Source organism: Coffea arabica, chromosome 5c, assembly GCF_036785885.1.
Source record: "Coffea arabica cultivar ET-39 chromosome 5c, Coffea Arabica ET-39 HiFi, whole genome shotgun sequence".
NCBI lineage: Eukaryota > Viridiplantae > Streptophyta > Magnoliopsida > Gentianales > Rubiaceae > Coffea > Coffea arabica.
The window spans coordinates 45,834,356-45,901,493 of record NC_092319.1 but is presented as its reverse complement, the minus strand read 5'-3'; the positions used below and the strand labels follow the sequence as shown (position 1 = coordinate 45,901,493).

The 67,138-nt window shown below is 36.0% G+C and overlaps 12 protein-coding genes and 1 long non-coding RNA gene across 15 annotated transcripts; 7 read left to right on the top strand and 6 right to left on the bottom strand.

The window, feature by feature from the left end:
• Positions 1 to 1,128: 1,128 nt before the first annotated feature.
• On the bottom strand, positions 1,129 to 5,965 carry LOC113690466 (uncharacterized). 3 transcript variants are annotated; one of them, XM_027208379.2, is made up of 9 exons: positions 5,417 to 5,965; positions 4,628 to 4,762; positions 3,962 to 4,153; positions 3,624 to 3,685; positions 3,335 to 3,489; positions 2,826 to 2,974; positions 2,608 to 2,751; positions 2,122 to 2,173; positions 1,129 to 1,535 (listed from the first exon to the last, which is right to left on the bottom strand). In XM_027208379.2, the coding sequence occupies exons 1-9, from the start codon at positions 5,768 to 5,770 to the stop codon at positions 1,531 to 1,533; spliced, it is 1,248 nt and encodes a 415-aa protein (XP_027064180.2). In that variant the 5' UTR covers positions 5,771 to 5,965; the 3' UTR covers positions 1,129 to 1,530. The 3 variants fall into 3 exon arrangements, with proteins under 3 accessions (XP_027064180.2, XP_027064179.2, XP_027064178.2); XM_027208378.2 differs by having other exon boundaries at positions 1,129 to 1,522; XM_027208377.2 differs by lacking the exon at positions 1,129 to 1,535 and having other exon boundaries at positions 1,819 to 2,173; positions 5,417 to 5,964.
• Positions 5,966 to 6,895: 930 nt separating this feature from the next.
• On the top strand, positions 6,896 to 8,929 carry LOC113690464 (uncharacterized). The gene has a single exon (XM_027208375.2). It carries the CDS (start codon positions 6,961 to 6,963, stop codon positions 8,767 to 8,769), a length of 1,809 nt encoding a protein of 602 aa, XP_027064176.2. The 5' UTR covers positions 6,896 to 6,960; the 3' UTR covers positions 8,770 to 8,929.
• Positions 8,930 to 9,551: 622 nt separating this feature from the next.
• On the bottom strand, positions 9,552 to 14,669 carry LOC113690465 (polynucleotide 3'-phosphatase ZDP-like). Its single transcript, XM_027208376.2, has 12 exons — positions 14,245 to 14,669; positions 13,886 to 13,945; positions 13,221 to 13,268; positions 13,081 to 13,146; positions 12,658 to 12,729; positions 12,455 to 12,511; positions 12,130 to 12,206; positions 11,261 to 11,342; positions 10,995 to 11,111; positions 10,392 to 10,513; positions 10,179 to 10,248; positions 9,552 to 9,778 (listed from the first exon to the last, which is right to left on the bottom strand). Exons 1-12 carry the CDS (start codon positions 14,563 to 14,565, stop codon positions 9,731 to 9,733), a joined length of 1,140 nt encoding a protein of 379 aa, XP_027064177.2. The 5' UTR covers positions 14,566 to 14,669; the 3' UTR covers positions 9,552 to 9,730.
• Positions 14,670 to 15,482: 813 nt separating this feature from the next.
• Positions 15,483 to 17,417, top strand: LOC113690462 (uncharacterized). Its single transcript, XM_027208373.2, has 4 exons — positions 15,483 to 16,487; positions 16,569 to 16,652; positions 16,760 to 16,912; positions 17,004 to 17,417. Exons 1-4 carry the CDS (start codon positions 15,642 to 15,644, stop codon positions 17,106 to 17,108), a joined length of 1,188 nt encoding a protein of 395 aa, XP_027064174.1. The 5' UTR covers positions 15,483 to 15,641; the 3' UTR covers positions 17,109 to 17,417.
• A 2,313-nt stretch (positions 17,418 to 19,730) lies between these two features.
• Positions 19,731 to 21,776, top strand: LOC113690463 (multiprotein-bridging factor 1b). The gene is made up of 4 exons (XM_027208374.2): positions 19,731 to 20,014; positions 20,730 to 20,813; positions 21,242 to 21,324; positions 21,476 to 21,776. The coding sequence occupies exons 1-4, from the start codon at positions 19,882 to 19,884 to the stop codon at positions 21,593 to 21,595; spliced, it is 420 nt and encodes a 139-aa protein (XP_027064175.1). The 5' UTR covers positions 19,731 to 19,881; the 3' UTR covers positions 21,596 to 21,776.
• A 1,579-nt stretch (positions 21,777 to 23,355) lies between these two features.
• On the bottom strand, positions 23,356 to 27,161 carry LOC113690959 (tubby-like F-box protein 7). The gene is made up of 4 exons (XM_027209108.2): positions 26,520 to 27,161; positions 25,631 to 25,718; positions 24,538 to 24,667; positions 23,356 to 24,203 (listed from the first exon to the last, which is right to left on the bottom strand). The coding sequence occupies exons 1-4, from the start codon at positions 26,946 to 26,948 to the stop codon at positions 23,627 to 23,629; spliced, it is 1,224 nt and encodes a 407-aa protein (XP_027064909.1). The 5' UTR covers positions 26,949 to 27,161; the 3' UTR covers positions 23,356 to 23,626.
• Positions 27,162 to 33,697: 6,536 nt separating this feature from the next.
• Positions 33,698 to 38,137, bottom strand: LOC113689892 (protein DOG1-like 4). The gene is made up of 2 exons (XM_027207695.2): positions 34,779 to 38,137; positions 33,698 to 34,069 (listed from the first exon to the last, which is right to left on the bottom strand). The coding sequence occupies exons 1-2, from the start codon at positions 35,220 to 35,222 to the stop codon at positions 33,848 to 33,850; spliced, it is 666 nt and encodes a 221-aa protein (XP_027063496.1). The 5' UTR covers positions 35,223 to 38,137; the 3' UTR covers positions 33,698 to 33,847.
• Positions 38,138 to 38,331: 194 nt separating this feature from the next.
• Positions 38,332 to 38,845, bottom strand: LOC140007829 (uncharacterized). Its single transcript, XM_072051236.1, has 2 exons — positions 38,770 to 38,845; positions 38,332 to 38,653 (listed from the first exon to the last, which is right to left on the bottom strand). Exons 1-2 carry the CDS (start codon positions 38,843 to 38,845, stop codon positions 38,526 to 38,528), a joined length of 204 nt encoding a protein of 67 aa, XP_071907337.1. The 3' UTR covers positions 38,332 to 38,525.
• Positions 38,846 to 39,226: 381 nt separating this feature from the next.
• On the top strand, positions 39,227 to 43,981 carry LOC113691106 (uncharacterized). Its single transcript, XM_027209310.2, has 9 exons — positions 39,227 to 39,458; positions 40,281 to 40,356; positions 41,064 to 41,180; positions 41,298 to 41,491; positions 41,599 to 41,704; positions 41,854 to 42,001; positions 42,167 to 42,306; positions 43,268 to 43,434; positions 43,514 to 43,981. The coding sequence occupies exons 2-9, from the start codon at positions 40,296 to 40,298 to the stop codon at positions 43,805 to 43,807; spliced, it is 1,227 nt and encodes a 408-aa protein (XP_027065111.1). The 5' UTR covers positions 39,227 to 39,458; positions 40,281 to 40,295; the 3' UTR covers positions 43,808 to 43,981.
• A 5,383-nt stretch (positions 43,982 to 49,364) lies between these two features.
• Positions 49,365 to 51,304, top strand: LOC113688887 (pathogen-related protein). Its single transcript, XM_027206708.2, has 4 exons — positions 49,365 to 49,611; positions 49,731 to 49,863; positions 50,504 to 50,802; positions 50,992 to 51,304. Exons 1-4 carry the CDS (start codon positions 49,474 to 49,476, stop codon positions 51,133 to 51,135), a joined length of 714 nt encoding a protein of 237 aa, XP_027062509.1. The 5' UTR covers positions 49,365 to 49,473; the 3' UTR covers positions 51,136 to 51,304.
• Positions 51,305 to 51,641: 337 nt separating this feature from the next.
• On the bottom strand, positions 51,642 to 58,771 carry LOC113688886 (anaphase-promoting complex subunit 6-like). Its single transcript, XM_027206707.2, has 16 exons — positions 58,380 to 58,771; positions 57,364 to 57,498; positions 57,100 to 57,173; positions 56,787 to 56,826; positions 56,247 to 56,292; positions 55,976 to 56,055; positions 55,623 to 55,804; positions 55,400 to 55,525; positions 54,595 to 54,669; positions 53,996 to 54,121; positions 53,504 to 53,573; positions 53,275 to 53,357; positions 52,542 to 52,655; positions 52,311 to 52,410; positions 52,181 to 52,216; positions 51,642 to 51,972 (listed from the first exon to the last, which is right to left on the bottom strand). Exons 1-16 carry the CDS (start codon positions 58,623 to 58,625, stop codon positions 51,850 to 51,852), a joined length of 1,656 nt encoding a protein of 551 aa, XP_027062508.1. The 5' UTR covers positions 58,626 to 58,771; the 3' UTR covers positions 51,642 to 51,849.
• A 2,265-nt stretch (positions 58,772 to 61,036) lies between these two features.
• On the top strand, positions 61,037 to 62,004 carry LOC113689756 (uncharacterized). The gene is made up of 2 exons (XR_011814855.1): positions 61,037 to 61,550; positions 61,683 to 62,004. It is a non-coding gene; the product is annotated as an uncharacterized lncRNA (long non-coding RNA).
• A 1,884-nt stretch (positions 62,005 to 63,888) lies between these two features.
• LOC113690289 (uncharacterized) lies at positions 63,889 to 66,850 on the top strand. Its single transcript, XM_027208127.2, has 2 exons — positions 63,889 to 65,420; positions 66,031 to 66,850. Exon 1 carries the CDS (start codon positions 63,927 to 63,929, stop codon positions 65,337 to 65,339), a length of 1,413 nt encoding a protein of 470 aa, XP_027063928.2. The 5' UTR covers positions 63,889 to 63,926; the 3' UTR covers positions 65,340 to 65,420; positions 66,031 to 66,850.
• The last annotated feature ends 288 nt before the right edge of the window (positions 66,851 to 67,138 follow it).

Below are 67,138 nucleotides of genomic sequence, written 5' to 3'. Positions count from 1 at the left end.
TGATAATCGATTGATAAGTTTATTCAAAACCAATTCATCCAATAACTCAAAACTTTTTTTTTTTGGATAAATAAAGCAATTCCGATAACTCAAAACTGTTTTTTTTTTCTTTGGATAAATCAAGTGGTGGTTCCCTAATCAAAATTCCTTCAACACTAGTTTACGTGAAAAAGAAGACTGCAAGTCTGCAACATTACATCCATCAATTGATTCTCGAACTATTTATTCTTTAGATTCAATTGCTCACCAAATCCCTACGATATCATTGCCTTTAACTCTGTCTGTCATGTTGGATTATGTCGTTTACACCCGCAATTACTCACAAAAATCGTGAGGGCTCGTTATTTTTGCTGCAAGATTAAAGATATAATGAGTGAATCAAAGTCCTTGTTAGGGTTGAAGAAAAAGATGAATTGGTGTAAAAAATAAAGAAGAGTTTTAGTTGATTTATATGTTTATGATCAACAAGACCTTTTTTTGTTAAAAAGAAAATAAAAAAGTTTAGAATTATCTCTTTTAATTGATTTTGATTAAACTCATCAACCAATTATTATCAGTTTATTTGTGTTTGGATTATAAAAAAGTTAGAAACGACCTGACAACTGTACAAAGAAGTGACAGAGGAGAGGAGTAAAGACTAATTTGAGGATAGAAGATCGGAAGCGGGAATTATGACAGGATAGTAGTGGATTTTCTGTCGCAATGTGATTCCATTGTTCTACAAATAGTGGGGAAAAAAGAAACACGCACTAACACACCAACAACAAGAAGTCAACAACCACAACTGAGCGGTCATCAGCAGGGACTTGCACGGCCAGTTTCGTTTTCCTGTTTCCTTAGAAGGTTCAGTGTACAACAACTCGAGCGTTGGTGTCGGAGGAAAAACAGACTATAAATTACTGAAGGGGCAAGACTGTAATGGCCGTTCAATAGGATATAGTAATAATGGTTTAACGTGTAGACATTGGCTTTGCGTGGCCAGGGGCCCAGTTGGTTGCTCGCCGTCTTAAAGGGGAATAATAAATGGAATAGTTCCATCAGGCTTCTGGATGAACCAAAAGATATTGGGAAGTATGACCAAGTGCTCGAGTAGTAAAAACTAATAACCCTCACACCTATCCAAAACGGTTCTAAGAATGGTCATCAATTTGAATGAATAAAGTTCTACTTTAATATTCATGTCGCCTTGTATGTATGGACGACAGCCACTCTGTCAAGGCATTGTTTCGTTGAAGGATTGAGAGCCCTGAATAAAAGCAGGAAAAGTACATGTACATATAAAGCAGCTTGACATCTCAGACTTCACCTATTCAATGAATAAGACGAGGTATTTTTTTCCTTTTTCATTTTCTTTAGGCCCCTAATCAGATCCAGTATGTTTTCTTTTCTATTGGATGAAGACTACTGTACTGATCCATCGGGTTGGACCATTATGTTCAACTGCCTTTCTTCTTATTATTATCCTTTTTTCCTTCCTGCATTCCTGTTCTTGCTTTGTTGGCGGCTTAGAAGTCCAAATCATCTAGCAATTCACCCTGTTTTCATCATAAGGTCACAATTCCCAAGCAGATAATGATGTATTAAACTATACTACTACTTTAGAAGTGTTGTCCTAGATAAACCAAACAAAAAGAAGCCATAGTGGAAGTCACAAACCGTTTACATCAAAGCCAGTAAAAAAGATTTTTTAAATGCATGATATACTCCCCCCGCCCTCCCCCCCCCCCCCCCCTCTGAAATTGTAGACACCCACAAAAGATTTTGGTTGTGGTTTCTGACGAGAGCAAGGATACCCAAAGAAGCGTCTGCTTAGACCCGGATTGTAATCTACTGATGTAACATTGAATCTTAGAAGTACCCAAAAAAAGGGCCTGTGTTTGTATGCACCAAATTTAAAAACATTTGGTGTTGTCAGACATATTGCAATGAATTCCATACAATGAGCTTATGATATAAATAATCAAGGGGGGGGGGGGGGTCGCATTAAGACTCAGTTAAGGGATCCGTTCAATACAGATAATTGACCAGAGTCTCCGTTCAAAAAGAAAACTTCCAATGGCACGTAAGATGATGATGAAATTGATGAAACAAATCTATAGGTAGGTTGCAAAATCTTGCTACCTTTGGCGCATGGAATGGTTAAAAGACGAGGTCCAGTTCTCATCTGCCAAACCTGCAAGCAAGAGTTCAAATGACTTAATCACAAAATTTACCTATTTCTATGCAAGTCACATTATTTTTGAGAGAAAAAAAGACAACCATCAAACTTAGCTGACTGGGAAAACAACATTTGTTCTGGCCTATTATGACGAGCACTCAAACAAACCTTGGCTAATTTATTAATCTTCAACTATTAAAATAGCAAAAGGTAAGCCCCACATGGTAATTCATGACAATGTCCAGATAGTTAAACCACAATATCAGGAAATTGTTAACAGTGCGTATGATCCTAGAAAGAAAGGTCCGACTAAAATGACAAGCGTGCAGCGCAATGGACCTAGAAAACTCCTGCGTAAAATGAAAGAAAGCCTACTACGTTTAGATTCCAAAGAATGATGAGTACAGAGAATCATTGACATAATCTGAAGAGTATGCACCAGAAATTACCTCGACTATCCCTTTACGTGGTGCATGGATGGCTAAACAAAGGCAATAATCACTCTTCTCATATTGATACCCAGCAGATCCTACGGTTGCGGAATTCTTCTTGGCAAGCATCTCAACAAACAAGCAGCTTGCATCTCGATATCCCTGCAAGATGTCAAAGTAAATCACCGGAAACGGCGTGTTATTAAAGATAAAATAGCTCGTTGCTAGAAGCAAACCTTCCATAGTCGCACAACAACAAGTGCCTGCGTGTCCAAAAGCAATATACGACCAAGGGAATCAGTTATTGCAGCCAGAGTACCACTAGGTGATAATGTGAGTTTTTCTCCCTTCCTTGGGTAATCCTTCAAACAAGTAAGAGGAGAAGCTGCCAAATTGAATGAATTCAAGATACGAGTCATGCAGAGTTCAACTCAGATAGAAAATGGAAGCAGACCAATACCTTACTGAAAACATCGATAACATCAGTCTAGAAAGCCCTCCACTGAGGGTTTTGTAATAAAACATATACTAATATGCAGTAACTGTAAGATTGCATCCCATGATATGAACTAAATGATATAACTTCAGAAACACTTTTGCAGGAAAAGCAAAGGAAGCCCTAAAAAATCAGAAAAACTTTTGTCAGAATGCCAAGTGAAAAGCTGAAAGGTAATGAAAACAATAGCCTAAATCCAATATGAGCATGATATAAGACAACGTTCAACAACTAAAAGCACTATACAACCTCGAGCAAGCGGTTGGGGTTTTTCCTCTTGTTTCTTTGTTGTTGTATCACTTCGCCAAATCATTTTTGAGATAGAAGATATAGTTGAAAATGTTGCAGGCACAACTTTTGACAGAATAGCTCCAACTATTGATCTGCTTCTGTCCTCCGAAAGTCTTGACAAAGTATATTCAACAGTGAGAAGACATGAAGAGGCATAAAACATCACAGCAATCCAAGGATTAAAAAAAAATTGAAGACCAAAAGCAGTATTACAAGAATCTTATAACCAATCTTCAAGCAGTCTAACCTGTATGCTGAAATCACCGCATCATCTCCAACTGTGACTGCACAATAATAACGTTGACTTGACTGTCCAACAATAAAAGCAGCTGAATTCAAAAACCAGATTAACATTCAGAAAGTTGCCAAAAGTCAACCTATACAAAAGAATAGCACTAAGCTACACAGGCACTTCCACTAAAGAAAGCAAACTATGACAAATAGAGCATGCAAAGCTCCAAAGGTGATGATATCCCTCAGTTCACTAAGAAGAGCACTAGATTTGTTGTACAAAAAGTCTTACTCAACCAGAATGGCTAATTGCAAAGAGGAACTAAAGAGGTTTCAGATGACAAGTGTAAGTACCTGAGGTTCCATTAGAGGAGGAGGCATGATGCCAGTGATAGCAGCATCAGCACACAATCCATACTTGCTAACATTCCATAGCTGATAAGGAAGCCTTCCAAATGAAGCTCCAGAATATTCTTGATCTCTCCTCATGTAACTCTGATCCCAGAAATTCAACTGTCTTTCTCGAAACCACCGATGCAGCATACTCTGCAGATATTCATCATCAAGGTGTAAAACAGCGTGTTAGATTCAAAAACATTAAAAGTTTCATTTAAGGACTCAACGATAAGAAAAAGGTTAGCACGGAAATTGTTAAATATTTATACAAGGCAAAAGCACTTGTAGCAACTTTGAAGACCTCAATGATAACTCCACCAGTTCAAACCAAGCATCAGACTGGAAACTGCTATTAAGTTTACTAGTTTACTTATTTTTATCTATTTGACTTGATGACTCTTTCTCATCATGCAAATGCTATTCCTCCTAATTCTTTTGAGATTTTCTTTAATTTCCTCTCAGCTCTCAAGGGAAGAATTAACTACATATTTACTATTTTTAACATTTAAAAAGTATAAAGCATTTTAGCAGATCTATCCTTTCTTCTACAAAACAGGTTTTTTGTACAACAGATGACGTCCAATAAACTAGATATGAGCAAAATGCTGACTTATTTGCATATACCTGAATGTCAGATCCATCAAATCGAGCAACTGTTGCTCGCATAACAACACAAACCTCCTCGGAAGATGTATCTTCCAACAGGTCCTTGTTAGTTCCACGAACTCTTAACTTGATAATCTTGGCATTGTTTACAAGCTGAAGAACAATTATGTGATCGTTAATAAACTTTTAACCGACTTAAATTCCACTGACACAAAAGAAATCAGTACATTCTCCTGATCAGGAAACTTTTAAGTGTCAACAGAAAAAAAATGAAATAACTGAAAAAGGAAGACATCTATCTTGTAACTATAATCTCTCTGCGATGAGCTCTCTAAAATAAAAAGAAAAAAGAACATCCCAGCTAAATGTACCTCGCACTATTGTCTAAACTCAATATCTTCCCATGTTTTCACCCAAGTTTTGTTAATTCGACAATCCATTTTGTTCAACTCACTACAAAGTTCCAAACTTTACTCCATTTCAATAGAATCCCTCAACAATTTTGCGTCAAATAAGCTAATTCAACAATTCCTTGACTCAATTCTACCAAATAAATTTAAAGGGGCCACTCGCATAAAAAAAATGTTGAAAACTTTACTCATTTCCACTTTTCTGCACAAAATAATACTACATAAAGCTCCCAACTTTGCTCATTTTCCTCCATTGTTTCCACAAACTAATACACATAGTTCCAAACCTCACTCAATTTCGATAATCCCACAACGATTCCTCGCCAATCAGCTCCATACCCATAATTGCATTGGTTCATAAATGAATTCATACCAAAAAGTAAAGTAAGAATTTAACCTGTTTGTGAATGAGATCGCCTTGGAGAGAATAGATTAAAAGAAAACCTGAAGAAGTTCCAATAGCAAGCACCCTAACGTCATCAAACACCAGCCACTCAATAGCGGAGATGTACTCGGCCGCGATCGGGGAGAGATCAGGGACAATTTTGAGGCGGTAAGAAGAGGGATCGGCGTCGTCGGACCAGTGGAGAACAAGGACAATTGAGCGGTTGGCAAGGGCTAAAGAATGGGTGTCAAGAGCAGTTAAAAGATTGGGATCGCTCACCAGCCAGCCTTCTTTACCTGCCCCAACATCCGATAAGTCTTCGCAGGCTATGCTGCCCAGCTCCGTCGTGTGGTAGCGTCGCGACATCGGTGGTTTGGAAAGGAGCGGAGCGGATTGGTGAATTCGATCGGAAGATGGTGAAAATTGACAGTTGGGATGTGAGGCAATCGACCGGGGACTGGGAGAAGGAAGAATATTAGAAAGCGTGGCAACGGAAGAAACGTATTACATACCGAAACTCGTACAGTTAGTAGGCAGCTACGGATGTGAACATCAAAATACATACATTTTGTGACGAAGTCATCCTTTCATATCAAGTGAGTCAACATTTATTGATATCAAACACTCTCTAATCTTCATCAAGTAAGTGAAATAGATGAACTAAATTCAAATATTCATCGTCGTTTGATTATTTGAATGAAGTTAAAATTGTGTTTAAATTTAGTTTGTTTATTTATTGAATCAAACTCAGACGAATTTTATCAAGTCGAAAGTGTCAAATCAGAGTAATTTAAATTTTTATATGTAAATTTCAAAATTGATGCAAATTGAACTGAGTTAAAAAGATGTACCGAATATAAAATATTGTTCATGTTCAATTTGATTAGATAGGATCAAGTTTCAATGAGTTCTTAATGCACTTTTATTGTTCTTTTTTTTTTTTTTTTTTTTGGTTGAAGGAGTGCACTTTTATTGTTCAAATATCCAAGTGGTACTATGATAATTGTCATAAAGTTCATAAAAGAAAGTAGAATTTGGACTAAAAATCATAGGATATGGAAGCAATAGAAGCATCCAATTACGATGTTTTGTGGATTTACGAAATTCCCCTTATGGCCAAGACCAACTTAGTGTGCAATTAGATCCTAAAAAACCTCATAATCAAAAAATTTTAGCATATAATTGGATCATAAGTATCTAAGATTGATGAATATATTTGTATCAAATATTCAAGAGGTAAAGCATTCACTCTCAATAAGTCAATATATAAAACATTTTGAATTAATCTTTTTTTCTGACACTATCAATGTATTCAATTTGAATTTTAATATCGAATTTTACATATATATATAATATGCATTTATATCCATCAGTATACACCGTATGAAAATTTTAGTCAAAACATTTTATCTCGGTAAATAGTAAGCAACTTTCTCATACTTGTAACAAGAAAAGTCGAATACATTATTCATCACTTGAGAAGTCAAGTGTTTTGAGTTTTAACCGGTAAAATTGTTAGCCTTATCCAACTTGCCTCACTCCACCAGATCCTGAAAATGCAGACCCAAAACCTCCCATTTGCTAAAGCCCTAAACCCTCCCCCCTTCAACTTTCAACCCTCATCATCATTTTCCAAGTTCTTAAACCCTCTTCACAGAAAGATTGCTCCAATTTATCCCTCTTCTGGAACCGCAAAATCCCTTAAAATCCATTGCCAAAACCCCACCCCACAATTTTCCCGCCAAAATGCCACCCACCAGAGGGACGTCCGGTCCTTTGCCGGACGGAGCAAAGGGAAGCCCGGAGGTACCTCCACTGGGCGCATCGAGGGTAACGCTGAAGTCCGTCGACAGGCTAAGCGAAACGCTCGCCGGAAAAGCAGGAAACTGGCAGAGAGCTTGTTTTACAGACTGAAGAACCCTAACAAGAATTACCCGGACAATTTATCGGAAGAGCAGCTTGAGATGATTGGTCTAGGATATGATAGAATGGTTAGGTTTATGGAAAAAGATGATCCAAATCTTAGGCACCCGTACGATTGGTACAAGTATGGTGAATTTGGACCTTATTCTTGGCGTGGGGTGGTTTTGGGTGAGCCAATTCATGGACGGATTACCGATGAGTGTGTAACTTTGATTGGTGAAGTTCGCAATCAAGAAGAGTGGGAGAAGATCGAGCAGTTTGAAATGGCTCGAGAATTTCAAACTAGATTAGATGCAATGGATAAAAATGTTAAGTTCAGGAATTTTTGGGTGTTTGTCAGGCATCCTAGGTGGAGGGTTTCGGAGTTGCCTTGGCAACAGTGGACTTTGGTAAGCGAGGTGGTTCTTGAAGCCGGGGATCAGAGGTTGGATAAGTGGAATTTGATGGGAAGGCTCGGAAATAAGGCAAGGTCCATGATTACACAGTGTGCAGCGTGGATGAGGCCTGATATAATTTATGTGAAGAGGCCAGTTTATCAGTGTAGATTTGAGCCTCAAGATGACTTTTTTAAGGAATTGACACCGTTGCTTGATCCACAGACTGAGGGGGATTTTTTGTTCCAGTTGGTGAATGATGATGGGAGGGTGGAATTCTGTACTTATTTTGGTGGATTATGTAGAATAGTGAAGGCGAATTCAAAGGCGTTTGTAGATGATGTTGTGAATGCTTATGAGAAGTTGAGTGATGAGAAGAAGTCGAAGTGCTTGGAGTTTTTATTGAACAACCATCCAGTGCCTCTGTTGCATCCATATACTAAGGAGTGGAAGGTGAAATTGGAGGAAATGGAGTTGGGTTGTGACGCCCCAGATGATGAGAATGGCGATCATGGTGATAATGATGAGGAAGGTCAGATAATGGACTGGATTGAGGATGATGGCGACGAAAATGATGGAAGGAGTGAAGTGGAGGATGGTGAAGACGATGATGCAATTTTGGATGTAGAGGATGCTGGAGATGATGAGTTGGGAATCAAGGAGGAAGAAGAGGATTTCGGTCCTGAAGAGGATCCAAACTACTGGGATGCGGAATTTAAGAAGGCATTGAGCAGTAATGAAGCAATGGAAAAGCTTGCAAAACGAGGCTTAGAGATATCTAACAAAATCTATGAAAAGCAGATTAGAGCAATGGAAAGGAGGGGCAAAGGGACAGTTGAAGAAGATGGGGATGAATTGGCAATGAGGCGAACAAGAGCAAAGGTCAGTCCAGCAGAATGGAAGAATCTCGGTTACGGTCCTTTCAGGAAAAGGATCAAAAAGAGTAAAGTACCGCCTGGTTTGTTCTTACGAGCTGCTGTTAGACCATTCACTTACAGAAACCTAGTCAAAGAGATTGTTTTGACAAGACATGCCATCATAGAAGGAGAGATTGGTAGGAAGAAGTGATATGTAGGTATTTTGACGGGTCTGGGAGTATGAATATCGCCAAAACATCAATGGCTATTTTTGCAGCTTCAGTCTGCAGCTAGTACTTCATGCTTGCATGATTTCTTACCTCTGCAGAGCTTGACTCGAAGCCTCAATACTTTGAGCTGTCCTTGCAAAACTTAACACCAAGTATGCCTTTCTTAATCTTTACTTTGAATCACATCTGAAGAAGCCTCTGGATAGGGATGTATCAACTATTGTCTGAGTATATGGTCCATACTGTAATCGAGCAGTGGCAATTCAAACCCTCTGCTCGAGATTTGCTCTATCCTAGGTTAGTGAAGCATATAAAAAAAAATGTATCACTGTTTACCGTTTAGTTTGTCCGTTGATGTTTTTCAATTATTCCATTATGGATGATTGGATATAGTATCGATAAGACACCTTCACGCTGCATTATTATGAAACCAAAATAAGGGATCAGAAACTTTCACCTAACCCCCCCCCCCCCCTTCTCCTCTCTCTCTCTTTTTTAGAGTTTATGGACACTAATGTACGAGTGGATTTCAGTTTAGCAAGCAATCTCCTATCATGTAACTGTTGATTTGCAGGGCTTCAAATGCATTGAGTTGTTAGCACGCAAAACATTACAATAAGCTAAAAATTGCTTGCTAATCCTTCAGAAACTATGCTGTTATTATTCCTGCTTACTGGTGTTCCTAAAGGGATGCTCAGAACCATTGGTAGGATGAATCTTTCAGTGCTACTTATCCAAAGGAAGGCGAAACACGACTCCAAAAGGAAGAAAATTAGATGCAACATAATCACCATAAAGGTCACAATAAACTGTTCACAATGAGGTCAATAACTACAATGTTCTCCCATTGGACCATCTGCTCTTCACTATCTACAGAATGAGTTACTCGAATTATGTCCTTCAGTTGCATAAAGTCACAAGTACACTGTTAGATGCCAGATTTTAACTGTTGAAGTACTGCTCCGGTAGATAGAATTTTAATCCAATGGCCTGCAATATACATAAAACCAGCCCATCAATCCAATTTTCATAAACTTTACCAAATCACAAAAGAGGGTGAAGAGGAAGTGACTTTACCCAAGAGTACCACAGGTGAAGTAATGAAGACACTAGCATTAAAATAAGGATATTATGTTTGTTAAATAGAGACTGATAAAATTATGCATGTCAAACAAGGAATCAGTAATGACTAAAGACAACTGAAAGATCATCCAGCCGCAAAACAATGTGCGATATTTCAACTATACTTTGGATACACAAGGTTGAATGACTGATCAAGCAATCAAGCAAGAAATCATAAGTAGCGCAACAGATCATCTTAATAATAAGTAGCATCCAGTTATGAGCTATCTAGCTGCTTGGAAGTTCAAAAGTCAAATACGCTCACTACCTCTGCAAATTTGATATCAGCATCACTATGATCATTTGGTCTTCCAGCAGCATCACCGACATAAAAGGAGCTATAAAAAAAATAAAATAAAATTCAACAAACCAATTGTGCAAGTTCTCGCAGCAAGTATAATTTAGACTATCAAGTCACTCAATGAAAAGCCATATGGCCAATAAATCCTGAATTGGCAGGAAAGAGTGGAAGGACAATAACTGATCCATGTCAATTAGAAGACCGGAATTGAAGTGCTTCTCCATGACATGCCACATCCCAGTTTTTGGTTTGCGATAGGCATCCTCTGGTTGACAGTTACTTAGTCCACAAGCAATAAAAACCTGCATATGGATTTGTGCAATGAAGAATTGAGTAGGTTTCCACAAGACAAGGAATTACTCTTTAGTAGACACAGCAGACTCAAAAAGTTTATCATGGTGGTAGTCTACAATATCAACTTTTTTGTTTAGTTCTTTTTCCAGAAAACTAAACAAACAATAAACCATTACAAAAAAGAAATACTGGATGACAAACATTAGCATGAAATTTGTTGGTAAATGTCTTCACAAATCTAATTCCAGCCATTTTTCATTAGAATACAGTCATGTTGAACACCTCATGCATCCTTCTATTACAAATGTTTGACATTCCAGGCATACAGTTGATTTTGGAATTTATTTTACTACTTGATTGTAAAAGAAGCTAAGTTTCAAGTAGAAAATAACCACATGCCTCCTCGCAAACAATGATGGTCTACCAAGAAAAAAGTAACAATCCATTTAAGTTACTCCATTGATAGATTTGACACCAAGACAAACCAACCTGAATTGGAACTTTTACAAGCTTTATGAAGCTTTCAATTCGCCCAATTTTTGAGTCCACTGCAACCTGTCTCTTCTTCTTCCAGCGCTCAATATTAGATTCATTAGTGAAAATAACCTAGTAAAAATGAAGATAATTCAGTAAGAGAGGAAAACAAAATAGTCAAAGACAGAAACTATAGTCAACTGGATCAGCAGCACCACGAATTTCATAATTCACAAACTAGTAAAGAAAGATTAAAGATTAAACAAGAAAAAGAGTCACACCAGCTTGTAGCCTTCATCATATAATCTCTGCAGCTTCTCTGGTATTGAAGGATACATAAGAGACCATGCATCTGCACCTATTCTAAAAGAAAAAGTAAATGTCAAGTTCTTCCAATTACGCTTCAAATAAAGATCCCCTGTAAGTTTGACACATATGACAAATCCAATCCAAACAACAATCAAAAGCTGCAAAACATGTTGCTAACTTTACTATAGTATATTCACTACCTCTGATATAAGAGCAATCCAGATTTCTCAGTTGTTGTTTCCATTCCAGTAGCACCACTTACTGCTCAGCCACTTAGCTAGATGTCGTATTCACTTACAGAGCATCTATGTTCCAAACTTTATTTTAATTTGAGCTTGATGTTTTAGAAGTTTAATGAAAGAAAAAGGGCTAGCTTGCAGATTAGAAAACTTAAATATGTCCGTGTAGTCCTGATTGTAAGCACTAAAAATGCTAACAACCAAGTCAATAGATTTTAAACATCTTCACACTATTATTCATGAATATCACAACAATAATACCTTGTTAGAAGGCAATGGTTCCTCACGCAATATACAGCAACAAAGTTTGACTATTATACTAATCTAGACTTTTATTTCATGTGACATCTTTCGTTCAAGAAAATGCAAAAGTCAAAATATGGGAATCTAAATAGATATATTACTTGTGGATTTGATACTTTTAAAAGACAATAAATCAGAAACAAAAAGGAATTTCATTCAGAAAGGTTAGCTTCACCCAACAAAGTTTAACTATGGAATTGTTGCTATTTTAGCAGGCCAAATTCAACTTCCTAACTTTATTGCACAAGAGTTCTAATGAAATTTTTTGATGCATATAAAAGATGGGAAATATGACATACTTGTTCACTGCTGTCTTGGCAAGACAACCATCAAAATCAAATGCAGCAATCTTCGTTGAATCATGAAGACCATCAACCTAAGAATTTAATATGAGATTTATCAAATGATGCACTGCAGTAAGGAACTCCAGAACAAACAAGGACTTCCGATATAACAGAAAGTTTAATTTCACAAAGTGGAGCAACAGAGATGTACTTTAAAGATGAATGTGTAGCACGAATAAAATCTTAATAATTATCTATGTAAAATAAGCCAGCTATAGCATGAATAAGTCTTACAGGGTTCTGTCATCTTCACAAGTGATATTCCATGATTCCTACTCACCCGTTCAAGAAATATGATAGTTTGGAATGCTTTCCACTGGGGCAGCAATGCAGCGTCCTGAATTTCAAAACGATATGAATAGGGAGGATGCATGATTAGAAAAAAGAAGACCAGTTGCTGGAACAGAGGTAATTCTACTTATTATTCCCTAAATCTAGAATAATTCAGCAGCTCTGAACCAGTTGCCTAAAATTTGAGCATACCTTGTACTTTTCCTTGATCTCAGTAGCAGAAAATGTGATCTCCAGCTTGCTGCCCTTGTCAGACTCAGATAGCTAACGGGAATTGGATGCAAGCGGTAGTTAAAAAAAGCAAAAAAATAAATGTGGGCAAATACTACTGAGAAGTACATCTTTGGTGCACAAGGAAGTAAATATATCGAGGACAAGTAGCAGAATGAATCACATGGTGTAACACTGAAGGTCCGTGCGTGATATAAGGAGAACCAGAAAGCAGCATTTATCCATGTTATTTTAAATGTGGTGCTGAATAAGTCATGAATGTGGTGTCCGTGGTTGGAAGGTATCAAATATGCTAGTACAATAAAATGAAACCAACAATACCACTGTCACCATATCTACAACAACCACAAAATTAAAGAGCCTCCAGTTCATCTGAGAAGGTACCTTTTTCTTCTTCACTTTTTGTTTCTCCATCTCATAACTCTCATCTTCATCATCTCGTCTGAGAACCTATTGAAAGTGGAGGGCATTAAGGCCTTTAAGATTATTAACATATGGCAAGCGATTAACATTAGAAATCTTACCTTGAATTCCTTGGTTTCAGTAATAGAATCTTTTTCTCCATCCAAAACCTGAAATGTCAAACAGCTATTATGAGTTATATAGAGAGCTCATACTGAGGACCACATGTTAATTACAATTGAATACCTGCACCGATAAGCTTAAATAGTTTCTAAATACAAGTTTATAACATGCAAGTTGCTTCATTATCACAGTAGCATATTGCCTTACAGTTTTATAGCATATAGTTGCATAAGCCATGAATTGGTAACATTGCTAGAAACTAAATGTTTGAATTTCAGGAGTACTTCACAATGCCACAGGGCAGTTTCACTGTCCAAAGCAAGAACTCAAAAGACCTGTGAAGAATGTAATGAACAATACCAAAAAACCATGAAGGATCCACAAAACAAATGCTTGACTAAGAAGGGTCCTAACAGGCTCATGAAGCATTATCTCAAGTTGCAGAATATTCTAACTAGATGTGAGAGAAGTCATTGTCCACCACAAGTCGTAACGAAGACAGACTCCACTTAAGGCATTAGTAGAGGAGATCACGCATAATCCTCTTCATCTTATGCTGAATTTCGCATTGCATATTGAACAGATAACCATAGCATCAAGGTGCAAAGAGGAGCTTATAAGAGTAAAAGACTATCTGTGGTGCAACATTTCACAAATAATATACCTTGTCTAGAGCCTGAACACTTTCCTTCATCAATTTCTTTAGTTCTTCTTGATCACTGCTCTGCATAGCCACAACCACAAAAATAACCAAATAAAATGAAGTCGACCCCACAGATTCTCTCAACTTCAAATCCAGCAGCCAAAAAAAAAAGCCATCTTTTTTAAAAGAAAATTTCTAATTTCACGGTAACAAGATTCTACTCATACTCGGTTTTCTAATATTCAAAAGTTTAACTGTTAGTTTCAAACAGTAATTTCCACTTCCCAGTATAGCCTACTATTTTGCTACTAAACTAAAATCTTCTTAAATAAAAAAAATAATGGAGAAATCCTTCGGAAGAAATTAAAATGCTGTACTACCTTGAGCGATGAAAATCCTTTGATGGACTCCGGCGATGCACCGGAATGGGAACTCAAAGGCAGACAATGCAAATGATGCCATTTGGTCATGTCGAAGCCTCGAGCGTCTCTGGTAACTAAACCAAGCCTTAAGGCACTTGCGGAGATTGTTTTCGAGCATTTCTTGCACGACGATCGTCCAGACTTGGCGTACTCCGCTATCATCTTCGCCGACGAAGAAGACGCCATTTTTGAGGAAAATAATGGGGATGGGGAAATTGTTGTGGAGCTAGGGCTTTTAGTAACTGTGAGGAAGTGAAAGAAATTGAGGACGACGGGCATCAATGTATTGGCGGACTGGGACGGCACGCCCGAAACTACTTTCCCGGAAAAATGCTTAGGAAACCGGGAAAGACCAATGATGTTTTCGGTAAACCGGCTGGTCCTGTGGCCGAACAGTCCCGGTTCATTTTGGTCTTATAAGCAAGTAATTTTTCTTTAAACCATCCCATTTGGTTTCTTAATTAATTAATTAGTAATTTTAGTCTTATTATTAGTGTTACTTTTTGAGTATGTAAATTTCGAATAATGCATATTGATATGAAATTATGAAGAGTTTATTTGTGAAATGAATCACAGAAGCTCGCCTGTTTTTTTTTTTTTTTTGGGATCTTCATTGTTTAATTTACTTTTAATTGCAATTATCCATTTCTAGTGTGAATATATTATGTACTAGAATGTTTCATGTGACATATTGTCATTTCAAAGCTCAAACACTAAGACAAAATCTCGTAATTTACCAAAATGTTCTCAAAAATTTTTTAGTGCTTGACTCATTGAGTATGTTTAGATAACCATGATTTGGGAAAAAAAAAATTTCTTGCATCATAAATACAATTTTTTTATTTTTTTATCTCATATACATTATATCATAAAAAATATTATAGTAATTATTTCAAATAATCTCCCGTTCGAATAAAAAGTGTTACAGTAATTTTTTATTTTAATTGTATCTCACAAGGTCCAAAAATTGGTGAATTGTGTGTTAGTAGCACTTTAACATTAGTTTTTTTTTTTTCTTTTCAATCCAAGCATCAATCAAGCAAATATTGGTTTTTAAAAAAAAAGAAAAAGAAAGTATCAATCAAGCAAAAAAATTGAACGATAAAGATTAAAACAAAAATGACATGGATAGAAAGAACAAAACAATTGAATAAGGAATAAAACCAGAAAAACGTGAATTGCTAAACTCCGTAAACTCTATGGCGTATGCCATGTCTGTCAGAGAGTGGTGCTTCGGCTTCCTGTAACCGCCGTTCCACCGAACATCGCTTCACTTCCGCCCATTTGGAAATCGATTAAAATCCTAGTTTTTTCATCAACAATTCCAATTTTCAGTCCTTCATGTTCTGCAAGCAATGGATCCAGACTATGAAAGAAGATTGATAGACGAGGTGATTTACCTCCACTCGTTATGGCACCAGGGGCCGCCTACTAGACCAACCCAACAGCCCACACCATCTGGCCTTCTCCATCACCCCTACAATCCCATACAATTCAAGAGGCAAGAAGGAATTAAACCTGCAAGCAGAAAAGGCAGAAAGAACTCCGATAGAAAACAATTGCAAGAATCCCATAACCCAACTCTATTGCCTTCTCCAGCTTCCGGAAAAGAATGGCCTTGCAATCCCACTTCTAATTCACCTCCGGCCACCACCTCCGGCTGGGGAACAAGCTGGCCGCAGTCGAGTCCGCAGACCCTTCTACCCTCCTCTGCAGAAAAAGCCAAACTTGCAGCCAGTCAGGCTCAATTTAAGGCTTTGCAGATAACTGAAGAATTTTTTAAGTCTGGTGATGATGATGATAAGGAGGATAGTGAGGATGATGATGATGATGATTCGCTGGAGGAGGAAGAGTATAGGTTTTTCTTTAAAGTATTTACAGAGGATAGGGAGTTGAGGGAGTATTACGAGAAGAATTATTATAATGGGGAATTTAATTGCTTAGTTTGCGGTGGTTTGGGGAAAAAGTTAGCCGGAAAGAAGTTTAAGGATTGTGTTGCTCTTGTTCAGCATTCGATTTCAATAGCCAAGACGAAGAAGAGGAGAGCTCATAGGGCTTATGGGCAGGTAATTTGCAAGGTTCTTGGATGGGACCTTGCTAGGCTTCCCACCATTGTCTCAGCATTGAGCGAAAAGCGTGAAATATGTTTGCAGAATTCACGCCAGGGTGACGTTGAGGGCCAGGACAAATGCAAAGCGCAGGTACTTTATGTTTCGTTGTCATGCATAATGATGCCCTGTTGGATATTAGTTGAACTCTGTAACCTTGTGAACATGTTTCAGGAAAAAGTTTGTAAAGGAACTGAGGGTAGTTCTGTTGTCCATGAAAATCAGGACAGTCAATTGGATGCTAGTAACTCAGGGCAGGTTGAGTGCGAGACGTGTACTTTATGCTGTGTTGTCATGGAATTTGCATGTGAAAGAGTCCTGGTGGACATCAGCTTATTGATACATTTCTTTGGAATGTTTAACAGGCAAATGTTGGCAAAGGAACTAATGATGTTTCAGTTTCTCTGGAAACTAAGGAAGCCCTTGTGAATGTTAGCAAAGGTGGAGAATATCTGCCAAAGGAGTGTGTTTGCACTGAAATTTTGCCAAATAATGGTGGTGAATCAGCAGATGCTAAGGTTTGTTAAACATTGTTGGTTTCTTAGCAATGTCGATGCTGTCCAGACAACAGATGAACTTTTTATTGAATTAAGGTGTTGTATGCCGCAGATTTCTTCCTCTGGAGCTGAGGCATCTGATAGTCCTGAAGTTTTCTGCCAGACAATTCCAGAGACTCTAGAACATACAGAAGCTGGACTGGTCAATGATGGATGAGTTCTCTACTGCATGCTGGCATCCACTGTTTTGTCCAAGGTCGGTCTGGCTCTTTTAAGTTTGTTAAATATTTGCATTGTGAACTATTTTGCAGATGAAGAATGTACTGGGGAGAATTTTTCAGTAATTGATAATGGATAGGTTAAAGTTAGGCTTCCTTAGATCTCAAACCACATTAACTAATAATCATGTTCTTCAGAATTCTGACCATTGTTGTAGTGGATAGCCTGTAAGTTGGCTACTTTATGTTTCACTCTGAAGCATGTAGCATTTAGTATGGATTATCTGGTTCCAGGTTGACCTTGTGAATGTTGATGCGTCTCCATGTTTGTGTTTCATGTTGCACATGAATGGAACTTCTCGATGTTTTCTTTGCCAAATAAAGTGTTTATTTTCAAAAGAAGCAGAAAAGCAATCAGACAAGGACATGGTCATCCTTTATACAAAAATTATCCTTTTAAATTGCTAGCCCACTTTTACGTAGCTACTTAGAGAAGCATAAATCAGGATATAGAGAGAGGGAGAGAGTGCATCATTCCTAGAGACTAATGAAGCTACTTTTTTAGATGTCTAGAAGTTTTAGCAGTACTTTAGCTGGAGCACCAACAAGCCAGAGAAATTGTCCCTTGCTGGACAATTTATTCAGGTTGAAAGTTGCAATACATGCTACCTATCTATTCAAGCCACCATCAGTTTCTTTGGCCATCAAAAGAAAGTTTGTCAATTCCAGTTTATAATACAGCTGACATGCTAATTTCTGGAGTTTTTTGAAGATTCAGTTCATCTACTTTCTTGCTTGCAATTCATCTTGGTTTCTGTTATTTAATAGAGTGCATATGGTCAATTATGAGATCATAAGATGCTCTGTAGTGACATGAAACTACATTTTCCCCAATTTTTAACTTCCCAAATTTCTAGTGCAGAGCTCTTATTGATTACCTGTTCCTCTTCATCTCCCTGTTTTTCATTGTAATCCGAAATGGGAATGGTTTAAAAATATTTATAGGACAACCATCTCCTTCCCCTCCTAGATTTTTGACCTTGGCTTTTCTTCGTTTGATTGGTACTGTCTTAATTAAGTTAGCAAAGGAAACCCTCGAGTTCATAATCATGACAGTAAAATGGAGAGTGCAGCAGGCTATTGAACTGCCAATATACAGTTCAGTATGCATTCCCTTCAAAAAGGATTCAACTGCTTCTTTCACCATCAGGTGTGAGACTCGTATGCATTGCATTTCCTCAGCAATCAATCAAAAGGTGCGTCAAAATTTTCAACCGGGGTACTACAACAAAGCCCAAGAATTTGTATTTTCATCAAACACGAACCCAGAAAAAATTGATGACATTTTGAGGTTTAATTTTGATGGTCTTGGATGACATTTTGGGGTTTAATTTTCATGTCAAGTGCAACATCAGTTATAATCAAGAAAATCGAACAGTCACAAAGTGGAATATTGCTTAGATATATACTTAATTGTACGTATACCCTAGAAATAGACGTGTACTCTCCCCTCCTTTCCTTTCCTTTCGTAATCCAAACGAGGCGGATGGATTCAGATTTTCTTTACTCTCCTCTCCTTTATTTTCCACTAGAGTTCTTTCCTTTTCTTTCCGCCTCGATCCTTTCCTTTCTTGTCCTTCAATCCAAACGGTGCCTTAGTTCAAAATCTATACTCTCTCTGTCCTATTGTTATTGCCATATTTTTACTTTATTGATGTTTCAAAATAACAATCACAATTTCAAATTTAAGACATGCTTTTCAATCTTACCATTTGAAAAATTAACTTTTTAAAATACTAATACACATCTACCAAGAGATTATTTTTAATTCAGAGGATAAATATCTAAATTCACCAGTGTCATCTCATTTAGATATAATGATTACTATGCCTCCATAAAAAAGTTGAATTTCTAAAAAAATGACCATAATATTGGGACAGAGAGAGTAATAAACTTGTTAAAGTCATTTTTAAAAATTTTTTTTGATATATAAAAATTACTCTAAAAGAACCAATTTTGATTTTATACCAAAAATACTTTAGTGGCCAAAAGTTCTACTATTAAATTCAAAGAATGATGCTCACCAAACATGTTAGCGTTGCTTTTGTCTCCAAAAATGTTTTTGAAAAGTAAGGTTCCGTTTGGTAAGTGAGTTTTTTTTTGTATTTGTCTAAAATTTTACTGTAATTTAATGCAGAAGTTTTAAAAAAAAAATTTTAAGTGTGTTTTTTTTAAATATTTTCAAGTATATAAGTTTAAAAATTTTGAGAAGTTTTTTGATGTCACTGTAACTAAAATTTTTAAAAAACGTGTAGCAGGCTTTGATAAAAAAAACTTATCTGCCAAACAAAGCCTAAATTATCTGTAAAAGCACCGCAATTTCAAAGTAGTCTTTAAAATTTTAGCTCACCAAACACGTTAGCATTGCTTTTGTCTCCAAAAGTGTTTTTGAAAAGTAAACTATCTGTAAAAGCACCATCGCAATTCCAAGAAGTCTTTAAAATTTTAGCTCATAGGTAAAGATTATATGAGATTCGGCGTTACCCAAATATCTTACGTAAGCAGACAACCCCTAATTTGGACGCGAACTATTCCATTCCTGCTGATAGGTACCCAAATACTGAAATATCTCCTCAACCAAACGCTCCAATATCTAAACCAATAAGAAGAGGACAGTCACCCCTCTCGCACAGTCATTGACGCTTAGAAACACGCACTAAACAATCGCATAATCCTCGAAGAAGTCTCCGACATAAAATTTTGAGAGCGAAGATGGCCGGAATCACACAAGACTGGGAGCCGGTGGTGATCCGCAAGAAGGCCCCTACCGCCGCCGCACGCAAGGATGAGAAAGCAGTCAACGCCGCCCGTCGATCCGGCGCCGAGGTCGAAACCATCAAGAAAGGTATTATCCAATACGCTAGTGTTTTTTATTCTGCCTATTCTTCTTTTTTAATTTGTATTTTCTGCATGCGGATATGGTTTGGCATCTCATCTAGGGTTTTGATTTTTTTTTTTTATTCTACAAATTGTTTTTCCATTTTTCCTGTCTGTCTAACTTTGAGCTTCGATTACTGGTGAATCGGGAATTTGTATGAGTATTAGTTTGTTGTTAAGATGGATGTTTGATTTCTATACATTGATTTATCGATGTTTAATCCATATTTTTGTGTTAATTCCATTTATTGTTCTATTAGGGTTTATTCATGTAAGTGTTTATGCTTTTATCTTGTGTGGAATTTTGTTTCTGAAATGGTAATCAACATTCAGTTGATATCTGATTCCTGATTGTATTATGTAGTTCACGGATGTGTATGGTTGAGCATTCGTGGACGTTGTGTTTTGTGGTGATGTGGCTTTGGACTTCTGAAATATGTAATACTTAAATGTGTTGATGAAGTAACTTCTTTAGTGAATGGTGGGGCTCTTCTAGATGTTAAGGCCAGATAATGCGGAATAGGAGTTTTGATAGTAAATGTATGTGTTACTGGGATACTCTCTAACTTTTCGTAATTTTGGTGCTTATTTATCAGATAATGAAGCTTTGGCAGTTGTTAAATTTTGTATTTGTGTAGCAAATTTGTTATACATGCACTCAATTGCTTTATTTTGTATTGCAGCTAGTGCAGGAACAAACAAGGCTGCCTCTAGCAGCACATCTTTGAATACAAGGAAACTGGATGAAGACACTGAAAATTTGGCTCGTGAGTAGGATCTTATCTCACTTTTTTAAGCACCCTACAGATTTTTTTATATGCTTCAGAGCTGAACATACTGCTGGGAACTACTAGATTTTAATTTTCTCTTCATTTTACTGTATGAAGGTGTTATTAGTTTTGCATAAGATACAGGAACCTTCATTAGGATGTGCATGAGATCCTGTGAAGTAAAATTGCTGGGCTTGGTGTTAAAGGGACTTTGGGAGATTATTGTTTTCATTTCTCTTCTCCTTTCTTATCTGTTTTTTTTCCCCTTTTGGGGGAAATTTGTTACAGCATTGAGGCACAATGTAGGCAGTCCTGCACAAGCTTTTTTTTGTAGAAATTGATGTATGCTGATATGCTGATACTATATGTTTCGGAAAGCCATTTGTCATCTTGATGTGATCTTATGATTTCATTTTTTTTTTCAGATCAGAAGGTACCAACTGAGTTGAAGAAAGCAATCATGCAAGCTCGACAGGAGAAGAAACTTAATCAAGCTCAACTTGCACAGGTATCTCTTTTGTTTACACAGATTGACTTAAGATTATCACACCACTTAGATAGATGGCAACCAGATGTAAACATTTATTACCCTGAGTCAATTATGTGATGTGGAGATAAATGAGAAGCAATCATTTTAATCTATTGTTTCCTGTCTACAGCTGATAAATGAGAAGCCACAAGTCATCCAGGAGTACGAATCAGGGAAGGCTATTCCAAATCAGCAGATTATCTCTAAACTGGAGAGGGCTCTGGGTGTGAAACTTCGAGGAAAGAAATAAAACAATGGGAATGGAAGAAGCCAGTGTTCTGCAATGTGATTGTCGTTTGAGGCCTAAGAATAGTGGTGTAAATGAAACCTCCCCACCCCTTTCCGTTTTTACTTTGGCAGCCCTTTTAACTACTGTTGTGACTTGTGTCTCTTGAAACTACGGCTAATGGATGTGGCTCTTCCTTGTCAAATGTGAATCTTTGTCTTGTATTTGCTATATTTGCCTATTTTTCACAGTTATGATGCTTTGCATGAGTATTGGTCACGGATATGATTCTACTAGCATTTTTACCTGTGCTATGCACGGGCTTATATGTTAAATGCAAAGGTCAAAACTGTGTTACAACCAATTAGCTATGAAAAACTGATAAAGGTTTTACCAAGTATTTAGTATTTTGAATGCTGGCCAAAAAGTTTTCTTCATTTTTGGGGTTTCTATTGGGAGTTGCACCGAGTTTGGTTTCCTGGTGGAATATGTTAAAAAGTATTGGAAACGCGAACCATGCAAGAGTGAAATTAATAGAAATGTAGAGTAACTATTTGTATGACAAGTTGGTTGAAGACAACCTTTTTACCTCAAGAGAAATGAAGTAGTACTTAAAACTGAATGTCATTACATGTTTCTTTTTCAAATACATGCGTGATTTGTAAATATAGATGATTGAATGAAAAATAAACATGAAGAATGTTGATAGACGAAATTGTAGGGGCTTTAACAAAAGGTTGAAGTTGCTACTAAATGATAGCATTTCACACTTTATAAAAAAGATTGGTATAGGTAAAATCCATAACAGAATCTTCATGCCCGACGAAAAGAATTTTTCTAGGTGTGTGTATTCGAGCAATACGGTTGTCACAATTTAGATCTCCTCAACTTGAATTTGGAAATAAATGTAGCTTTACTAATATATATGAAAATGAAATAAATAAAAGAAAAAAGGTCAATTTCATACAGTTTTAGGAAACTTGGGACTACTAAGATGAGTTTACAATTCGAGGACGAGAACGCTTTTCTTAGCCACAAACAATTGAAAAAGTCGCGAATAATTGTGTACCTACTTAAATTCAGTAAAGTTGGAGTATTATTCAAGCAATAATGGAAGGGTAAGATGAAAATCATTCTTCTCCGCTCCATGCAGTCATTTTATTTTTTGCATATATAACATTATTGTAATCATCCAACATCTCATCCCACAAAATGAATCAAGAAACAAGTGCAATAATTAAGAAACCGAAAAACGGAAACTCTTCCAATTTCGAGCTCAGGCAATCCCTCCGCTTGAGCCTCTGTATACGTGTGTGAGCGGGCGTGCTCGCGTGCATGTGCAAGGTAGTTTGAATAATACTCCCTCCGATGCAATGAACACAGAGACTATTAAGGTGGAACGGAGAAAATATAATTTATTGTACAATTTTTTTATGTATTTAACGTGTGTGAGAAATATTTATAGAACTCCATCACCCATCACGCGTCACCCACCTCCATGTCAACCACTTCAGTCACCATAGTCACAAACAACCACGACCATCCCCCCGCCCCCACACGTCACCCCTTCTGCTATCTCTTCCCCATACCACCATCTGCCACCTTCCTTCCACACCACCATCCTCCTTTTCCCCTTCCTGTCTTCTCCTCTCCCCCTCCACCTTTCATCTCCACCGTTTCCCCCACCCCCTATAAAACCTATTTCCCACCTCATGCGGTTGGGCGACATTTTTAGTCCAAATATACAAGTAGGGCGAGCTTAAGGATGAAGGCAAGCAGGTATATGGCATCGCAACAAAGCCATTCTACAATTTGCATATAAGAAACATTAAAGCTTTGAAATTTCAAATAGTTATTAAGATCAGTACATGATGATCATCAGATACTAAAAAATCCACCTTTGACTAACTTATCTATACAATATTATGACGTGCATTGACTTGGGAAAGGCAAATCAGAATTATCTGAAGATACTTTAAAGACGAAGCATATCAAAAGAGAGCTCCTCATAAACGGCAACGGAAATTAGTCTCGTGGACATGGCGGCCGCCATTCTTACTCGCAGGCCAGTTTAGTGCCAAAACTGGTAAGGCAAATGGCAAATGCCTGGAAGGCTGACAAAGGCTGCCTATAGTCCATGGTGAAAATATCATCTCCCACCTTGCCAAACTGGAGAAGAACTGTCTCCTCGTCCCCTTTTCCATCTGGCTGGCTTTGATCCACTGTTGCAACGAGTTGAAAATTCTTAACTGATGCAACTGTTACCCTACCATGAAAATTCAAACACCAACATTGCAAGTGCTCGTGCCATCTGGGAGCTTTGTTTCTCAAAACAGTATAGCTCGAAATAGCAGACAAAGAACTCTCTGTTTTTGAATCACCATTTACTTTGTCGACAGAAATGTCCTCTGACCAAGGGCACTTCAGTGCACATACCATCCTTCTTGGACCTCTTGATTTCAGGAGGTTGAACTTATATGATACTTCTCCAATTTCAAAATTACCCGCTGGTACTTGGGGGCTTATCTGCTTGCTGGCAAAACGACGGCCAGCCCTGCTGCTTGATGGTTTAGCTCCATTGTGTGGAGGTTGGCTATCATAAATGGTAAAATTGGTGCCTAGGAAATCTGACCTGCACATAGAATCTTGGTGAATATTTTGCTCTGATCAAAGAAAGACCCTCTCAGCCTCACCGGTCAGTTTTAGATATAAATAATTTCCTTGATGCACACAGTCTCTGACTTCATTCTCATCTATGATACCCGAAAATTGGATTAGAGCATCATAAAAAAGGATATGAAAGGGAAAAATAGATCTGGTCCTAGGAATACCTGACATGCAAACAAACAAGAATTACCCAGTATGGAGTAAGAAATGCAAATGCAAGACCTACAGACTTCACCAAAAAGGAAACAAATGTCTCAACTTCACCCAAAAGTTTTTGAAGATCAAACAAAAAAGCTAACCTCAGTTTTCCAACATAGGCATTACTTCCTTGAGAAAAATCATCAGGATCAAGAGATATTATGTACTCAGAGTGGGTACCCTTTCCATATCGTCTTGCTGCTAAGAGAAACTTTCCCTCATCCATGAATGCTGCCAAATAGCAAATTAATATAAAGATCAGATGATAATATGACTTTGGAAACCCGCAAAAAGAAATCTGGTCAACTTAATGCTCAAAAAACTCACAAAACTTGGGAACTACTAACACAAATTAAACGACAAACAACCTCTAAATCCGTTTGGATTAGCTGTTTTTGGGAGTGTTTTTGAAAAATTTTATTGTAACAGTGTATATCAAAAACTTTTACTATAAATATTTATTGAAATATTTGATATATTGTACGAATGAAATGTTTTTTGAGCCATTTTTTTTTTGTATTACTGTAGCATCGTATTTGAAAAACTTGTTTTTGAAAAAACTGGAAATACCCATTCTTAACTACTTGTAACTCAAAATTTTGAAAAGAAAGCATGAACCAGTAGTCTGATGAAGAACTGAAATGCAAATAATTCCCATTTACAAGAAGACAGTAAGGTAATCTCGAACGCAATCATAGTAAAGTTCTACCAGTTATTTGGTACAGCAGCACCATTAAGGAATGTGTACTAGACATGAAACCTGATAAAGGTAAATCAAAGTGAAGAACTGTGAGCTCTAATATGATGCAGCTCCAGTAAACAACAGAAGCAAATTGTTGACAATCAGGATAAAGTCATTTCCTAATGAAAATCACAAAGCAAAAGTCCATTCCATTAAACAAATGTTGCCACAGAATCAAAATCTAAACTTTTCAATCAAAATCAAGTCCTCCCAAATCAAACCTCCTTCATCCAGCAAAACAGACAGGTGATCAAAAATGCCAAGTTGACTTGCCTAATAACAAAGGTATGTTCCACTGCAATAGAGTTAATTCTGCATTACAGAATATAACCTCAAAATTCAAGCTTTTACTAGTCAAACAAGTTTGACAACAACCTTGCTATAAAAGAGTCAATCAAGAACAAGCAAGAGCATCAGAAAATATTTTGCATAATTGTACACGCATCGCTTACATGGTGAAAGAGCAAGGTAAAGGCGAAATGTCCCATTCTTCTTGTCGCGTTTTATAAGACATTGAAGTGGAGCATCACGCGGCCCCGGCTGCACACGAAATAACACTACATAGAATTGGTAACCAAGAAAAAAAAAACACTCTTTTTTAGAAACATGGACTCCAACCGACAGTAATGAATGGAGAGCATTCTAGCTCCCAAGTCTCCATCAAAAACCAACATCATGAGAAAGGCTTGAGACATCAAAAGCTGAGAACGCACAGCCATAGATGTTAAGAAAAGCTTAATCGAGCCAAATACTATTTCGTTCGAGCTTGAATGAATTTTTTAACAAGCTTAAATTTGAGATCATGCTTGGCTTGATCACCATACATGCCAAACTCACACAATATTTCATCGATTTGAATCCAATTGAGCTCAAGCAACTTAGTTAATCTATCTTTAATTATCAAGTTTTATGCTTATTGGGCCAACCTTGAAGTTGACGGACACTAAACCTTCTTCTAGATTGGTTTAACAAAAGAAGTTCGTACAAGCTCAATTTCAGCTCATATTTAGCACCTACTCCCTAAACAAAAGAGGGCAGCGCAAGAAAGTAATAACTCGGCTCGAACCATTAACCCGCATATTCTTTTTGAGTTGACCTCATCCATTGCAAATAACATACTAAAAGATGCAAATTTTGGCTCTGACGAACGAAATTCCCAAAAAACCAGAACTAGTTCCAATAAATTCTACACTAAGAACCTTAAAAACTCATCTAAAAGGCAAGGAAATTGCAACATTAAAAGACAAAAAAAAAATTCCAACAAAATCATATCAAGAGACAAATTGAAAACCAACACCTACACAATCCCAATAAATGCGCAATTAAAACCAGAGTTTGGACCTTTTTGAGGCAGGAAGGAAAGGTAATTTTGGCAGCGCCGTCAGGCTGACGAGAGGATGACGCCACAACATCTTTTGTAATCTCTCTCCAGCCCTTACAAACGCATCCACAAGCGACGACGTTTTGGCGGCGCGGCCACACATCTTCACTAGCCTCCACCCGCTGTATAATCTCACCTAACAGCTCCGGCAGCATACTCGACCACCGAGACGGCGTCGGAGCCATCTCTCCACTACCCCAAACGGCAGCGCTTTGAAGATCCTCCCCTTCACCATCTCCACTTCTCATAACATTGTTACTATTATTGACGTCATAAATACGATCGCGATTTATACTATCAAAATTCTTCAGCTCTTTCACTGATTTAGAAGAAAGCGAGAAGGATCGATTCGAAATGCGTCGGGACAGAAAATTTCTTCGCAGTGACATCTCTCCTCTTCTTCTTCTCTTTTACTATTGATGGATTCGTCGAATCGAAAAAGGAGAAAAAGCGCGTGTTTTATTTATTTGTGAAATAAAAAAAAAGGGGGAAATTGGTCGGGAAGCTAGTCTAGAGTGACGGTGATGGTGATTCTGTTCGAGTGTGACGCCCGAGTAACCAGACAATTATTAGCCTATTGGACACGAATTTCATTGGACGGCGATTTGGGTGAGTGGAATTCGATGTGAGGTTAGAATGAGGATTGTTTGTTTATTTATTGCGGGGACAAAGAAAAAGCGTGCTGTTCTACTTTGACTGAGTATTTTAATTTTTAAATACTAGTAAGTTGAGTCCATATCCAAAATTGCAGTAAGTTATTTAACTACTGGTACTGGCACTTGTATTTATTTCGATGTTTCTTTGCGGAAAAGGCAACTCGAGAATTTATTCAGTTTACTTGATTAAAAAGTCTTTTTTTTTTAAAAAAAAATTATTCTCTTGTATTTATTCTTTTTTTTTTGCAATAATGAATTGTTAATTAGTCTTGTCTTGTGTTATCTTCTTTTACTTTCATTTTTTTTTTGGCTTTTATAGGTGGGATGAAGTAAATAGATTCAGTTTAAATGGATTAAAAAATGTACCAACTGACGTCGATTTGACTTGGTAAAAATTTATTCAAAATTAATTCTCTGAGTAGTTAAGTTAAATTTAAAGAGTTTGAATTCGATAAAAAATTTGTTTATATTCGATTCGACAACTACAAAATTCGTTAAAATAATTGAACAAGTTTAAATACTAAAGTACTCGATTTGATTAGATTCGTTTGCACTCGATAGTTTAAGTGATGATTTGTCATCCAATAAAATTAGCCGGGAGTGGATGCGAGAAGAAAGTTAAATGAACAAATGGCATGTGTACACTATAAAGGGAAACAAAAATAGGTAAAAGAGCCAAGGGAAATAATTTCTGAATTTAAGTAGTTGGAAGTTGGAACTTGGAAGTTGACCGTCATGTGTACTCTGTATACCGAGAGTGAATACTTTTCAAACTACAAAGTCGTATACAGAAAACTGGCGGTTCTGAGATTTGCGTATAGAAACTACGAAGTCAAGGACTCAAAATATCTCAAGGCACAAGTCTAGTCCAACTGATTCATTGTTCAAACCTGCATATGAACAAATTTCTGTATTCTCTCCTCTTTTCTGGTAGTAAAATCCTACCATAAGCATGCTCAATTTAACCCCGTTTCTTCAACACACACATAAACCCCAACCCCCCCCCCCCTCCCCGGCGCGGGGGGTTCTCCCGGGGCAAAAAAAAAACATGGGAAACGAGAAAGCTACAAAATCCAAAAGCAATGAACATAGAAATAGAGTTTTGTCCATTTATAGGTTGTGATTTTTTTGGAGAAAAATGCGATGAAAGTGTACCCTTGTGCGCTAATGTTGTGCTGAGAAGTGAGAACTAAGGAATTGCATGCAAGCAATAATGACTTCACTGGCTCGTTAGTGTTATGCTCCTATGTATCTTTTTGGTGGAAACTATAACGCAGGCTTTGTGGTTTGGGAAAATGCATATTCTCCTTTGTTTTTAAACTTGGACCAGACCGGTCGATCCAAATGGGAACCAGCCAACTGTCCGGTCCGAGTTATTCTTAAAAACTGGATAAATAAAAACTCTGTCAAACTTGATAAAAAATCGGGTTTGACCAGAAAAAACTGAAGAACCGGGAAAAATCGATGGCTATCAAAGTTCCTTTTTTTTGTAAAGGTCAAAGCATTTTTAATATTATTTTTTGACCCCTAGATTGTTAAAAATTATTAATATACCTCAAATATTTCACACTTTATAAATTTGTCTTAAATTTTGGTGCTATTTTTCAATTAAGTCCATACTTTTAATTCTAAACTTGTTAATGTTCATTAAATAATATAAATTGCTACTTGATTGTTCTAATTTCTTTGTATTTTTCTTGTTAAATATATTTGAAACATCAAATACATATGAATATACCTTTGTTAATATTAACATGCTCTTAAGTATTTTACATATAATATTTTAATTTTTAAATAATTTTTATTTATGACATCATCCGGTTCAACTTCCAATCGAACCCGATCAAATCCATTGACCCCTGAACTCGATCGAGTCGATACCCGGTCCAAATTTGAAAACATAGATATTCTCCTTTCTGACCATGCTTCTGTTCCCTATTTCTGGTGTGAATTGTTAATTGCATCGGCAGATAAAAAACAATTTTCACATTCGCAAAACGATCTAGGTCATATGGTTTTCATTGTCATATGATCATGAATGAATGGTTGAATATTTGAAGTACTCTTAATTTTCTTTAAGCAAGAATGTGCAGAGATGTGTATATACCGTTTGAGGGGTTAAAATTCTTTCAATGTTATGATGAACTAGTGCCATAAGCATTGCCAATCAATTAATATCTGGTTAGATTTACTGCTTTAGTAAATATATAGTTGTCCAAGGGCGAAATTGATGCAATTATCAAGTCAAAAATCTTGCAATCGCAGCACAGCTAAAGAGAATACATCTACATACGTTAGCATTATTTTCTAGGGACATCTATGTACACTTGCCTGTTTCATTGACCTGTATGTTTGCGCTCATGCGTACACATTTATTTCCATTATTGCTACTTATGTCTTCATATATTTACAAGTCTGCACATTTATAGATGGAGAAACCTTATATTGCACTTTTGAATTTATACACCATTCTCGCCCTGCATCTTAAATTTTAATTGTACTCTAACCCTTCAAATTTGTGTCACTCAAATCCAATCAGTAATAGCATTAGCAGAACACTAATAGCTAGTTTGGGAATTCGGATTTGATAAGAAAAGAAAGAAAAGTGAAACAAAAGACCTTCTTTCTGATGTTTGGGACTCTTTGAGAGATAGAAAATAAAGGAAACCAAATGATTTGGATGGATGATCTCTTGCTGCTTTAGTTGATAAAATTTTCTGCCCAAATGTGGTCAGAAAATGAAGGACAGTTGAGAGAGCCTAACAAAAAATTTCAAAATGTCCATTTTATCTTCAAATGTGTATCAAACAAATTTTTATTGACGTGTGTATATATATATATATATTTCAAATCATACCATTTCTTACCTAACTAACTCTCAAATAGCTTTAAAATATTTTCCTTCTTTTCTTTTCTTGCATCACTTAACATCTTTCTCTCTTTTTTTTTTTTGGGATAATATCAGAAACCTTTCTTGAGATTTCTCTTAATATCACTCAGTACTCTTAAGGTTTTAGAAATATCATTTACCTCCCCTAGTAACTATTACACAAACCAAAATACCTTTTTATTTTTTAAATTTATATTTTGATGGGGTATAACATTGTGATGTGGTAGTACTACAAGAAATTGTTTTTGAGGTGATAGTTTTCTTAAAGCGAACAAAGTAGTTTAAAAATATTTTTATTTAACAAGTGAAAGAGTAGTTTAGGATTTTTAAAAATTTTGTTACACAAATAACAAAAGTAAGGGAGATAAGTGATATTTTGAAAATCTTAGAAATGCCAAGTGATATTAAGAGAAATCTCAGAAACGCACGATTAAAGCTCAAACATATCTCAAAAAGGTTTAGGCACTGCTTCAGGGAATATATAAGAACGCCATGCGGGTTTGCTTTTATGGGGTTTCAAGTGTATGCCCGGAGAAGAAATAGATTTGATGATACGACGGACGGAAGGAAGGAAGGATAAATGAGAAGTCCGGAGAATTCGAGACCTCCCGCTTACTCTTCCAAGAAAAAAAAAAATAGCGGCTATGCGCGTTTGGACTTTGCATCTGATAACTATGTGAAGTAAAATACTGCTGCGTCGTCTTGGGAAGGACCAAGCGGCTGTGTGCACAAGTATGGGCAAATTGATACGCCACACAACAATGTCTTTCTCGAGATTCCTTATATACAGTTGACACAATAATCTTCTAGGGAGAAGATTGTAGTGTTAATCTGCTAATTGATGCATCATGTATCTAGCAATAGATTTCTACGTGTTAGAAAAAGCATCTGCCATTTCTAACCGTATCAAGAATCAAGATGGTCTTTTCACAAACCATAAGTGGAAGCCAGATATGCGTTGGAACCTTTAACCTTTCTAATCTCCTATACGCTGCCAGAATTCACAATATTCAATTCAAGACTGGGCTATTTTGTTCGAAGGAAAGAAAAAGGTTGAAAATGCCAGACATCCTACCCTGATATTTCTGGTGCTTTCTTTTATATATGAGATGAAGCAGCAGAACCTGATTACCAGAGCCATCTATCTCAACCACAAAAAATTCGAGCGAGACAAGTTAATCCTGTCATGTGGGAACTGGCAAGTTGAGTAATTAAGCTGACCCCTGAGTCGGTGGTTCGTGTCATCTGCAGAATTTTCTGTTGGCAAATGGCGAATGATGAGCACTCATCACTTCATCAGCACACAGGTGTTGCCATGCATGCATGCACGAAACCTCTACGTGACACGTCACCCCTACTATAGAAAAAAGAGAGAAAAAATCCTAAGACCGCAATTTCAAAGAAAAGTGTTGAATTGGAGCTCTCACAAAGCTAACTAAAATATCAAAAAGAATGGACTTAGACAAACAAATATTCAATAATAATTTTATTAACTTAAAACTTAATAATAATAATAATATCAAGTCATAATTTTATTATCTCTCTTAAACCAAACTCATCATGTGGTTATAGAAACAACGTGAAATGCCAAATTATATTTGGTTTTCAATTTCATTTTTACACGTGGCAATGGAGAAACTTGTACTTCTTGAATAATTTCTTGATTTGATCACCTTTATCAAAAAATTCAAACATGTTCGCCCATGTCTGATTGAATGTTTCAAAACTTAATTCATCCTTATCGCTAATAAAATCTTCCAAAATCACAAAATCATAGTTACCATCACTAAATTTTTCAACACCCCCATAATTTTGTTTTGTTTGGTTCACATTGACAGCCATATCAATCTTAGCACTGCCACAATCGTCAACTAAATCGTTCATTCTATAATTGTTTTCTACAAACTCAATTAGTTGATTTTCTTTTTCAAATAATTCTGTCAACTCCCACAAAATCAAGAATTTCTACTTCATCACGATCTTCAATCATATCATTAATTTCACTAATAATTTCACTTTCTTTTTTCAACCACTTGCAATTTTTTTTTTTTTTTTTTGGAACACGGTTTCTTTATCTTCAAGTGCACTTCAATTACAATTCATCAAAAATTTTCAAATCTCCCTTGCCATTTTTATATGCATGAATTTTTTTGAATACATGCAACTAGACTTTGGTAGTGAGATAATGAAGTGTCTTGTGGTCTAATTGTCAATTTTCTCCAACTATTTAATTGTATTGTTGGATAATTCTATGCTTTTTGCAAGTTTCATGAACCCTTTTTGAACAATATCCCAAATTCTTATAGTTTGGAAAAAACACCTTCATTGTCATACTCTAAATTTCAAATTCATTGTTGTCATCAAAGGTAAAAATAGCATAATATTGTAAATAATACAGATCCATATTTCAAAATTTTAAACTTGACTCAATTAGGACCAATTTTGTGTCCTAATTTTCAACAATAAATCTTCTATTTTTGTGCATTAATTTTGCAAATAAGCCCCATAATTAAAACTCAAAGTTCTAATACTGCTTATTAGCACAAAAAATCATGAACAATGGAAGTCATTTTAACATATATAAAAAATATGAGAAAAGAAGAAGAGAAAAAACACACAAACAAATACTCAATAATAATTTTATTAACTCTAATACTCAATAATAACAATATCAAATCGTAACAGTTCGCTTACAAGAACTCACAAATAACATTTCTGAGAGGTTTTCCCCTATCTCATAACTCAACTCAACAAGTTCTCAAGGCTTTCTTCAATTCACTTTTTAAGATTCAACTAAACTCTTCAAAAATCTCGAATTCGGACTTCAACTATTGGACTTAAAGGAAACTAAGGCCCTGTTTGACAAATAAGTTTTTTAGATGTTTATTTAAAATTTTATTATAACTTACTGTATAAGTTGTAAAAAATTTTTTTAAGATAGAAAACTTTTTTTGTCTTTTCTTTTTCTTTTTTTTTTCTTTCCTCTTTTCTTCTTCTCCCTTCGCTCTCCCTCTCTCCCTTCCCTGCCACCTCTTCCTCGAACGCCAGAACAAGCAGCAGAAACAAAATATTTTTTTTTTTTTTGCTTTTTCTCTCCCCCACAGCCTTTATCCCCATCTTCTCCCTTTGGAGAGGGGAGGAGAGGAAGAGGGAGAAGAGAAAGAGGAAAAAAAAAAAAGAAAAAAGAGAGGTGATTGGCCCCAGAAGAGATTGTCGGCGCCGGTTCGCGGTGATGGGTTGAGGTGGAAGAAAAAAGACCGAAGGGAAATTTTTTTTTAATGTATTTTGGTTATTTTGAAGTGTGTAGTTTAAAAAATTTGGAGAGTTTTTTGAGATTATTATAACTAAAAAGTTGTTAAAAAACTTATAGGAGACAAACTTGACAAAAAACTCCCCTGCCAAACAGATCCTAAATTCTGGTACAGTCAAGATTTCAATTGCCAATTTAATTAGACACAAAGAAAGGAAACAAATAATAACTGCTGGTTAAACTAGGACTTCCAATCTAAACTAACTAAAAGGTAACTATCAAAACCAATATAAACACTCACAGACTCGGACACAAACAAAAAACCATACTGCGGTTTGGCAATTACTAAATAAAGTTTGGTTTTGATTTCCTTCAATATTGTCAAGAGATGGATTTTTTGAACTCAAATATTGTCAAGAGATAGATAGATGCTTCAAATTTATTGATAGATAGGACTAATTTTATTGATGCAATACTTCTGCAACAATAACATTAGAGTCGACGATCATAAGTGGCACCCAATGCTCGGACACCAAACTGGAGGTGGGCGGCCGCAATCAAGAACTCTGCAGCTTGTCGTGGGGTGAACAGCTCAACCAATTTCTCAATAGTCTTCAGCCGCAGCTGATCAGCCTTTTCCACCACTCTCACCAGCACTTCCATCTTTCCACCATCACCATGGCTACGCATTCCCACGAAATCACTTGCCCCATCCTAACACCAGTCCACACATCTATCCATTAATACGTCTATAAAGTCCTTTTCTAGAAGTTTAAGGGAAAGGAAAATAAAACTAATTCCACCTATGAAGAAGGTAAGGATTTTTTTTTTTTTTGGGACAGAAAGTAGGGAGATGAAACAGGCAATTTTAAAGGATGATGCTTTCAAAATAGAAAACTAACCAATATAAGTTGCCTTCAAGATAAGGAATTTAATTCTTCCAATGCAGAAAATGTAAGGAATAAGCATCTAAACAACAAAATAAAGCTGAATACAAGATAAGCTGCCTTCAACTGTAAAATCATTTGGGGGAGAATTTATTTGATATATCATGATTAACAAACTGATGCCCGTTCAGTATTCTCGAGCATTGAAATTTACAGTGAAATATCGAAGCTATATGTGGGATGCATTTATTTGTAGCATACATGATTAAAGGGGATTACTTTATTTACTCAAGGTTGCTCAGCTGATGCATGAATCATCAAAATTCTTCTCATGGGAAATGTTACAAGCCAATGCTGAAAAAATTGAAATTAGAGATAGTTTTGAGTAAAATCTTAAAAAATTGCAACTACTTCACCCGAAAGAAAGTACATGAAAGTGGGGAAAGAAAAGAATTTTTTTTTTTGGGCAGGAAAGAAAAGAAATCGAACCATTAAAAAAGAAGGAAAGAAAGAAAGAAAACTCATCAGTTGCATGCCTGCCATTCAGAGAGTTCATCAGTGATAGCATTTTCTTCCCGGACAGTTTCGCATTGAAGCTCACTTACACGGCGGAACTGGGCTGGGGAGAGGTCGCCGAGATCCCCATTACGAAGCCCACGTAGGATATCAAAGATTTGTGACTCGAAACGGATGCTGGCCTCAGTATAAATAAGGTGGAAGGCGGTGGTGGGCCGCCAGCCGGCAATCCAATGGAGGGATCGCTCAAGGGTTGTGGCCCACGGTGCAGCGAAGACTGACAGGATATCTTGCTTGGCAACGATTGATTTAACTCGGTAATACTCGGAGTAGTGGGACATAACCTTCTGAACCAGCTCGTGGTTCTCTTCCTCCGCCGTTGGCTGACGCGGTGCTCGGTTGAGTTGGTTCATAAGCTGGTGGAGCTGCTCGAACCAGGTCTCATAAAACCGTTGGAAGCTCATTTGATTCGGGGTTTTGTTATTTTCTTTTCTGTAGTATTAGCTATGGAAATAAGGTGCCCGGAGGAAAAAGATACAGGGGAGGTTTTATTGTGGAGTAATGGGGGGTGGAAACGGTGGTCGGTTGATCATTGCTGAAGGGGAGGAGCGTGCATGGGGGTTACCTGGAAGAATATGAGTGGTTGGTTCTGCAGTCTTCATGGCAGCTACAGCATACAGCTAGCTTCACAACCTGCCAAGCTTTCATCATGTAATGCTTGAGATTTTTAATCATTTTTTTTTTACTTCATATACGCACGTCCAAAAAAGTGCTAAAATAATTTTTCTCCAAAAAAAAAACTCCCAAAAAATTCAAGCCGAACGGGCTCTTCTGGAGTTGCAGTGAATATTTAGGGCAAATGGAAGTGAAACGATGGGCTCTAGTGGCACATGAAATGAATATGGGAAGTTGAAGTCAAAAGGTCAATAAAGTTGGCTCAGACTAATTAATTCTCTTGCATCTAGTGGCCCGATTTTGTGCTCACTGGCCGCTCAGTCCACCAACTATGACGAAACTCCAGCCTCTCAAGTGAAATTCCCTCGCTTAATCCTACACCTACGTTGACATTTTCCATTTTTGGTAAAAACAGGGATCCTAAAACATAAATTCCCTCAAATCTTCCTGAATATCAGAAACTAAATCACGAGGACAAACATCAAAAACCACAGAACTTTAAGAGTCTAGATTGCCTCGCATTCTGGCTAGTCTATCAGCACTTGTATTTGCCTTCTGAAAGATGTAGGGAAGTTTTGAGTTCCTGGAACTATGAAAAGAGGAACCTGCTATCAGCAATACTAGGATCACTTTTATTTTTTTTTTATGAGATAGATAAGATCAGAGCAATCAACTTCCACTTCTAAGCATGTTGGATTGACAGAAAAGGCAACTTCAAGGCCATCCCGGATTCCCCAAAGTTCGGCTAAGATGCTTGAAGCAAGGCCTAATCTTCTGCTGCACTATTTTTTGATCCACAAACAAGTCCAAGCAACAAAATAGCACAAACCTGCAAACTTCATGTGAACAAGGCGGTCGCTTTTCCAACTTGGGGAGCAAAACAAAGAAGAATAATAAGTCCATTCACAATATATGCATCACTAGACGTCATAAGTATTTTACATTGTCTCGCATGACCTTCGAAAGGCCAAGGACAAAAGCACAACACTTGGAAGCTGGGATTTGTTGATGGACTCCACGAGAATTTTAGTGCAATTTAGGCACTACTGTCTTTGTTGGAACAAGTTGCTACAATTCGAACTCATACTTTAACTTTCTATTAGGAGTCTGATGAAGTACCAAGGTTCTTCAAAGAAAAATCTTGCTCAAAGACAGTACTTATTGTTACACAGTCGATAGATGGCCTACCCTCTTTTAGAGTACTGTAGATAGAATGCTAAATGTCATTCAGCATTGCTTTAAAAATTTATCTTTTCTGCAATCTTGAACATCTTTTTATGAAGTCAAGCTTGTTTGGTTTGAGATTTGCTGTAATATTTGACGCTTGCTAGCTATTCCAGCTCAACTTTAGCAAATCCTACAAAAGTTATATGTCTGTCTTCCCATTGTCATCAATATAAAAGGAGCTTAAGAGATCATTCCAGCTATGCAAAATCCTAGCTCAGCCAAAAGAACATCAATTTGATGCACTTCGAAGTCCTTCAGCAGCAATAAGCATCCTAACCCATTCCAATTGCCTAACCAGAGTCCTAAAAAAGAGTTGGGTTTACTTAAACACCCAAAATACTTGTAGATTCTAGTATCATGTCATGTTATCCATTAATGCAGTAAATGAATCCATACTCACAGGAAAATCAGTACATAATCGAAGACCAAGAAAAAGGGAATCCTATTAAGAATTAGCAAGTCCAAAGAAACCCCATTTAAATCCAACTACCATTGCTCTTACACGTAAAGCCGTGCCCTACTCTATGAATAGCTATATTCAGTAAAATGATCCAATCTTATTTTGACATGACAATCTACGTTACAACTATTTCCTTAACCTTCTTAAGGAGGTGATTCTGTCAAATAGGTTAACCAGGTAAGCTCTGTGCTAGTCTACTATTCTCCCATCCCATGACAACAGTTTTATTACAAGGTTGTTTCAACAAAGGGAAATGCAGAGAATCGATGACGAGTAACATTGACCATCCACATCTAAACATAAATGCATATACAACAGATAATCGTGTGGATTAAAAAAAAAAAAAGGGTGAGCACAGCTGCCTTACAATATGTGATCAACACTCATGGTAATCATGGAAATAAGTTTTTCAACAAGACACAAGTGGAAGGACAAACAGTGGCTACTTAAGATAATTCTAGCCCCTGATCAAAGACGGCACCTTTGCAGGGTAAAACCAGAGGAATTACAGTATGACACTTTAAAAGAATGATGAAGAAAAAAGCTACACTCCTGCTGCACAGAGAATAAAAAGGATTTTATACTAGTCTGAAAGTTTTCTTGTCCATCATTATTGTCAATCAGTCTTAAACTTCAATTCAATTCTTAACATTAAACGTCCTTTAATTTAGTACGTAAATGAGTAGTCAAAAGATCAAATTCTTGGCCCATTCTATATCTGTCCTGATGCAGTATAGCTTTACATTCGCACTCTCATTGTCCAACTTTTTATTTGAAGCTATCATGATTCCCTAGCCTCTGGTAGCCACTAATCCTTCTAGTTACGATAAGAACCTTAAATGACAGTCCGTCAAATGTTCATTGGTCCTACAGATAAGAATGCTCCTTCTAAACGGGATTACACAAACCAACAGAAGTGAGCAAAGCTCCAAAACTGCAAGGCAACAGACTAACAGGGAAGCAAAGGAAAATACGATGAAAAGAAATAGAACTATACCACAACGAGTGGAGACCTGACGCAGCAACACGACATTCTATTGATTAATTATATTCCTGAGTTATAATTCAAGGGCATTTCTTTCGACTGAATCATCAGAGCACCATCTTAGATTGAAGAATACAACTCACAGGAAAGGAAACTAAAGATGTTCAGTGTCCATATTATTTATGTGATGACCTCTGTGACTACTGCAAGAATATAATTCGACAAATTATCCCCATAGAATCACACCCTTATATTACGGGATAGTCTAATAATACTCGATCACCAAAAAATTATATCATCCAATTCATAAAGCAAAATCACCTAGATTTCTCCAATTCAATACATATGACAAAGATCCAATTGTTATGATAAAAGGGTCCTCAAGAACCTTGAAGAGCATGTATTATTTGATTCCTAAGTCTACTCCACAGCACTTTGTACTCCATGTGAATTTGGTGATGGATTTTCCAACAGCTCTTTTTGCTGTTTCTGAATATTAGCCTTCCTTTCCAAATCCCTCCACTTGTTAATAGCTGCAGTGCATACAACTGAACCAAAACAAAAAAATTTCTTTCTTGAATTTAGTAAAAAAAAACAGAAAAAAAAAACGAAATACACAAAATCAAAATATTTTATAGAAGCACAGGGAAGTGCATGTACTTACATCCAGCGCCAATGAAGTAAAGAAATCGAACCAGCTTGGGCCCCACTTCTTCTCCCACTGGTACTGGTATAGTCATCTTCTTCTTCTGTAATTCTTCGTTTCTTTCAATACTTCTATGATTCTATCTACCATCAGGTTCTCAGTTCTCACTCCTCACAGTCTAGGCATGAGTGATGACTACACCAGTGACCGGTGTATCCAAAATGGGCCACTAAGGAGTTTCAATCTTTTCCTGTCCAGTGGTCCTAATTAGAAAGATTTAGCCCAAGCCTATGAGGCATTAAAAATGGGCTTGTAAGGCTCTTCAATCCCTTAGCCCAAGCCTGTTGAAGTTAGATCAAAATGACTATCTCACCCCTCTCATGGATGGTCAGAAGACCACGCCTCTGTTCCACGTTCAGGCTTGTTGCTCAGCTATCATGGTTCTAGATCACGCCTCCAGATTCCTCCAATTTTCTAAGTGAGCCTTTTCTCCCAAAAACAGAAAAAGAAAAGAAGAAAAAAAAAGGAAGAAAAAGGAAAACAAATTTTCACTCCAAAATTAGGTGGGTGCCATCTCTCTCTTCCTCCTCTTGCTCTGTTGCCTTGTTCTTCGTCGTCTTCTCGTCTTGCCAGCATGTATGCATATACATGTGTGTGGTGACTGACTCCAAATAGCAGTTTGAACCCGCAAAACAGATTCAATTCAGGTACTTGCATTTCGCACTAACTTTTTTCTTGTGGTTTGACTTTTCCTTGTCCGGACTTCTGTCTGATTGTCAGGTCGGATTTTTATCATCTTATGATGCTTAAGTGTGTAAATTTTTCTTGTTATTTTTCTTTCCAATTTGGTAGATTTTTAGCTATCCTTGATGCTTATTGTTCTGCTTTTCTTTTTTCATTTTTGTTGCTTTATGGTGGTCTGAAAGCTCGATGTATATACATGTTCTCAATCTTTCCCGAATTAAAAGTGCGGGGGATTGTTTGTTTGCTGTTATAGGCTTCAGAGACCTAACCCATTAAAAGAATCTTAATTCTTCTGAGCCCTTTTTGTGAACTTACTTTCATTCGGTCATTTGGGAGAATATTCACGTATAATGTGCGGTATTTTTGAGTGTCGAAAAGCTTAGAATTGACTAGTTTTCCATCCACATTTCATTTCACAGCTGCTGTTAGATTGTCTAGGAACGAAACAGACTGGACAAAATTCAATCTTTAGGTGTCATGAACATGCGTAGAAAGCATCTTAACCCCTTCTAATACCATCCATAATTGTATTTATGGCTGTGATGTCTTGCTTTGGTGAGATGAGGAAATTAGCGATGCTATATCCGATTTATTTAATCTTCTAAAGAAGTTACTTTATGACATGCTCTTTTGGGAATGGGAAGGGTATTCTTTTGATAGCAGCAAGAAATGGAATTTTAAGGACACCAAAATGCTGCGAGATAGGGCTTAGCTTGGATTGTATTGCTTGTCCTGATGAATGCATCCATTTTTTTATGACCCGTTCTTTGGTTTCATTTGTGTAGTCTGGATAAATAGAGATGGAGAAATCAGGGAGCTCAAAGTTGAATGTGGCTATCATCCACCCTGATCTTGGAATTGGTAACTATATTGAAATGACTTTCTGCTTATGTATGTAATTCTCATCCAACTTATGATCAAGTGGTTTGTTTAGCGCTTATTGGTTGTCAAAATCGGCAATAGTACAATGACCTCTTTTTTTGCCTTTATCATTGGTTTTAACATGTTGTATTATGATTTTTTTTTTCCATCTCTAGCTTGTCTGCAGACCTAGGATGGTAATTTTCTTTGTTTAGCAGTGGCATCTAGGTAAGAATTCATGAATGTCTTAGCTCCTGAAATTGGATGACATGTAAGTCTGAATGGATGCATCTGTTGATAAACCAAGAAAAAAGTCCACTATTTCATTTAATTTGAACAGTTGACACTTTATGTGAGATATACTTTAGAGAAATACTGGGGGTTTTAGTGAGAGAATAAATCTGTAGCATCTGTATAGAATGGGTTCACAAACAAAGGGTTGATGTACTTCTTATTTTGAATGTTTTGCACTTAATCCATGGTGAAACTTTCTCCAGTGGGTCATAATTAGGCAGAGATAGTGCTCCTGGAATGTGCTCATATGGATTCATTTACATCTTCAAAGACTTGAAAAGATACATAAAATTTCTAGTCTGGTTTTTGTACGTGTTTATGGTGCTGGACTGCAATTTTGCCTTCTAATTCTGTCTTCCTTAATATATTTTTTCCCTTGAACTTTTTATAATAACCATTTTCTTGGTTTTTAGGAGGAGCTGAAAGATTAATTGTTGATGCAGCTGTGGAGCTTGCATCTCATGGGCATAAAGTTCATGTTTTTACGTCACATCATGATAAAACACGCTGTTTTGAGGAGACTTTGTCTGGTAAAATGGGGAATTGTTCTAATATTTGTATTGCTGATATTTCCTTGGTCCTGGGCATAGACTTTATGAATATTTTTGATAAATATAAAGGCTAAGAGTGCAGTAATTACTTTCCAGGGATCTTCTCAGTTACTGTATATGGTTCTTTTCTCCCCCGGCATATTTTCTATCGTCTTCATGCAGTATGTGCATATATCCGTTGCATTTTTGTTGCTGTTTGTATGATGCTGTTCTGGCGATCGTTCGATGTTATACTTGTAGATCAGGTATCTGTTGTCATTCCACTGTTGAAGTTGAAGAAATCAACAAAGGTAAAATTTTGTTTTCACTGATATTATTTTGGGATATCTCAGAAGGAAATAAAGTTAGTTGGTTTTTTTTTTTTTTTTATATTTCCCCTTCGTTTTTTCCCTTCTAGGTTGTATTTTACTGCCATTTTCCTGATCTCTTGCTAGCCCAACACACTACTCTTCTTAGGAGGATATATCGGATACCTATTGACCTTCTAGAAGAAAAAACAACTGGTAATCCCTCCTCCCTGTCTCTCTTGCTCTCTCTATCCATACCATTTATATTTATGTCACCTCTTTTGCATTGATAGTCTGTGCTTCGTTTTCTTTACCCCAATGTGGAAGTATATTGAGTCTCCACTGAATACCTTGTGGAACTGTAGGTATCGCAGACCTAATTCTTGTTAACAGCAAATTTACTGCATCTACATTTGCAAGGACATTCAAGGGGCTTAATGCATTCGGAATTAGACCAGCTGTACTTTACCCTGCAGTCAATTTGGATCAGTTTAAGGAGCCTAATGCTATTAAGTAACAACAATGCTTCCTCTCTTGGTATCTTTTATTCCTAGGTTCTACAACATGAATGCCATATTATAATTTCTACGTTTACTCTCTCATAGTTGTATTTGCATTTCTGCTTTCCTTATTAAAATATCTCTGGGATTTGGGAACCTAAGGTTTTTGTTTCTCTAGGTTGAATTTTCTCTCGATCAATCGGTTTGAAAGGAAGAAGAACATAGAATTAGCAATATCTGCCTTTGCTATGCTTCAGAACCTTGCATGTGATGAACTACAAGGAGCCATTCTGGATGGTGCTTCATTGACTATTGCAGGCAAGTCATCTTTTCTTCTTTATTGGTCTAAACTTAAATGTGGTGCTTTTTGTAGCTTTTTCGGCTATTCAGATAGGTAATGTTTTATACCTGGGTTCATGAAGCAATTTTGCGTTTGTGGCAATGATGAACCAATAATTGCAATACGGCATTGATTTTGGTCATATACTTGCATTTTATTTTGTATTGATGTCATATGTTTGGTTGATGTTATAGAAGATAAGCTATTATGACCTCTCTGTCTCAGCCAAGCTAATATATAAACCTTTGGCCAAGAATATGTAGTTGGTGGCATTATTTGTAATGAAATCAAGCCCTCCAGAAGATTCTAAAGGCAAAAGATGAAGGTCAATATCCCTTAACATTTAAAAGTGTAAAACAAAGGGATGGTAAATGAGAGGCAGTCAGGAATTGTTTTGCATCATAGTAGCTCCTTTTTATGTATGGGTCATGCAAAACCAATTATTGACTCTTGACAGCTAGCAAATTTATCATGCTTCGACTTTTGTGGAAGCATATTGTGTCATGATTATTGGCAGATTAACCTATTAGATCTCACTGTCTATTTGCTGAAGTAGACAATTTTATTTCCCTGTGATCCACCCTCACACACAAGGAAGCTAGAAAAATTTGCGTGGCAGGTTCCCTAAAAAGCTGTGGTATATTTTGAGAGCTTGTTATTAAATTGATTGTTATTTCGATAGGCAATTATGGTACATGGTGTGCATTCAAAGGACAAACTTTAAAGTTTTCTATAAGAAATAATACAATTTAATGTCCAAGATGCAAATTAATGGGAGGTCTGTAAAGGTTTCACTATGAAAGACCATGGCAAGCTGCTGGCATCAACCCTGTGAAATATTGTGCGCAAGCATGTCTAAGATTTATAAAAGTGACAAAATACTGAATTTTCTGCGTGCACAACCCATTCATATGGATTCTATGCAACGTCTTTCTGCAGGTGGATATGATAAACGCCTTAGAGAGAATGTTGATTATTTGGAGGAACTTAAAGACTTAGCTCAAAGGGAAGGTATCTCTGATCGAGTCAACTTCATCACGTCTTGCTCCACATCAGAAAGAAATGCACTTTTGTCTGAGTGTTTGTGCGTTCTTTATACACCAAAGGTAAGGCAACATCTAGGCTCTTGTAAAAGGGGCTGGATTTGCATAAAACTTCTTGACCAGAGATAACATAATGATGCAGGATGAGCATTTTGGCATTGTTCCTCTGGAAGCAATGGCATCCTGTAAACCAGTTATTGCTTGCAACAGTGGTGGTCCTGTTGAGACAATCAAGAATGGTGTGACAGGCTTCCTTTGTGACCCCAGTCCACGAGATTTCTCTTTGGCTATGGCAAAACTCATTCAGAAACCCGAGATGGCAGAGGGAATGGGTAGAGAAGCTCGACTTCACATTGCTCAATCATTCTCCACAAAAACATTTGGCAACCATCTGGATCAGTATCTTGTTGATGTAGCAAGGGGAAAGAAAGAATGAATTGATTTAACTGAAACTTTCAAGAATGTACTTTTTTGACACTTTTTTTTTGCCTTCAACTTTCAGGGCCATATGAGCAAAAAGAATTTTTGGTTCTTTCGCGCATACAATTTCGAAATTTGTTGAAACAGTGATATGAAATGTAATCTACATGCCAGAAGTTAACTTTCTACATGATTGGTGTGGATCTCCAGTTTTGCTTACTATTCTTATTTATAAGTTGGACCATTTTTTGGCTTTGACCTAATTTTGTTGCAAATACAATGGCCATGAATTGGAAAGAAGAGCAGGGGCCGGGGGTACTCTTTGAGAGATGAAATGGAGAATTGGCTTGGAAGATTCTCAGCCAACATTGGATAGCCAGCAACACAGCAGCGGAACTCTGGGCACATTGCATTGGCATGGAATCAGCGTGAGAAGCAGGGTACAAGAAGGTCATCATACGGGAAGCAGATGCTCCTTCCTTGCAGCACTTCAGTCAGTGAAGCAGAACGCTACCGCTAGTCCATATTCCCAAAGCCAGATAAGAGACCTCAGACATGTCCGATGCAATGAACACATAGAGTTAATACTCCCTCCGTCCCACTTTGATAGTCCTGTTTTTCTTTTTCGTCTGTCTCAAATTGTAGTCCACTTTTCAATTGAAGAATGTAGTTGTATTTTAATTTTCCTAAAATATCCTTATTCAATGTAAGTTGTTGTTACTATAAACCTACCCCATTTAATGAGAGTTGGTTCTTTTTTTATCATCAATTCAAGTTCCCATAAAGTTGTACCATATTTAATGTAAGGGTATTTTAGAAAAATAGCAATCTAGATTTACTTTTCCAACAAAGTTAACTACTTTTTTTTAAACTGTGTAAAAAAAAAAAATATGGGACTATCAAAGTGAGACGGAGGGAGTAATTACTATGGGAAAGGAAAATTAGCTGTTCTACCGAACACTATAAATAACTCCATTATTAACAACAATTTCTGCAGGCAATAAGAGTCCCCACATCTTTTACTCCATTTATTTTTTGTCCGACATATGCAAAATATTCAACGTTGCCCGGTCAAGAAATTAATATTTGAGAAGTCGACATCCGTGCACCTTTTTTTTTTTTTTTTTTTTTATTTGAGAAGCAACATTTCCACTCTTCAGATTTGAGCCACGTCTCAATCTTTCTTTCTGGTCCCATGCACTGAAATTTATTGGTCCTTGATCTTCATTCCCATCCTTATATTTGACGAAGATCGTGGTCTGAGTACCAACAACTTCTGTTCTTGAAATTATCAGAGTCTATCATCGAGCCCCCATTGAAGCCATACAAGAGGCTATCGTTCGTCAAAAGATTCTTAATTAGGTTTCGGGCAAACTATTCCACCATTGATTGTGATATGATGCACTATAAAATGAATTAAGTACCTTTCCTTTGTGCTGCAGAAACAGTCTAATGAAAAAAGAAAAAGGTATATCATGACGAGTATATTCCATCATGCATATGCATATGATACCTCCAAGGGACAATACTATTAGAAACCTCCCCTGAGGATTTCTCTTAATATCACCTAGCATCGCTAAAGTTTTAAAAATATCATTTACTTTCCTTATTTTTGTTATTTGTGTAACAAAATTTTAAAAAATTCTAAACTACCCTTCTACTTACTAAATAAAAATACTCCTCAATCGCTTTGTTTATTTCAAGAAAACTATCATCTCAAAAAACAATATCTAATAGTACTACCACATCATAATGTTAGAGTCCATAAAAATATACATTTGAAATATAAAAATGATATTTGCAAAGAGATATACTTGACTAATTTAACTGTGCATGCTCAATGCCGATTTCTTATGAACTTTATGTTTTTTTTTTTTCAACTTCTTCTCAATCCTTGTCCAAACCTTTAAATTGTATTAATCATTATAAAAATCAACCCAAAATAAGCAAATAAACCAGACTCTACTCTATCATGATAATAAAAAGTAAAAGATAAACAAAATTCAATTTCTTATAATTTACAAATTTTTATCAAATAATCATCCGAAAAAAATGAGTAAAAGAGAATGTTGAAGAAAAGAAAAAGAGAAGAAAGTGACTTTTATTTTTAAAAATTTTTTAACTCCATTTATTTGATATGTGAATTATATATCAAGTGAGGGTTAATATAGAATTTTTACAATTATTAGAGAACGTAAAAACTTTAGGGGTGCGAAGTGATATAAGGAAAAACCTCAAGGGAGGTTTCTTATATTATCCGTACCCTAAAATTCATTTGACAGGTTCCAATTCTATAATATATTGAGGGATTTGATAAAATATTTAAAATATTTTTAAATTTCTCTAGATTGTTTTCATTACTTAGGAGGTGTTTGAGTTTATAATTCACCAATTATTTAAAAGTTAGAACAATTTGTAGATTAAGAATCCAAATACCTCCAAAATTATCCATACTAGTCTAAAAATCCGTGCTACACATGATCATAAAGAATGTTATGAAAAAATAAATTTAATACAATATAATTTAATCTATGAAATGTCAAACAATTTTTAGCTGCTTCTTCCCCTTTCTAGCTTTATAAATCCCATCCTTTCCTTACTAAAAAAAAATTAGCTACCGTCTACCTAGTACAAACATTCGTTTAAAAAAAAGTGGTATAACACATAAAACATATGATATTAAATTGTAATAGATCTATAACCAAATTATATTTGCTAATTGGCAATTCATTTCTCAACCATCATGTCCAACATTCAAAAAAATTTCAAAAAGTATTTGCCAAAATGTTAAACTCATTTCTCAATCATAATATCGAATATATTTAAGAATAAAAAATAATTATGAAGGCTCTATTTAATATAATTTTTAAAATTTCAAAAAACTTGTTTGTTTATTTGGCCTAAAAATGTTAAATGGTACATCATTTTACAATTTTCAACCTAGCCTCATATTTGTAAACCAAGAATGTAATGCTTTAAATATATGCAACTTAAGTAGTAGAACATTGATGAATAGAGGTGAGCAAACTTTTAAATCAAGACATAGAGTATGACAAATAGAAGTATGCACAGTATATAAAAAATTGATAAAAGTACTTTTACAGTTTAATTTTCATGAAAAGAAAACAACATGTGCCATCAATTCACTATAATGTATAAAAATTAAATTTATCACAACTTTTTTTTACTCTTCCACCCCTTCTCACACCTTTCCTATCCGCTAATTTTATCAAAATTAATTACATATATAAACTTGAAGATTGCCACAAATTCTTAAGAAAAAATACTATATAATCTTGTATTGGTATTTCACTTGACGTAAGAATAAGAATTAATTTTTTCTTTTAGCGAAGAACTCTTTTTTTTTTTTAATTTATTGTACTCTATCACAAATAATCTTTTTAGATAAAAGTGGTAAAGGGTTCAATCTATTTCTTATGCAACCAAATTTAGACCATTGGTTGACTATATTTTTATATTTTTATCTTGAATGGAAATTGCATATGTTACTTCCCATAACAAAATCAAAAAATTGTATATTAGTCGTTCATTTACTAAATTTATAGCCATTTTTAACCTAATAATTGTATAAGTTGCTTCAATCATAATGGTTTAAAATGAAGTTTTATTTTTAATTTTTATTATTTCACATACTTTTTTTTAGTATAAGTAGGAGGTCTCAAATCTAAAACCCTATTCTCCTATACCACTAACCCATTCCTTTTTCGCCATTATTTCATGTACTTGCTAGGTCTTTAGATTGTAAATTGTTTTTTTTTTTAATTTTTGGATAGCATATTTCTGGAGAAAGAGAGTACTATTTAGGACCTTTTCCAAAGAGTCTATAATAAAAACTAGATGAAGAATTTATAAATGTATAGAAATAGAGGTGATAATATGTAAAATCCAGCATTTGTCTAGATAATCTCATAATCTGAAAACGCAAATAATAGATATAGAAACCAAAGTAGATTTTGAAGATAAAGAAAAAAGAATTCACAATAAAAAATTAAGATTAAGATAAGACATAATGAAAAATGTATGCGGACCAGAATGTTCCTTATTCCTCTCAAATGTTAAAAGTTGCGTGTATCATCAAGGTGTTAGGATATGAAATAATTTAAATTTAGAAATGATAAGAATATAGTCTATAATCAATGTCTTGAAATCAACTCATTACATTTTAGGAATTAAAGTAAATAAAAAATCTACAAAAAAGGAATTGAGTGTTTAGAAATAATTTAAATTTGGAAATGACAAGAATATAGTCTACAATCAAGATTTTGAAATAAATTCATTATATTTTAAGAATTAAAATAAATAGAAAATCTACAAAAAAGGAATTGAAAGTTTGGAAATAATTCAAATTTTTGAAATGATGAGAATATAGTCTACAATCAAGATATTGAAATCAACTCATTACACTTTAGGAATTAAAATAAATTTAAAAAATCTACAAAAAAGGAATTGAGAGTTTGGAAATAATTCAAATTTTTGAAATGATGAGAATATATCTACAATCAAGATTTTGAAATCAACTCATTACATTTTAGGAATTAAAATAAATTTAAAAATCTACAAAAAAGGAATTGAGAGTTTGGAAATAATTTAAGTTTTGAAATGATGAGAATATAGTCTACAATCAGGATTTTGAAACTAACTCATTACATTTTACGAATAAAATAAATAGAAAATTTATATTTAAAAAAAAAAAGAATTAAGAGTTTGGAGGTCTAGAATGGTTCCTAATCGGAATCCCTCCTGTGTAATTTATATAGATACAGATAACTTAGACAAAGTAGAAAAGATTTTAAATTCTTCGTTCAATCTGCCAATCCAAAGACAACCTAATTTTTGGCAATCTTATTATCCTTCGAACCAGCATTTCTAGGAATGGGAATAAACAAATAAAGAATTTGTAGGAAAACCCGCAAATATTTTCCGAAATTACTAACGAATGGACGGTATCTGCTTCTGCTCATATTCATTCATAATAATGTTCTATACACATTGATTTATCTGTAATGCATGTCTGCTAATTTAATTTGTTTCAATCTTCTCAAAAGCCTTCCATGACATTGACTTGATAACTGCCGCATTTTGGTGTGTAGTTATTTACTGTATTCTACACAAAGACAGAATGTAATTTCTATATCTTGTTTTTGCTGGTGTCGTACATTCAATTGCAGAAGAAGTCGGTGTACGGCTAGTTGAACAGTGAACACAACCTGCGGTAGAATTACCCCAAAATATGCTAAAACTCAGCACCCGAAGTAAACTTTTTTTTTTTTTTGGCTATCTTGCTATCGTTATTCATGGAAAACAATTACTATAACTGATTATATCGAATTCATGATTCCTCTCGAGGTTAACAATATATGATCACTACATCAGTTCTTGCGACCTTTTTAATTTACACCATTGGTAAGCCAGTTCCAAGAAAGTAAACGGCCCTCGTTTAAAACCTGCATTACAGTTAATTAATTTGCAGTTTAGTACGTGACTAACTAATTGCGGTAAGAACAAGAATAAGAAGGAAAGTCATCAAAGCAACCTCCTCAACTAATTGCCTATTTAATAGTATTTATACCAAACCTCACCGTGCCATTTTATATGAATTCTGTGAAGTAGTCCTATAACTACAGGCATATAGTAAAATCTGTGCTGCAAGAACTTCTTCCCATGGCCACCGACAAAGCAGTTGCAGCTGATAAGTATAGGTCTTTCCTACACGAAGAAGGACAAAACTTTGAGTGGAGACATGGTGGCCCTCCAATTTACGATTCTGTCAACAAGGTTTTTGAAGAAGGCCGAACTAAGGTGCTTGGAATTTCTCATCTTTTTCAAACCCCGCTTTTCTCTTTCATGTATTAATCTGCTGGTATCAAAATGAGTAAACCCTGCTCCAACGTTTACATGTTTATCAACATGGTTTGCAGGAATGGCCAAAAGGGTCCCTAGAAGAGGTAGTTCAAAATGCTGTAAAGTCATGGGAGATGGAGCTGTCTCACAAGACTCGTATACAAGATTTCAGGACCATAAATCCTGAGAAATTCAAGCTTATCGTCAATGGTAGGACAAATTATCACATAAACAACTCTAAGGCAACCCTCGATGATTTCTTTTTTCCCCTCATCTGGATGCTATATGTTTCAGTAGTCATTTATCACCATCATGAATCATGCGAGATGTCGATCAGCTAATGTTTTCCACGCAGCACACATGTTCTCGTGTTTTTGTATCCAGTCTTTTCTTGAATGGGGGACTTAAAAAACCAAGGGATTGTTGATTATGTGATTTAACCACGTCTTAAACACCAAAGGCTACTTTCTTGTCTATTTGGATATTCAAAAAAAAAAAATCCAAAGAATATATAGTACACCTCTTTGGTTTGGATGGATCTTTCCTTTTTAACTCAACTCCTCATATCTGAGTAGGAACCTTCTTTTCTTTAGAGTAGAATAGAATAGGTTATAAGCGTTACAGCTAATATCCCACCAATCTCTAATATGAAGTTGATCAAACTAATTAGTATTTTCTATTATCATTTGTTAAAGGCTAATTGTCGAGAATCTTACTTACAAGTTACAACCTAACCTTAGGCGTTCAGGATTAAAATCCCTGTACAATCTAAATAATCCTGAGTTTTTTACTGCAACATGAAAAGTAGTGGTATTATCATATGGGCTAATAATTTGGTTTGGGAGGGCAGGAAAAGAGGGATTATCAGGGGAAGAAACACTAAAGCTGGGGAGCTACAATGCGTTGTTAAAGAGTTCAATGCCAGAGGAATTCAAGTACTACAAAGCAGAAGAAGAGAGCTTTGAATCTTCTCATGATGCATTCCGCTCAGCCTTTCCTCGTGGATTTGCATGGGAAGTAATCAGTGTTTATTCCGGACCCCCAGTGGTCACCTTCAAATTCAGGCACTGGGGCTACTTTGAAGGACCTTTCAAAGGCCATGCCCCTACTGGGGAGATGGTCCAGTTCTACGGCCTCGCAGTCATGAAGGTAAGCAAAGCGCCTCGCGCGGTACCCCCTCCCACATCATTTTTCCGTTTGTTTTGCCAATAACAGCCACAACTGGACAAAAATAGATTGTCTCCATGCAATTAATATTGCACGAACTTAATTAGTGAAAAAAGTAGTGATGTAATATCAACAATTGATTTGGTATTTTTCTTTGAATATTTATGGCAGGTTGATGAATCATTGAGGGCAGAAGACGTGGAAGTTTACTATGATCCTGCGGAGCTATTCGCCGGGTTGCTTAAGCGATCGGATGTCTCTGACTCCGCCAACATCTCAGCGTCTTCAGGCCATGGCTGTCCTTTTCACAATTAGCATCCTTTCTGGACCAAAGGCAGAAGTCCAACAATTTCCTTTTTCCCATAAATTTCAAGAAAAAAAAAAAAGGACCGTCAGTGCATCTTTTGATTTACTTGGAAGGAAGGGCCATCCGTGTTGTTCATCAAGACTGCTGTGATTTATTCAACTTTTGTCATTATTGCTACGCTGCTTTAATACGAAATCGAACGCTAATTGAAGCTCTAAAAATATCGAAGCTCTAAAAATATCTCATCATAAGCATGGATGCTTATAAAAGCCGAATACAAATCAACTCTGTCGTTTTGACAGCCACCTGCAGTATAATAGAAAGTGTTCACTCCACCAGAAACTACGTCTGTAGAATCGAAATTTGGCCCTTGAAGTTCCCGTGGCATGTTCCTGGAGGTGAAGGTAGAAAAGCTTAACCCTACGGTCTGTAGAAACTGCTGATTGAAGACGTCTTACTTCAGCTCCGTAGATATCAAAAGAATTCAGACTGTTGAGATTAGGCAAGAAACAAATTCTACGAAAGATTTTTAAGTGAAATTATAGAAGTACAGTTGAACGCTTAGAGAGGGAAAAATGGGGGAAAAAAAAAAAGAAAGTATACTACATCTAATTCGGTACAACAACACAGAATTACTTGAGTGTTGACCTACTCAAATAGGGTGTTACCAATGAGATTGACAACTACATACAAACTACAGCAGAAAAAAAATATCCCTATTCCTAAAAGAGCAGCTCGCTGCGGTGAAAATCAGAATTGTTGCTTGTACCAAGGTGGCTTTCGTCAACAAGGGCCAGGGTCAACATTTCTGTGCAGAATTGGTCGTCTGGTTTTAGCCTTAACGCCTGTTTGAGAAAGTGGGGAGGTGAGACTGAATGAGAACCAGGGAAACAGAATAATCAAAATGGTCGACACCATCTTTTCAGTGGCCTCTCCATGGATTTTATTATGACTAAAGAACAATGCGTTTGTAAAATTCAGGGAAATATAGTCATGTTTTGATTGTCATTCTAATGGTTCTTGCAAGCAAGGGCTAGAGCAAAAATAGTATACCTTGTGATAATAGGCAATTGCAGCAGTAAAGTTGTTCTGCAGAAAGATTGCATTATCAGCGAAATATTTAAAACATGCTTGTTCCATAGATACAACAGGAGGCAAAGCAAACCTCAGCGAAGTTAATTACCTGCAGGTGGTAAGTGTATGCAAGACCAGCATACGTACTCAAACTTCTTGTTGACAACGCAAGAGCTTTTTCATAGTATGTTACTGCTTCATTGTACCTCCTGATACGGAATAGGTTACATTAGTTAGTTTAAACAAGGCTTTTGCTTTTCGTTCAGTCTTCAATAAAATATATTTTATTTCTAAGAGTACTCAAAGATGCACCTATAAACTCAAAATAAAATAGACATACTTTAGTTTTCTTAGTGCATGAGCAAGATTGACAACGGTTGGTTCCCATGTCTCACTTAAAGTGGATGCAATGAGACCTAATGTCCTCTCAAACCACCACACAGCCTTGTCGTACCTGAAGGACAATGGGATGAGAAAGTAAGTAGAGACTTAGTAAGATTCAAAGATATGATTAACAAATTGACAAGTCAAAGAAATTTATAAACCAGGACGTACCGAATATTTTAGGTCCAAGTTAAATGGATGTAAAGAAGCTAAATAATTCCCTTAATATGAAATTGGATATCTTGCTAGTTATTCTTTTCCCAAAATATTATCAATTTTTACTATCATCACACTGTTGTATCTAAACTCCACCTAGCTTGGGGATCCTCATCTTCCCTTTCATCCTCGAATTTCGCAATTAGCAAATGTGCTAAAACTAAGATGATTGTACCAAATTAAACTGTATTAATCTGTTCAGGGAGATTCCAGTATCAAATTTTAGGCCAGATAGTCTAAAACCAACTGAAATGTGTAGCAGTGACCAAATCACCATGCTTAAAAAACCTAGACAAACTATATTGCTTTTCAGTAGCTAATGTTCTATATCCTAATACTGTGACTAGTAATAAACAAACAGGCTAACAATTTTATAAAAAGTGCAACGAACTACAACCATCAAGAGGGAAAGAGGTACTACAGCAAAAATACTCATTAGCGGAAAAACAATTTTTCAGGGAATTGCTTCTTACTCCTTCATATTATAGGCAACAACTCCAAGTTCATTGTAGACAAGTGGATCTGAAGGCCATATTGCCCTAGCCTGCATAAAAAACTGAAAACAAAATCCTATCAGAATACCGAATATAAAGATTGCCTGCCAAAACATTGAAGTTGGGTTTGTCTTTTCCCTTAAAAAAATTGCAAAATCGGCAAAGAGATGTGATACACACTCTCCAACTCAGCAGAACTCGTGATCACCTGCTCAGCCAGTTTGAAACTGTGAGTTCGCATGTATTCCATCCCAATATACATAGTAGGCAGATGGCACCTGGAATAAGAGAATATCAACATTCAACCTGTAAAAGACAATTAATACTCCATAAGTAATAAGAGGGCCCTCATAATGCACAGCTTCAAAGTATTTTCATCAGTGTCAAAAATGTGAAGTGCACTTGTAACTACTGAATCATTTTCATACAACTCTGTGGAACAACCAATAAAGCTTGTGAAAATTGAAATGACTGACAGAAGCTACTCTTGGGAGTAATTAGAGAAGATTAGCTCCTCTAAGAAAAGACTCAACATCAAAATAACTTTTAAAAATGAATTGTGCTGCAAACAGGTTCAGCTAATATAGACTCCACATTGAAAAAAACTCCTCCAAATGATCTGGCAAAAAAATTCAGTTAACATACAGATCACAAAAATTTGGCAGACAGTTCATATTGAACTTAAGAAAGAGAGATTTACCCAGGAAATAAACGTGCAGCAGTGCGATAAGCAGACATTGCTTGATCTCCTTCTTCTTGAGCAGCATAAGCATTCCCATAACCTATCCAAGCAGGGGCAAAAGACCCATCTAAACTTGTTGCCTTGCTGCAAAAATGACAGAACTAAATAGGAATCAAACAAAAATTCATACACTGCAGCCAATTTGATCTGCTGCATAAGCTAAGCAAATAAATGGTTTGGGCAGCTTCAGTTGCAGCCAACTAGTTTCTCTTCTACTTAAAAAATAAAAAGATAAAGAAAGAAAGAAGAGGAAGAACAAAGTAGACTGTTAGTCTTACAAGTTAAGGATGTTGAGCAACTCCTGCCACATCAGTTTAAACAGTGGCATACCAAGGCGCCTCATGGGTTTAAACAGTGACATACCAAGCTTATTCAATAGTAGAGTTACTTGTATAATATTCCAGGAGATATGTTATGCAGTAGAATCTATTCCAAGTATTCATCCATTATACACTGAAACCACTGAACACTACCCTCTATAGCATACATCAGTTACTTTAAAAAAATAATAATAATAAGAACCACAACCTGAGTCTTCTACTACCACTAGTCTGTACCTGAAATAGCGACGTGACTGATCAAACTTCTTGATGCAATAGTAGTAGCAACCTACAGCAAACCATGACAGGGCCCTACAGAGAGGTATCCAAATTAGTCAATCAGCTGTAAAGATGAAGTGGAAATGAACATCAAAGGAAGACAAAAAGGTTCATACAATGATTTTCAACCAGTTGTCTCAAATACAAAAAAGAGAAAAATAATTTCTCTGAAGAGAAGATAATTACAAGCCATCAAAATGCTGATTGCTGCCATTATTCATATACTTAGCCTCTACCTAATTATATCAGATTCAAATTAGAAAAATGTTCCATTCCGTCTATGATGAATAGATCAAATTCAGAAAATGAACCACAGGAAAGAATTCTCAAAAATACTCTCCTTGACACACAAACAGCAATATGCACTTCATTCAGTCACAATCAAAAAAGTTGGTACCTCAAAATATATGAGAATGATTTAGCACCTATCATCGTTAAGTATAAATCATGAATATGTGCTTTTATTTATCCAGGGAGGTGGGCATGAGACCCTAAGAAAACTGAGATCTTCAAACATTTTATAACTCTCTGAATGCTCTTCTATTCGAAGCATAAATGCCTAAGTATGTGCTAAAGTCGGAAGATTCAATGATGCATCAATCATTTATCCGTTCTATTCTCAGTTGTCCACTAGCAGAATAGACCAAATTCAAATCACAGATTACAAAGGAGATATATTAAACGTTAGTCTTAAGTCTTCCATTTCACAGGAAATTCAGATAACAAGGTTTTCAAACAAATGAAAGAAGTTCTGAATTCTCACTTCTGAGGATAGTCCTTGACTAAATTGCATGCCATAAGATATAGCTCATTTGAATGCCCAAGCTCCATAGCTGCTGCTAAGTGTATTTGTGTACACTTCATGTGGAAAGGGTCCTTTTCAAGCAATCTGGTTTACATCATATGGAACAAAACAAAGTCTCAATCCAGCAGTTCGGTTGTAAAGAGTTTGAACAATTCTGTTTTCAACAAAAATGCAAGCTTACACTGAGGTAAGCTGGAAGCACTTCTGGTATTCACCACACTGATGGTAGTACTCAGCTTTACAGGCCAAAAGGTCGGTATTGTTTCTCAGTGTACACAAGAAGGTTTTCTCTGAGGAGTTTGCATCAGCGTCTTCCTGTTCTAGTTCTCTAAATTTGGTTTCTATTACGTTTTTCTTATCATACTGGACAATAACATGAAAAGGAAAATATGTTTAATTCACAAAAGAGGACACTAGGAAGATACATGCATCTAGAACAAGTAGAAGACATAAAAAAGTTCGTAGCTTGATAAAAATGAATATGAAGAAGCAACCACCGCATCAATATAATCCTGTCCACTGGGACATTATTACCTTCTTCATCAAACATGTGTAGAATGAAGAAAGCCAGCCATCTACAGAACCACAATTCAGTGATGACAGTAATCTTGTCTCTGCAATTTAACATGAAAAAATATCATTGTTTATTTTTATCGCAACCAGGAAATCCAGAGGATTTAGACACAGAAGAAGAGATTCCACAGTAAATCAACCAAATATTCAACAAAAATATCACAAGATAGACAACAAATGCTTGAAATTCTTTTGGTCCCTGAAAAGCATGAAAAGTTCCATCACTTCTCACCTTCCTCACAAGTGAGCATATGATTTTCTGTAAGACATTCCAATGCCTGAATGCAGAAAAACCTGAGTGAGGAGAGACGGATGAGAGTAAAAGGAGATACATAAAGACGAGGAGGAGGCATGACCTAGTCAGATTAATGGGGAAACTGCTCTATAGTAAATCTACCACTTGGAAATGTTACAATTCAATCCTTGATAAGGTTCAAAATCAAATGTATCACCCATTGTAAAACACATACTAGCAAACCCTCTCCTTAGTATCCTCCCGTGTCTTCATCTTTGACAAGCACGCATTAAGGACCTCAGAGCTACAAAGTTTTAGTTGTTTATTATCTGACACTTGTAGCCATATCGCAGTCTACAAGGTTCCAAGACAATCAACAACCATGAAAACTGATCGAATTTTAGGATCCCAGCTTCCTATTACTCCAAAGGCCCACTAAAGGAGCTTAAGATCATTTTTGACATCCTCAAGGAAAAATTTCAGATAATATTGACAAGAATAACTAGATCAAATGTCGAAAAAAAAAATCAGTCTTACCTCGTAGCACAGAGGATCAGCCTTGATAGCTGCTTTGTACCTTTAAACATCAACACCAGAGTACAACAATGTGATTGACCCACAGAGTACCAATAGTTAAATAAACTCAAGAGAGTGGGAGTGGAAATACCAGGAAAGGGAACAACAAGATGCGTGAAAGGAAATGGGAAGGCAGAAGTTATACATGTAAAACATCGTACCATTCTCAAACCAAAAATCTAAATTAACATAAGACATTAATGAAAGCTACACTCTCAATACAAATGCAGCAGTCAAAAATAGTGTAACAACTATGACATGAATACTAACTCACCACAAGCGAGCCTGTGCACGATTTTCCAATGCTTCATATGCTTTACCTCTTAAAAAGCAAATTGCTGCTAAAATCTGCCACCATATGTAAGTTCTGTAAATATATTGAGCACATACCAATAGAGGTTTCTTTTTATATCAAGTTTCATTTACGGATTAAAAGTAGCAGGAAACAGTGAGGGATAACTTAAAAAGATTCACACTCCCTCCTGGAAGATTTGGTAGGAATTTTTTTTTACATGTTTTATTGGAGTGGACAACTTACATTGATTTCCCGATCTTCTCCATCCTTGTCCAAATACATAATGTTGAGATCTCTTGTGTCTGTAATATTTCCATGCTCATCAACTTTGGCATCGCCAAGCATCAGGAGGCACTGGTCCCACTCTTTCAGTTCTTCCTGATCAAATATGATTGAAAGAAATTCCAACAAGAATCTAAAATTAGAAAAATAAATAAATTCCCGAGGATCCTGCATATAATAATCCTGGACAAACAAAAGGCTGTAACACAATGTTGAAATATGAATCAGTTGTTGGCCTTTAACTGCTTGCCAGTTCTACATATTCGATCTTTGATAACAACTGGGCCTAAGGCAATACTGTACTAAGCAATTCAGTTGCTATCAACAAAACGACTACACAGATTGCTGATTTGTTAAAACTTTCTAAATCTCATTAAACTTCAATTATTCATGTTCTGCAGGACAAAATGACTTCAGATATGCTGTTCTTTCTACCTATCAGGTGATTTTTTTTTGTTTTGAACTTCAAATACTACAGCTGAGCTGCTTTGATCTATCTAAAATTCTAAATCCATACAGAAGCTGCAATAACCCACTACATACGTGGGTGCAATTGATTTACAAACCAAAAACTCCCAACCCTTAGTATAGAAAGATCAAAGCTCATCAAAAGCTGGCATAGATCCACCAAGAATCACATTCTGTAGAAAAAATAGATTATCCTTTCATTTCTATAGCATGATAATCATTTGCTCGCTAAGTAATACTATCTAACATTTCGCAACCCCACTCAGCTCTCAGCGTAAATTAAGGCATGTGTGAATCAACAGCGAGCTCAAAATCTCTACTTATCAGACGATACATCTGAAATTCTCCATTACAAAAAGCTTAAAAAATGGATAATTTCGCTACCCTGAAATGATTTTTAAGAAAAATCCTAATTATCAGAAAATCCCAAAAACCAATTCATAAGAACCTATTTAGCAGCAGAAAAGAATCATACTATTGGCGGGGGAGGACGGAAAGGAATAACTCACGAGGCATTTGGCGGCGAGGTATCGGAAGCGGAGGTCACGGAGGACGATTTGAGAGGCGTTGAGGAGATGAAAAGCACGTCGATAATGGCGACCGAGGTAAAGGGCCTGAGCCTGCATATAAATGTCGGCGGGGTCGGCGGTAAAGGCAGCTACTTTATCGGCGAAAAAGATCGCCGATGAGTACAAATGCTTGCTGACGCAGTCCCGAACTACTCCCCTCAGCTTCTCAATTTCTTCTTCCTTCATTTTATCCAGCAAAGATTTTAAATAATTTGTGGAAACCAATTGAATTTGGGATTTTGAGGTTTTGAAATTGAATGAAGTGATTAGGGGTTGAAGCGGTGAGAGTTAAAAGAGCGGGAGGTTGGTTTTGATTGACAGTCGTTTCTGCTGATGAGGATGGATATGACGGCGCAAAATGGGCTAGCTTTTGGGTTACTTTGGGCCTAAACTTTGGATCAAAGGTGAAGCTCTTGGATATGTTTCGATAGCAAAATTTTTTCAACAAATTTTTTGATTGCATCGTAAATATATTTTTTAATTTACTTTTTTATATTTTTAAGGAATAATTGCAGAAACCTCCCCTGAGCTTTCTGACATTTGCACTAACCTCTTTTGTGGTTTGAAAAATTACACTGACCTCCCCTGAGGTTTCTAATCCTTTGCAAATTTAGTCCAAACGATTAAAATATTATTTTAGGGAGTGAAATTAGAATTTTGTACCATATTTGCCCTTTGTGCTACATGTCCAATGAATGATAAAGTACTATAAATCAATTAACAATTAATAAACTTTAAGGAGTATAATTTATGGGTAAACACGCATTACTCATTTAAAATACCGGCACTTTACAGGTATTTTACTTTCAAACATTTAATTTCTGATAAATATATCAATATTTGTAAGTAAAATTCAAAAAGTGTTACAGTAATATTCTTGCAAAAATAAAATCGGTAGGTTATTTATTTAATAAAAATTAAATATTGTTTTAAAAAAAGAAATGACTCGTAAAGTATTAATTTTTATGGCTTTCATCCATTACATGAGTAAAGTATTCGCTCTTTATGTGCATTTTATTCATTTTATTTATGTTAAATACATAATGTTTGTAACTAAAATTGAAAAAGTGTTATATTAATATTTTTACGGAAGAGAGATTGGTAGGTTTTGTATTTAACAAAAATTAAATATTTGAAAGTAAATACAAATCTGTATTTGAGCCTAAATATTTGTATTATATTAAATGTTTGAAAGTAAAATACCTATAAAGAACCAATACTTTAAATAGTTACCGACTCTTTATGAGCAAACACGCATTACTCATTTAAAGTACCGGTTTTTTACGGGTATTTTACTTTCAAACATTTAATTTATGACAAATATATCAATATTTGTAAGTAAAATTCAAAAAGTATTATAGTAATATTCTTGCAAAAAGCAAATCGGTAAGTTATTTATTTAATATAAATTAAATATGAAAAAAAAAGAAATGGCCCATAAAGTATTAATTCTTTATGGCTTTCATCTATTATATAAGTAAAGTATTGGCTCTTTATGGGCATTTTATTCCGAATCATTTAATTTATGTTAAATACATAAATGTTTGTAACTAAAATTGAAAAAGTGTTATATTAATATTTTTACGGAAGAGAGATTGGTAGTTTTTGTATTTAACAAAAATTAAATATTTGAAAGTAAATATAAATCTGTATTTGAGCGTAAATATTTGTATTAAATTAAATGTTTAAAAGTAAAATACTCATAAACAGCTGGTACTTTAAATAGGTAATGTGTATTTGCCTATAAACTATACTTCTTAAAGTTTATTAATTGTTAATTGATTTGTAGTACTTTGTCATTCATTGGACATGTAGTACAAAGGACAAATTTGGTAAAAAATTATAATTTCACTCCCTAAATATAATATTTTAATCGTTTGGACTGAATTTGTAAAGGATTAGTAACCTCAAGGGAGGTTAGTAAAATTTTTCAAATCACAGGGGAGGTCAGTGCAAATATTAGAAACCTCAAGGGAGGTTTTTGCAATTATCCCTATTTTCAATCACCTTTTTATGTCACATACATCACTTCATAAAAAAGTGTTATAATAACTATTTTCAAGATTTGCCAATGAGACTCCCAAATGTTGCATAGGCCTCCCAAAAAAAGGAAAAAAAATAACGGATTTCTATATTCTAAAACCACCATTTTCCATCAATTTGACGAATGTATATATTGTTGTATAAATGCATTTATCAGTAATCTCGTTTTGCTTTTGCAATTATGTATAGGTTATCGGTTAATTTTAGATTTGTGATACATTTTAGCAGTATTATCAAATTTTCTCTGGAAAAAACGTGAAATACACGACTAATAATGTGAATGTCCAATAAAAGTTGTACATTCCAATATTCATGCGCGGGCAGAAAAGAGATTTGGGCTTTAAGAGGTATAATTGTAGAGTATCCAGCAATTTATGGTTAAAATTCTTCAGAAGTTAATAAGCAAACTTTTATTTGAAATGCAAACCAATTTCTTTTGCATATATCAAAAGGTTCTACCCACATGAACATTAGGCATTAGCCCCAAGGATATCATCCCAACCCAAAGAAAAAAGGTATCTTGCCCTGAAGTCCATGAAAGTTTATCAGCAACTTGAAAAGCAATATGTTTTCAACCACTCAAAGTTCTGAATTACAAACGCCCCACCCGTAACACTCATTATTCCCATGATTTGCATTTTCTCTTTTCAAAAACCTTTCTCTGAATCCTAGAGACCATTTCCGTCCTACCATCGTTTCTCCACATCAGATTATATCAACTTTATGGCCAATTCTGCAGAGCCATCATCATCATCCTCATTAGACTCGCCCCAGGAATTGGCACACACTTTCTTCCCGGATGGTGGTAGCTCAGAAGTCTACATCCAAATGGTTTCCAAAAGCTTATCAGACAGGCTTTTGGGGAAGTACTTTGATGCTTCAGAATTCGACTTTGATTATGAGCAGAGTGGTTTATGGTCTCCATTGATTCCCACAAGGGCCTTCTTTTTATCTTCTCCACCCTACAACAATCACTTCTCCAAGATTGAATCGCTGGGAAAGTTAAAGAAACTGAAGAAAGCCCCGATGGCACGTTGGTTCAGAAACTGCATTAGTGCTTGTTTCAAGGTATATCCCGTGCAGTTATGATTTTTCCATTGCTTAGGAAAGTCAGATATATACGCTTGCATTGCTAGTTATTACTGAAGGGAAGTCCAGCCGTGATTAATCAGTGAGGTAGATTTCTTGTTGCTTTTGCAGGCTATTTGGCGTTCTTGAATTATATACATTCTGGATATCTAGCAACATGATGAGTTATTTTTAGGAGAGCTGATCAATGTTTCTTCACCTGATGCTGGTATCGAACCTTCAGCGAATGCAGAAATCTGGTTCCACTTCCAGCCAATCATCAAGAAGTTGGAGGTGGGAAAAGAGTTTTTGAGATCTGTAACTTGTACAACCTGTGCCTTCTTTCAGAATTAACAAAAGTTTTCCGACATTGAACAATGTGCTGTGTTGCTCACCTCCTTATTGAACAAGTGAACTGCAATGATGCATGAATGAGAAGCACTCCGTTCGATGATCTCTTTATCCATAATCACATCCACATTGATCATATGGGCTAGTTAATTACAACATAAGCTGTCTAAATCTCATCTGGCAACACTTTTCCTTTGCTGCTTAGTTTCATTATTTGTGAATCGCATCAATTCTAAACCGATTGGATGGTTGTAATTCCCATCTGCTTTTGGGGTTTTTAAACATTAATTTCTTTTTTTTTGTTTCGTGGCAAGGGAAGTGAATGAACCAAAGACGAACATGTCACATATGAATTATGATTTTCGTGTGAAATTGATGTACATTGATAAGTACAGGGTGCACTAGAAATATTTAATAGACCAAAGCGAGAACTGCAGTCTCGTTATCACTAGAGCTCACCGCATGAAACACACTCAAATTTCTGATCCAAATGCCAAGAACATTTTCGTGTCTTTTTTAACATTTTATATAAGCTATAGATTAATGTTAATCAGTACATAACAATGTGCATTGCAGTCTCGTTATCACTAGAAATCAATGTACACTGGTATAACAAGAACATGCTACAAGAATTAATAGGATTGCAAACGAATCAAGTCACTCACGAATGTTCACGAGCCGACTCAGTCAAAACTCGACTCGAAATCGAATCAATCTAGTGGAACTATCGAACTCAAATCAACTTAAACAAAGAAAAATTTAATTTATTAGTTCGAGAGTCGACTTGAATATATAGTGAAATTACAGGTATATCTCTAATACCTTTATTTTTTATTAAGGAAAAATGACTAACTATTGTTGGTCTAATTCACTTTTCTTTTTTTTTTGGGTGACAGTCTAGTGCACTTTCACTGACCTTGGCAAAATTTGAATAGTAAAACAACGACAATTCAGCAGCAGCCACTGTCTCAGATAACAGAGAGAATTTCTGTCTGAAGGTCGTGCTGCTAAAGCAGCAGTCAAATAGATCTGCTTTTCTTGACTTTAGAATTACTGCAAAACGCAGGCTTCATTTAAAATTGAAAGCTACTCCTAATTAACTTTTCCTCTGTCGGTTTTACCTTGAACTACACCCTTCGCCCTTCGATTCCTTTTCCATGCAGATCTTGTCACCTTTAAGTTTTTAATGCCAACATTTTGCTTTGAATTCTTGTACTTGTTATTCCGGGCTCTTCGAGAATTAGACCGGTAATAATTAATTTTTCCTGGTTGAACCATTTTTATCATCTCATTTTGATTTGTGACTTCATTCTTTTTCAACCAGCTGTTCATGGCCTTTATTTTTTTTTTTTTTTGATTCTTTGAGCTTCATTGATTGATCCAATTCCTTTCCAACTCTAACATCTCAAATATTTTTCTAGGGAATCTCACGTATTATTCAAGTGGCCGGGTACAAATTTTGATTTACGAGAAAGTAATTTTGGATGGACCAATTACAAAAATCAGGTCTTAATTGAGATAAAGCTATTTTAGTAATTAATATTGAAAGTTTCCTATGACGAAAATCATAATCTATACCTAATTGTCGTATCCAAGAAAAAAAAAAAAAACCCCCCACATTAGCTTTTATCTGTGTTGAAATCTTTTCTACGACAAAAAGCAATTTGTGTTAAGAGAAAGCATCTACACAGTTTATTTTGCTTATACAATTGGCTTAGCTCCTTGATATTCATAATTTTTGGGATCTCTACATCAAAATGTCAAATAAAAGTTTCAAATTGTCATTTGACGATACACAATTTCACTGGATTTTTCTTTATTCTCGATTTAGCTGATAATACAGAAAATTAATGGAGTAACATGGCCCAAATCCCACCCCGAAAAAAATTTAAGAAACAAAATCCATGGGCCAGTATTTTCCGCTCCGGCCCAAATAGTGGCCTTAGAAATGCCTTTTGATCCATCATCTTCAGGCGGGAACCAAACTCCCATTTATTTGCCAACTTCCGTAGCCGTTGCGTTTAAATGGAAAAACTCAATAAAATCTCTCCTTTCAGACTTTCTTCTCTCCTTCGCCTGCAAAAAGACCCTAAACTTGCCTTCCAACTCTTCCTCAACCCCAACCCAAATGATCCTAACCCAAGCTCCAAGCCCTTCCGCTACTCTCCTCTGTCCTACGATCTCATTATCTCAAAGTTGGGTAGAGCCAAAATGTTTGATGAATTAGAACAAATAATCCAGAAATTAAGACAGGACACTAGAATAATCCCGAAAGAGATAATTTTTTGTAACATTATTACATTTTACGGCAGAGCTCGTTTGCCCCAAAAAGCCCTCCAGATGTTTGATGAAATTCCATCTTTTCGTTGCCAAAGAACAATCAACTCAGTGAATTCTTTGTTAAATAGTCTGTCAATTTGCAGGGAATTTGAGAAAATGAGGGAAGTTTTTGTGGGTGTTGAGAAGTGCGCTTGCCCGGATGCTTGTACGTATGGTATACTCATTAAAGCTTGCTGCAGGCAAGGGGATTTGGGTAATGCGTTGAATTTGTTTGATGGAATGCTTAAGAGAGGTATTCTGCCGAGTGTGGTGACATTTGGGACTTTGATTAATGGGTTCTGTGCGAATGCACACTTAGATGATGCTTTTAGATTGAAGAGAATGATGGAGAGGGACTTCAAATTGAAGCCTAATGCATTTGTGTATGTTGTGTTGCTTAAAGGGCTTTGCAAGAGTAATGTGGTTGATTCCGCTATTAAGCTTAAGAAGGAGATGATGAGGAAAAAGGTGGAATTGGATTCTACAGTGTATGCTACCTTGATTTCTGCACTATTCAAGGTTGGTCGTCGGGAGGATGTTTTTGGATTGTTAGATGAAATGAGAATAAATAACTGCACAATGAACACAGCAACATACAATGCAATGATACATGGATACTGTATGGAGAAGGACTTCGATTCTGCATTTGGAATATTAAATGAGATGGAAGCAAAGGGGTGTAAGCCAGATGTAATTAGTTACAATGTGATTATTGGTGGGCTTTGCATGGCGGGGAAGCTAAAAGAAGCTAACGAGTTATTTGAAGATATGCCGAGAAGGAAGTGCTTTCCGGATGTGGTGACTTATAGGGAACTCTTTGATGGCCTTTGTGATGGAATGCAATTGAAGGAAGCAGCACTTATTTTGGATGAGATGGTCTTCAAAGGTTATCTTCCTCGCTCTTCAAGTATATGTAAATTAGTTGATGGGTTAATTCGAGGAGAGGATACAGATAGGCTGTGGAAGGTTTTAAGTAGTTTGGTGAAGGGAAAGTTTTCTGATATGACCACATGGAGCATGGTGATATCTGTGGTGTTGAACAAAGATGGGCTGTCAAACACCTGCCAGTTTATTGATTCTTTGTTAAAAGGAACAGATGATGCTCTTTCAGTCCTTTAGAGTTGGTTGTGTACAGTATTTCTGATTGACCATCAAGCTCTAATGGATTTATTGACTGCTCAAACTTTCAGCCCATGTCTTGTAAGATATCATTTCCCTTGTTCTTACTTGTGATGTTAGTAGTCCAAACATGAGAAATAGGAAAGTTATGTTTCTTGGAATTAAGTAAAGCAGTAGATTGCAGTGTTCCATGTTTGTATAAATTTTCAGCATACCTTAGCAGTGTTTGTATTTTTATTGCTGACAGCATGAGGTGTAATACAGAGTGTAGTGAGTGTTCCACTTTGTCTGCAATTATACATTTCTGTTCTATTGAAATTCCATGATCTTAATCTTGCCATCATGCTAGCCTTTCATGGCCAATTTCTGTAAAGCATTTAAGACTTTCATGGCCAATTACTGTAAAGTGAATGCATGCTGCATCTAGTAGAAAATAAAGATGAAGAAGAAATAACAAGATATTAGTAGGGACACAGAAACATAATATGTTAGAAGCTGTGGAGTTGCAACAGTCAAAAGGCTTGTTTCAGGAATATGCTTTTTCTTCCATGTGACTTTTTGATTGTTGAGCCAATGCTAACACCAGAAACTTTCTTTTCTGCTCAATAAATGAAATGAGAGAATCGCTATATCATTTTTCCGATTCTTGATATCCCCAGAATGATGATAATTATGTTGGTTTATATTTCAGCAAAGGAGAAGGATGCTGGAGGTTGCCAAATTTGGATTCTTCACTTGACAGGAACTTCTCAAGTTTCTCCCTTTTCTAATGTTTTCTGATATTCCAAGCAATCTATCTCCCCAGTTCTGCTTCTTACTTGCATTAGTTTATGCATACAACTCAAGCTTAGTCTGCAAGATTAAATGTTTGCAACAGAATTAAATGTGTCTATCTCCAGCAATGTAGTCGATCCAGAAGCAGCTGGGCTTAGCACTTCTGCTCGTATAACTTCATACTGAAGCTCATCCAGAGATGCTGCGTTGTTTCCTTTGAAGATAAAGGCAGCAACAACATAACCATAGGCCTTGTGACACTTTGGAAGGGTGTGGAATTCTCTTGTGACAGGATTTCACATGATATGATTGTAGTCGATCCAGAGGCAGCAGCGTTTAGCACTTTTGCTTGTATAACTTCATATTGAACCTCATCCCGAGATGCAGAGTCGTTTTTTTGGCAGATAAAGGCAACAGCAACATAGCCGTAGGCCTTGTGAGGCCTTGGAAGGGTGCAGAAGTCTCCCAACATACACCGGCGTTTCAGGAGTGTCTATCGTAAGGCAACAGCAACATACACCAGCGCTTCAGAAGTGTATATCCAAAGTTCTATTTGTCAGTAATTAGAATTAATCAGTATGTTTTTGGATTTTCGATATTCTGTAAATTGTTTGAGATTCTTTCCTTGCTAATGATTGTTTTGAAAAGATGTATTAATCTCTGTAGATCCCCTGCTAGAAGAGCACTAAAATCTGATTTCTCCAGCAAATGTAACATTGAAACATCAAATTAACTTATCCATAAGCAGTTTTTTATTTTTCATATCACAAGTATAAAAGAATTGCCGTTACGAAAATTTCCATTGCTAAATATGGCTATGCATGAGAGAAAGTGTACATAGCCAATAGTTGTTTTGTTCTTCGTACTCTGCCTGCAACTTTTGCACTCTTTTGGGTTTTAATCTCCTTTGATGTTTGAATAGTTTTACCTTTCCACATATAATAAATCCGGCTCTTTCGAGCCTCCAGATGTCCCAAATGCCATTTGGGCTTTATCTGAAGGCAACCAGAGACAAAATGGTACAA

Excerpts from the sequence above, each read along its gene's own strand:
- LOC113690289 (XM_027208127.2), top strand. The coding sequence starts at position 63,927 with ATGGAAAAACTCAATAAAATCTCTCCTTTCAGACTTTCTTCTCTCCTT.
- LOC113690959 (XM_027209108.2), bottom strand. The coding sequence starts at position 26,948 with ATGTCACTGCGAAGAAATTTTCTGTCCCGACGCATTTCGAATCGATCC. Across the intron at positions 25,719-26,519 it reads TTCCTTCCTGCCTCAAAAAG|CCGGGGCCGCGTGATGCTCC; the intron begins GTCCAAACTCTG and ends TTTCGTGTGCAG. Across the intron at positions 24,668-25,630 it reads TTACCTTGCTCTTTCACCAT|CATTCATGGATGAGGGAAAG; the intron begins GTAAGCGATGCG and ends GCTATTTGGCAG.
- LOC113690465 (XM_027208376.2), bottom strand. The coding sequence starts at position 14,565 with ATGCCCGTCGTCCTCAATTTCTTTCACTTCCTCACAGTTACTAAAAGC. Across the intron at positions 13,946-14,244 it reads AAGGATTTTCATCGCTCAAG|AGCAGTGATCAAGAAGAACT; the intron begins GTAGTACAGCAT and ends GTGGCTATGCAG. Across the intron at positions 10,249-10,391 it reads CTTCTAATTGACATGGATCA|CTCCTTTTATGTCGGTGATG; the intron begins GTTATTGTCCTT and ends TTTTTTTTATAG.
- LOC113690462 (XM_027208373.2), top strand. The coding sequence starts at position 15,642 with ATGGATCCAGACTATGAAAGAAGATTGATAGACGAGGTGATTTACCTC. Across the intron at positions 16,653-16,759 it reads ATGCTAGTAACTCAGGGCAG|GCAAATGTTGGCAAAGGAAC; the intron begins GTTGAGTGCGAG and ends AATGTTTAACAG. Across the intron at positions 16,913-17,003 it reads GTGAATCAGCAGATGCTAAG|ATTTCTTCCTCTGGAGCTGA; the intron begins GTTTGTTAAACA and ends TGTATGCCGCAG.
- LOC113691106 (XM_027209310.2), top strand. The coding sequence starts at position 40,296 with ATGGAGAAATCAGGGAGCTCAAAGTTGAATGTGGCTATCATCCACCCT. Across the intron at positions 41,492-41,598 it reads AGTTGAAGAAATCAACAAAG|GTTGTATTTTACTGCCATTT; the intron begins GTAAAATTTTGT and ends TTTCCCTTCTAG. Across the intron at positions 43,435-43,513 it reads GCGTTCTTTATACACCAAAG|GATGAGCATTTTGGCATTGT; the intron begins GTAAGGCAACAT and ends ATAATGATGCAG.
- LOC113688886 (XM_027206707.2), bottom strand. The coding sequence starts at position 58,625 with ATGAAGGAAGAAGAAATTGAGAAGCTGAGGGGAGTAGTTCGGGACTGC. Across the intron at positions 56,293-56,786 it reads CTGATCCTCTGTGCTACGAG|GCATTGGAATGTCTTACAGA; the intron begins GTAAGACTGATT and ends TTCTGCATTCAG. Across the intron at positions 53,358-53,503 it reads GTTTCAAACTGGCTGAGCAG|TTTTTTATGCAGGCTAGGGC; the intron begins GTGATCACGAGT and ends TTTTGTTTTCAG.
- LOC113690463 (XM_027208374.2), top strand. The coding sequence starts at position 19,882 with ATGGCCGGAATCACACAAGACTGGGAGCCGGTGGTGATCCGCAAGAAG. Across the intron at positions 20,015-20,729 it reads GGTCGAAACCATCAAGAAAG|CTAGTGCAGGAACAAACAAG; the intron begins GTATTATCCAAT and ends TTTGTATTGCAG. Across the intron at positions 21,325-21,475 it reads ATCAAGCTCAACTTGCACAG|CTGATAAATGAGAAGCCACA; the intron begins GTATCTCTTTTG and ends TCCTGTCTACAG.
- LOC113690466 (XM_027208377.2), bottom strand. The coding sequence starts at position 5,770 with ATGTCGCGACGCTACCACACGACGGAGCTGGGCAGCATAGCCTGCGAA. Across the intron at positions 4,154-4,627 it reads TTGATGGATCTGACATTCAG|AGTATGCTGCATCGGTGGTT; the intron begins GTATATGCAAAT and ends GAATATCTGCAG. Across the intron at positions 2,975-3,334 it reads ACCCCAACCGCTTGCTCGAG|CTTCTCCTCTTACTTGTTTG; the intron begins GTTGTATAGTGC and ends TCAATTTGGCAG.
- LOC140007829 (XM_072051236.1), bottom strand. The coding sequence starts at position 38,845 with ATGACTATACCAGTACCAGTGGGAGAAGAAGTGGGGCCCAAGCTGGTT. Across the intron at positions 38,654-38,769 it reads TTACTTCATTGGCGCTGGAT|TTGTATGCACTGCAGCTATT; the intron begins GTAAGTACATGC and ends GTTTTGGTTCAG.
- LOC113688887 (XM_027206708.2), top strand. The coding sequence starts at position 49,474 with ATGGCCACCGACAAAGCAGTTGCAGCTGATAAGTATAGGTCTTTCCTA. Across the intron at positions 49,612-49,730 it reads TTGAAGAAGGCCGAACTAAG|GAATGGCCAAAAGGGTCCCT; the intron begins GTGCTTGGAATT and ends CATGGTTTGCAG. Across the intron at positions 50,803-50,991 it reads ACGGCCTCGCAGTCATGAAG|GTTGATGAATCATTGAGGGC; the intron begins GTAAGCAAAGCG and ends TATTTATGGCAG.
- LOC113690464 (XM_027208375.2), top strand. The coding sequence starts at position 6,961 with ATGCAGACCCAAAACCTCCCATTTGCTAAAGCCCTAAACCCTCCCCCC.
- LOC113689892 (XM_027207695.2), bottom strand. The coding sequence starts at position 35,222 with ATGAGCTTCCAACGGTTTTATGAGACCTGGTTCGAGCAGCTCCACCAG. Across the intron at positions 34,070-34,778 it reads ATGAACTCTCTGAATGGCAG|GATGGGGCAAGTGATTTCGT; the intron begins GCATGCAACTGA and ends GACTGGTGTTAG.